This window comes from Kogia breviceps, chromosome 6 (genome assembly GCF_026419965.1).
Source record: "Kogia breviceps isolate mKogBre1 chromosome 6, mKogBre1 haplotype 1, whole genome shotgun sequence".
Taxonomy (NCBI): Eukaryota; Metazoa; Chordata; class Mammalia; order Artiodactyla; family Physeteridae; genus Kogia; species Kogia breviceps.
The window spans coordinates 144,229,930-144,301,429 of record NC_081315.1 but is presented as its reverse complement, the minus strand read 5'-3'; the positions used below and the strand labels follow the sequence as shown (position 1 = coordinate 144,301,429).

Here is a 71,500-nt window from a genome sequence, read left to right as displayed (position 1 = left end):
GCCCCGGGGGCGAGGGGCTGCAACAGCTGCCGGGGCTAACCCTCCCAGTCCAGAAGTTTTGGGGCCACGTGTTAAATTACTGCAACGGCCGTGGTGACAGCATTTACTCCATGGAAATCTGGAAACAGTACAAGTCAGGGCTGCTTGGTTGGTGTTTCCTTTCTGGAGAGCCATTCGTTAACATTCCCGGCACAGTAGGGCACACACACAGACAGCCGACGGGGCTTCCGTGACCAGGTGCCCTCCTGGGGGCTCTGCGTGTTTGGAACCACTTGTCCTGACATCATTCATTTCTGGTGCGTACCTGCATCACCCAGCCCACGTTACAGAGAGCCTACGTGACCCTGCAGCCAGTGGACACGGCGCAACCCAGAGCTGGGCCTGGCGGCCTGATGGGGGAGGGCGTGCTCTCAACCACCACCCGTCGGCTCCTCAAGGCGGCCTGGGGACCCCCGAGACAGCGGGGGGCACGGCCGCTCACCCCCGGGGTTCTCGCCCACGCCCTGGCCAAGACTGCCCGGCAGGGGCTCAGCTCACGTTGCTTGAGGTCTGAAGGCAGACAGGATGGAAGCGAAAGGGCAGGAGGGCTGGCCTGCGTGCAGGCGCCCCTCGGCAGAGACAGAGCAAGCGACATGATTCTGGAAGGCTGGTGCGTGGGGCCCAGCTCCCCAGCCCTGAGCCAGGCCTGCCTCCCTGACTGCAAAACTCCAGGGCTGCGGAGAGCACTGTCGGATTCAAAGCCCAGATCCCGTCTCTTCCCCACTGCGTGACCTGCACAAAGTGAGCTCACCTTGCCACCTTGCTTTCCCTGTCTGTGGGGATGATACTACCTGAAGGTTAAGCTGCATGCCTGGCTCCCAGGAAAGTCTGCCCTGCGCTGGCAGGGCCTGAGACCCCCAGCACGGCTCCGGGCTGAGCTGATGCTCCGGGGTCTGCAGCCCCGTGAACCGAGGGAACCTGGGGTCCACGTCCTCTGCTTAGCAGCCCCTCCCATGGGCGTCCCCGCAGACCAGCATCCTCCCTGCTGGGTGCCCTGGAAAGAATTAGGCGCCTCCACCTGCTTGGGGAGGCGGGGTTTTGTTGTCTCTTTTCGTCGAGAGTTGCCCCTTCGGGTTTGCACGCTGTAGATGTGGGCGTGCAGAGGAAGTCTGCTTCTTATTTTGGCAGCGCTGGGTGAGCAGCGTTCTGGTCAGTGGTCAGGAGGCATCCGTGCTCAGCAGCTCACGGCCGGGTAGGCAGATGGCTTTGATGTACGCTGGGTGGGTGGAAAGACGGAGCGTCAGGGTGGGGGAAACCAGTATTCCCGGCCTTGGAACGCCCTCCTCCCCGGGCCTGGCCCCTCTCCTCCCGGCCGCCGGGACGGACAGCACCTGGCCGAGGTCTCAGCGCATCCCAGACACCCAGGTCCGGGCTCCGGGTTCCGTCTATCACCTCCTTTCCTCTCTCAGCCCCATGAGACTCGGTCGGTCGGAGGAGCAAGCGCTGGGAGAGCCCAGCTGGTGAGCGCCCCGGCCAACGTTCAAAGCCCGGGGCTCACGCCTCCTTCTTCGGGGGAGAAGCGTTGGAGGTGTGGAGACTGTGGGTGACAGTCACGTGGCCGATGAGCAGTGTGTCCGTGAACCCCACTGCTAGGGGCGGCGACCCACCCGGTGTCAACCTCCTGGGGTTCTCCTGGGCCGTGTGCAAAAAGGGGTCCCGCGGTCAAATAAGTTGGGGCGCTGCCGGGCTAGAGTGAACCGGTTTCCTTACTCAGGGCTTCTCAGAGCCTTTACCATGATAATGTGCGCCGGAAATCTCCGAGATAATCCCCCTAATTTCGTGGGCCTAGAACCCCTTTGCTCTGGGGGACACCCCAAAGGCCTTCTCCCTCCGTGGCACGTGCTCCGGAATGAAGGCTGAGACCTGCCAGCTGACCAAGCCATCACATCTGGAAGATACTGCTCCTTCTCTGCCCCCTCCTCCCAGCCGGGGCCCCAGCTGACACAGCCAGGGCCGAGGGCACTTCACACCTCGGCAACTTCCCCACGAATGCCCTCTCTACTAGCCAGCCGCCCCCCCCACACACACACACCGAGAGCTCTGACTGTGCCTTCGAGATCCACTCATGCCTCTTCCTCTGGGAAGCCCTCCTGGAATATCCCCCCTCACCCCAGACTGCCTCTTATATCCAGTGGCGTCGGGAGCCTCGGGGAGCAGGCGTGTGGTGGACCCACAACCGGGGGTTTAGAGGAAAGCAGTAGGTGCAGAGCACGGAAGGTCCCCCCGAGGTGACCAGGAAGGACCGCGGTCAGGCACTCTCTAGCTCACGGGCTTTTATTCGGCACGAGACCTGGGTGCACATTTCTTTGTGAAAGTATCGGAATGAATTTATGATTGAAAAGCCCTCCTTCGTTTTGTTCATTTCTGTTCTAGGTCAGCCCGCATCGCTCGGTCAGCGCGCAGAGCCGGGCGCCGACTTCTGTCTCTGAGGCTTTTCAAGCATGATTTGAACAAAGAGTAGCAACTCCAGTGACGATTTTTATAAACGGCGGTTATTCTATCAATGATCCCTACATCTGAGACGGACAGGTGAGGAATCTGATTCATTTAAATTTTTGTACAAATTGAAGGTTGAAAGGAGAGGCCTGGGAATTCCAGTGGGGCCTCAGGTCAGATGGTGAGGGGAGTCCCTTCCTGCCACCCTCCTGTGTTCGCTGGCGAGCGGGACCCCGAGGCTCAGTGGCTTTTGCCCAAGACCCTCAGCTCTGAAACGAGGCCAGACCCCCCTAGCCCAGCCCCCCGGTGACAGCCGAGGCCCGAGGCCCTAACTCCACGTGGGAAGGGCTTTCTCAAAGCGGGAAGGAGGTCAAACCCAGGGGGGGTCACAGGGGATCTGCATTCTCCAAAACGCCCTGTGAAGTAGTGAGCTCCCTGTCACGGGGCTGGAGGGGGTCCCCAGTCAGGACGTGGCCGCCGAGGAGCGCCCCTGCCCCACGGCCTGGCCCGTCCGCCCGCTGGCGTCGCCCTCCCCTTCCCAGGAACCGCGGCGGGTGAGGGGCTGCGGAGCCGCAGGGCCCCGGGGGCCCGGGGAGGGGCTGACGCTGATGTGCTCGGACAGCCGAGAGCAGCTGCAGTCAACTTTCTCGGCCTTTCTGAGGAATGAGTCCACTCTGACCACACCGCTTCCCCGAACAGTCAGGGAGCTGGCCTGCCCAGGAGAGGCCCGCCGCCTGCCCGTGGCCAGCCTGTCTATCTGCACACATTTGACTTTGGTCCTCCCTAAACCTTTTCTCACACCTAACCAGCAGACCTCTGACCTGGGCCTGCAGAACTCGATCAGCGCCTCTGGGATCTGTTTATCTTACGTATTAATTCCGGCAATGTGGGCTCGGCCCGGAGACCGCCTGCGCCCCCCCCCCCCATTCTGGGGGCGATGGCAGCCTCTGCGCTTTCACCGTCACTCGTCACGTGTCTGGGGGGTGCCCGCCCGGGGCCAGCCTGTGCTGGCAGCTTGCGTAAGCCATTCTGCACTCGGAGGCAGTGGACCAGAGCCTCCGAAACCCACCCTCTCTGTCTCTCACATTTTATTCTTGACTGGCTCCGGCTCAGAGCTGAGTGTTTCAATCCAGGTCAGGTGTGAGGCCCTCCAGGACAACTCTTCTGAACTCTTCGAGTCAGATGCAGTCAGATCAGACGGAACCGGGAAAGGGCACGGGAAGCTGCATTAGGAGCCTCTCGCCTGGGTCACGGGGGCTGGGACCTCAGGCAGGGGCTGGCACCGCGGACAGGACGGAGCTACCCCCAGTTCTCCCACCTGCCGTGAGGCCTGGAGCAGGTCACACGTCACCTGTAAGGTGAGACTGGCGATCCCTGCCAGGTAGGATGGCTGTCAGGGTTAGAAGAGCGGCTGAGATGTGAACGACACATGGGTCACAGGGCGCCTCCCGTCCACAGACCATGTTCCATTGGCTCATGGCTGTATCTCCAACGCCAGGCACATAGTAGGTCTTCAATAAACATTTGCCTAATGCAGTCATTTATCACCCACCTTCTCTTTTGCCAGTTTCTCTCAGGCCCCGACCTGAGAACACCCTGTCTTTCCTCTGAATAATTGACATTTTCGATCTTGTGGACACCGCAAACCACGCAATGATCCCGTTCTCATCTTTGGTCTGAAGTCCAGGCTTGGACTTCCACCGCCCCTCACCTGCATACAGGGGCTTCTGGTGGCATTTTGTGTGGGATCCTTACCTCTGACTTATTCTTCTGTTCCTATTTTCCCTTTGTCCAGATTCCTTCGTTTATTAATTCTTTCCTTTATGATAGTATTTCTATAAACTCTCAGACGTTGGGGGATATGGAATAGAATGAAAAAAATTTTTTTTCTACTTCCACAGCCTTCTTTTTCTTTTTTCTTTTTAATTTAATTTTTATTTCATGTTGGAGTTTAGCTGATTTACAATGTTGTGTTAGTTTCGGGCGTACAGCAAAGTGATTCAGCTATACATAGACATATATTCCTTCTTTTTCAGATTCTTTTCCCACACAGATTATTATAGAACATTGAGTGGAGTTCCCTGTGCTCTACGGTCGGTCCTTGTTGATTATCTATTTTATACATAGTAGTGTGTGTATCTATGAATCCCAAACTCCTAATTTATCCCTCAGTAGATTTTTTTTTAAATCACACAGATAAATCCTCAATGGGCAACTAGGTCTCAGTTATCAACTTGTGTAAAGGAAAAACAAAAGTAACAGCGGGCAGCCGGTCTTTCTCAGCCCCACACTTGCCCCGATACTCCTGGGGTCCCAGCACACTAATAGCAAACGGCAGCTGCCGGTCTCTGAGGGCCTCCTCTGTGTCACACTCTTCGTGACTTCATTTGATTTAGTGGACACGGAGCCAGCCTGATGGATGAAGAAGCTGAGATCCAGAGATTCCGAGCCCCTTCTCTGGGTTACCCCAAAAGCAAGTGGAGGGGGTGGGATTTGAACCGGGGTCTCGCCCACGCCTGAAGTCTTCTCCCGTGTCCTAAATGCCTCCGAGAAAGCCTGCAACCAGCGTGAGTCTGCAGCCTCGCGGGAGACAGACTGTCCCACCGTCTGGCTCCCAGCCACCCTCCCACCCAGCCCCGGCATCACGTGTGGGGCGATCGAGCCAGCAGAGGGGAAGCCCCCCACCCCCCAGCGGGTCTCCAGCTCGGGTCCCATCTCAGAAACAGGCTGACGTTTCCCACAGGAACTCCGAGTCCAACTAATCAGTCGTGCCTCTGGATGTGAACTAGGATACACGTTTCCCATAGAAAATTGGAAAAACGCTGGAAGCGGAGGGGCACAAAGTGAACATCACGCCTCCGATGACAGTTCTGAAACAGGTGCCAGGGCCACGTTGCTGTGGGTCTTCTAGCTTCTGTCTGCGCCCTCCACGTGGCTCCTTCACACTCCGTTATCTTCCCACAGCACCAATGAAGAGGCACGGCATTCGGTTTCTTCTTACGCGTTCCTTCTGGAAAATGGAGGAGCCCGCATCTGCTGGGCGTAGTGGCTGGCGTGGAGGTGAGGTCGGGTCAGACTCGCGCAAGAGCCTTGGGCCCAGCCGGGAGAGGGAGAGCGCCGCCTGGACCCTCCCGTTGCTGGAGGGTTAGAACAGAGGGTCAGAACATCGCCCTTCCCTTCTCTTGTTGGACGTGGCGCTCTGGGGGTTTCTAAATCATTTCTGTCCTTTGTGCACAGCGCCCGGTCCTGCCCTGAGGCGGCGTCCTCGCTCCTCCTGTAACACTTCCCGTAACGGTGGCTGCGTGTCGGGGAGCCCGGAGCCCGGGCCGGGCCAGCGCGCGTGTGAGCTCCTGCGGCTCCTGCGGGGCCTCGCCTGCGGGTCTCGGCGCGCGCGCGCTCCGCGAAGCACGGCCCCGGGGCCCCGGGGTGCAGCCGCAGGGACGCTGCCTGCTGCCCCCGGAGGGCTTACCTGCTGCCGCCGCCAGCCCTGCCACAGCCCGCCCTTCCTTCCCCCGACGAATCCCATCCTCTAACGAGACAGCCGCCCCCGCCAGTGACAGCCCACGTCCGTGAACAAATCCATTTGTCTCCACTGAGGGGAGAGAATTGCAAAGCAAGCCAATTACGCGTGTCCCGCTGCGCTCCGGGCACGCGGGCCGCGGCCTGGAGGGCTTTGCTTCCTTCACCCTCACGCAGTGACCGCCCTGGAAAGCAACGTGATGCCCCCCAGCTCCCGAGGAGGAACTGCCAGATTCCTTTGCCCTTGAACGGTCCCGTCACCAGGTGTGAGTAGAGGACCAGCCATCACTTGAGAAGGGGCTGTATCGTTTCCCGGGGAGGTCTTGACGGAGCACCGCAAACTGGACATCTTAAAACCACAGAGGGACTTCCCCGGAGGTACGGTGCTCAAACGTCGCCTTCCGATGCGGGGGGTACGGGTTCGATCCCTGGTCGGGGAACCAGATTCCCACATGCCTTGCGGCCAAGAAACCCAAACGTAGAACAGCAGCGATATTGTAACAAATTCAGTAAAGACTTTAAGAAAGAATAAAAATGTATTTTAAAAAGGCCACAGTCTGGAGGCCAAGAGCCTGAGACCCCGGGTGTGGGCTCACCTGAGGCTGTCAGGGTAGATCCTCCCGGGCTGCTCCAGCGCGGGGGCCACCCCAGTCCTCGCATCCTTCGCTTCATGGCTGCGTCACCCCCGTCTCCGCCTCTGTCGTCACGTGGCCTCTCCCCGTATGCCCGTGTCTCTCCTCTTCTTAGAAGGACACCGGTCACTGGCGTGGGCCCCAGCCAGTGCAACGTGACCCTGTGTTAACCTGACGACACCTGGGAAGATCCCATGTCCAAGTGAGTACCTGCGGCTTGGACGTCAGCACAGCTTCTGTGGGCTGCCTAGAGCACGGGTGGGTCCCAGAAGACGCACCGGGCACGGTGCCCGACTGGCCACCGACAGGCTGTGCGACTGAAGCCCAGGCCTCAGTCTCCCCTCCTACAGCCTGAGGGATGGGGGCGAAGCGGGGTCCACGTCCTCCCGCCGTCTCCGCCTCGGGGGCCTCCAGCTCCGGGAAGGGGCCCAACCCTGTCTCCCTCCAGAATCAGGGCACCTGGGGGCATCCTGCTCGTGAGGGCTCCGTCTACCTGACGGCAGGCTACGCCCCACGTGCTAGCGGAAGTGATGTGTCCCCCCAACACCCCGCGGCCGTCAGTCCACTCACCGTTGAAGGCAGTGGAGACCGGGGTGTCCGTGCTTTTCTCCATTTAATCCCGAAACAGCCCATGAGGGCCGTGTCAGTCACATCCCGTTTCCGGACGAGCAATCGGAAGGGGAGCGTTTAGGTCACTTGCCTCAGGGTGCTGGGCGAGGAGGTGACGCAGCTGGTCTGGCCCCAGCCTCTGGGTCGCACTGGAATGCTTCAAACGTGAGGCCTAGAGGCCTCTTCCGCCGGCCACCGAGTCTCTCATTTGGTGGCAACTTGGGGACCCCCAGCGGCCGCTGCACTCTGACACCGCACGGTAGTAGCTTCCAGCTGCTTCACTGTAGGGCCCCCCCCCACGCGTCCTCGGAGCCCCCCGCGAAGCTTCCTTCCGAGGCTGGAGACAGCTGACGAGGAGGTCCCCCTCCTGGCTCTAGACGGCCGGCACGGAATAAGGCGAAAAGCCACGTCTGGCCCCAGTCCCTCCCAGGATCCAGATTGTCTAAAGAGGTGCTGGCTGCCTTCTGTGGAGTCGGGGGGGGGCGGGGGTGGCGCAACGCCATTCTGTCGAGGCTGGCGGTGATGGAGAAGGCTGCACGGAGAAAGCAGAATCTGCGCTGGGGTCAGGGTTTCAAAGGACTCCCCGCCCCCTTTTTCTATTGACTATTCTTTGGGAGCCCTGACCGGGTGGCGGACGGGGCCAGCCTCAGACATCTCCTGAGCTCCTGGCCCCTTGTCTACGTCGTCCTCCTCCACGAATCCTCCGCCGCAGGAAACCGCCGGTGGCCCAGGCTGTCCCTGTGCACCGGGGGCCGATCCTCTGGACACCGCTGCCATCTTGGTAAAGACGTCATGGTTTCGGTTCAGCCGGGAGAGACGCAGGCCGGCTGAAACAGACTCCGATTCTCTTTATTGAATTGGGCGCTATTGAATTTATGAAACTCAACTTTCCGATGACAAACAAATTATCTGTGTGGCCAAATAAAGATGAACGAAGCTCAGAGCCGACTCCAAGGGCAATTTCGTCCGCTAATCCAGCTCATGGGTTGCTTATCGCGTCAGGGGATGGTGTCATCTGCAGGGTTGGGATATAAAGTGCCCTTTCGGATTTTTCTTAAGCTAACATTAGAAAATTGTGTATAAATTTAATCTCAGCTAAAAGGTAAAGAGAGTCCACAGCCAAAGGGCAAGGCCACCATCACATGGCAATTGCTGTGCTTTATGTCCAATCAGACGCAAACCAAGAGGGGAAAATAGGGTTCTCTAGACTAATCAATTACATTTGAGTAATTGATCGTATATTATTATTGATGAAAGCCCGTAATATGTGAGTTAGAAGAACGTAGGTTCTCCAAAGATTAGATTTGTATACGAAAATGGAAGGGAAGAAATGACTCTCATAAAATCATTTGAGAGTGGTTTATGGTTTAATGCAGAGTGGAGCATGGAGACTGGTCCCAGATTGCTCTCTCCTCTCCCTGCGGACTGTCCACCTGGGAAGGAGGGACCTGGACGTTTAGCAGAGGGGAGCACGGTGAGTCCACGGGAGCTGCCGGGATGGTGGAAGGGTTGTCATGGGAAGAGAGAGGATCTGACGTAAGAAATGGGCCCCCTTTAAGGAAGTGCTTTCTCACGATGCGAAACATCTACACAGCGATGGCTTCCCTGTAAGGGGGTAAAATCTCCCACCCTTCAAGGCATGTAAGCAAAGATTGTCAAGACTAACCATCAGAGGTGTTGGAGAGGAGGCTCTGCTTGGCGGCAATGTCTCTCCAGAAGACCCTCAAGGTCATTTCCACTCAAGAGCCTAGGGCTCTAGGGAATGCCCCAAACCTCAGTGGTGGGCGCACTGGAAGGGACCTTGAACGTGCACGCCCTTGGTGCAGGGGAAGCCCCTCCCCCACAGCCCCCGAGTCTTGTTCAGCGGCCCCCTCCGATTTCCCAGAGTGACTCCCCATACCGTCACCCCCCCTTCACTCACACCCAACGGTTTCTTCTCCTGCTTCCCAGAGAGAAGAGAGGCCCTGCCTTTCCCATGCCCGCGGCCACCCCACCTCAGCCTTGGCAGCAGCCAAGAACCCTCACCACCCCTGCTCTGGCCCTTGGCTCTCTCTCCTCCCCCACCCCTCCCAGTCCCCAAAACAACGACCAACAAGCAAAGGGGGGCTCAGGAAACGCCTGGTCTACGGTCAGGCCACATCTCCCCCACCCTGGGAAGACGAGAACCCTCGGTGGAGCCCCTCCATCTTCTGGCGAGAGCCAACGCGCGGTTTCTTCCCAGGTTTCTCTCCCCCGGGAAAGCGTGGCCAGCACCCCCGGGGCACCCTCAGCCCTGCCTCACCTCCCCACTGCCCAGAGGCGCGTCCGGCTTTCCTCCCGCCCCTCACTCACTCATTCCTTGTTCAGTGAACATCAGAGATGCACTAGCCTCTCACAGGACCTGGGACGCGGTGACACCTTCCCTCCCCCGAGGACCTCACAGTCCCCAGGGATGGGAGGATGCTTGTGTGTGATGAGCGTCCCACGACCGAGGACAGATGTGCCCCAGACCCACTCCCACAGTCTGTACGGCCCCTCAGTCCTTGACATCCCACCAGTGAGCGCTGCCACCTGGATGTCCCTCAGTGTCACTCAACTCTTCGTCTCCGGGCCCTCCTTGCAACGAGCCTTCTCTCTACCTTCTCTAAAAAACAGAGATAAAAGGCATAAAACATGACATTCATCATTTTAACCATTGTAAAGTGTACAGTGGATTTTAGTGTATAGTGCTGTACAACCATCACCACTACCTAATTCCAGAATATTCTCGTCACCCCCAAAAACCCGCACCCATTATATTAGCAGGCACTCCCGCCTCCCGCCTCCCCCAGCTATCTGCTGATACATGATGGGTTCAAGTTACCTACTTCTTCTTGGGTTAAGTCTTGTAATTTACACTTGCTTTTAAAATATATTTTATATACTTAATTCACATTTTTCCAGGAAACCATCTCTTTTTCTCCAGGTCTTCAGTTTGAATGCCATTGGGTTATATGAAACTTTCTGCAAAAAGATATTTTTAAATCTCTTCCAGTTTTTTAGTTATTGTCCTTTTTTCTCATATTTGATCGTGTCTCTTTTACTCTCTTTCTTAATCAGGTTTGCGAGAGATTGATCTGTTTTCTTGGTCTTTTGAAAGAGCCAGTTCTGGGGCTCGTGAACCCTTTCTTCTCTTTTGGTGTCTTTGCTCTCTTTATGTTTTTTTCTTTATCGTTTTCCTCTTCTTATATTCTGAGTTTAAAAAAATACTTTCTTCGGGTGATAAATTAACTCCTATATTTTTAGTCTTTCTTCTTCAATGATGAATGTATCTAACCAGTGTACCAGCTTTCACTGTGTCCCACTGAGAAGCTTTCCTTGTCACTGCTCTCAGATTAATTTCACATTTCAGTTTTCATTTCCTTTTACTCCGAGGATATAGTACAGGGTCTAATTGTCTTACGAAACCCATTCTCCTCTTTTCTACGGTAACAGAGCCCTCAGTTTTTATTGGACATAGTCCTACCCTGGATAAAAATGACAAATCCCAGCATTCCCTAAGACAGGCGCGACCACGTGACTGAGTTCTGGCCAATGGGATGTGAGCAGAGGTGATGGGGGCAAGCTGAGGACCGCGTGGATGGGGGCAGCCCCGGGATGGCGCAGCAGCAGGATTATGGGACCTGGGCTCTCGTGGAGCGTCCTGCTGTCTGACCACAACCCAGGCCAGACTTTTAAACTTCCATCGTGTTCATTCTCTCTTCTGTTGGTTCTCTGCCATGCAGCTAAATCTATTCTCTAAGGTAAAGCATAATTTAAGAGAGCGTGCATGTTACTTTCCAACTGGTAAAGGGTTGGGTATTTTTTGGGGGGAGAGATCGAAATTTTTTTTCTTATTCCTAATTTTTCTAGCAAATGGCTAGAGAAAATCTCAACCTTTCAAATTTTTTCTAAAGGTTTACTTTGTGACTAAGTACATTATCAATTTTCATAAATGGTCAGTGGCTCTTGGAAAGAATGTGTAATCTGTATTTGAAGTATGAAATGTTTTGTATACGTCTATTAAATTGAGTTTGCTGGTGATTCCATTTCTCTAAAACTTGATTTATTTATTTGTCCTCTACCAGATTGGGCTGATTCTGAAAATGGTACATTGCAATTCCTGTTGAAATTCTGCTTTTATTACGTTCTCCCCGTATTTTTAAATAACTTGGTTTTATATAGTTAGCTGCTAAGTTGATTAGTGTATAATACAGATTTATTATTTTATCTTACTCATAAATTGTCCTTTTAATCCTTCAGAATGCCTCTTTCCCATTTAATGTTTTTGATTTTCAGTTCTACCTTCTCTGGACTAAAAATGATGCCCTTGCTTTCATTTTGTCTGCATTTCTTGGCATCCTTTCAACATCCCTTTATTCTCAAGCCTTCTTTATCACTTGCCTTGAAGCCTGCTCCTTTAAGAGAATGTAAAAAAACTATATATATATATATATATATATATATATATATATATATATATCTGAACCATTTTGCTGTACACCTGAAACTAGCACATTTTAAATGAACTATATTTCAATAAAAATTTTTTTTAAAAAAAGAGAATAAAAAATAAAGTAAAATGCATATAGGCTTTTTTTTTTAAACCCACATTGGTGGTCTCTGCTTTTTAACAGGGAATTCAGCCCATGCACAGTTTTGGTGGTCTGCATTTTACTCCTTCGGTGTTCTTTCTGCTCATTTATTTCTCCTTGCTGTGTGATCTTTTGCTTTTCCTCCCTTTTTTCTGCTATTTACCCCCACCCCCTTTCTCCTCCTCAGCATCTGTGAGTCATCTGGGCTCTCTCTTTCCGCCAGGGGTCACCTTCCCTTTCCTGCTTCTACATCAAACTCCCAGTTCTGTGTCGAAATCAAGACCCCTCCCCCCAACCAGCGACCCCACCCCCAGCTGCCGCCAGATCTGCTCCCTTTCGAACCCATTCCTCCCCAGTGCCCGGCTCCTTGCAGGAGAGCCAGGACCAGCTCCTGCAGCCAGTGCTGCCGAGGGCCTGTGATTCTTTGCTGCCCCTCAGTTTTGTGCCCTCAAGTGCCAGGACTAGTAAAATCTAATAACTTGACCTTGTATCTTTAATGGGTTGTTTCCCAGGACAAAAAAAAAAAAAAACCACAAGGAAAATCTCGAGCTGTTTTCAGTCATCACACCACGGGCGGTGGGGTGGTGGTGTCATCTGAGGCTGGTGTGTGTGTATTCGGGATAAAGCAAATGAGTGATGATAACAAACGCTCACTCTGTCTTCCCCATGGCTGTTGAAAACCGGGTTTCTCAGACTAGCATGGAGGGCTAAGTAATTCTGAATTTGGATTGGAACCATGAATGTGAACTCATCTATGTTCCCCCTTCAAAGGAAACCTATTTCCAGCTCTGTCTGTAACAGGGAAGAACGTTTGTATTCTGTTACACGTTCATCACTAAAGGGATTTTGCCTAGAAGCTTAAATTACACATCATGGCCCATCTCTGGGAACCCTGCCTCCCAGGGAATGAGCGTTAAGCTAAAATACCTTTGTTCAGCTCCCAGGAAACACCCTGACCGGCCCACCTGGGAATGACTGCAGGGGGAGGAAATGAACACATCCCCTCCGGAGGCTGAGGGGGACCAAGAAGTGTTTGATTGATTTTGCTCCCTCCCCTTTTAGTATAAAAGGAGCCTGAATTCTAATTCAGGCGAGACGGTTCTTTGGGACACGAGTCCACCATCTTCTCTGTCGGCTGGCTTTCTGAATAAAGTCGCTATTCCTTGTCCCAACAACTCGTCTCTCAATTACTGGCCTGTCGTGCTGCAAGCAGTATGAGCTTAGACTCAGTAACATGTGCTCTGCAGGGCCTGGAAGCCATAGCCAACCCCGGGGGGAAAAGGAGGAGCCAGGTGTGCAGGTTACATTTTTAAACATCATCTCCCACGATAGAAACCAGGAGACTTGAAAAGACGGGGTGGAGCCAGAGGACCCTGGCTCAGAGTGCGGTCAGAGGGCAAGGGTGTTGCCAAGGGCTCCTGGTCTCTATCGAAAGGACATAGGAGCCGCCACAGGGACTCTGCTGGCCACAGACAGATGATGTGAGCACCAGTGAGGGCCTGGGGGTGGCCTCTTGGACTTCCATCTCCTCGTCCTCTTCCCCATTTCCGGCGCCCTGCCCTCAGCACCTGGCATGAACCAGGTGCCGGACAGAGCTGTCTCTGCCTCTCACACCGACTCTGGGAGGTGGCTGTGATCAGCAGGGAAAGTGAGAGATGCCGGGAGAGCGGGAGCCCCACGCACGGGTCCTGCAGGAGGGGTCCAGCTGCCGCCCACATGCTGCGAGGTCCTGGGCTCGTCCCACAAGTTCTCTGGTCGGTACCCATATCCATGCAGCAGGGACGGAGTGCCCAGTACGCCGTAGGGCCGAATAAGTGCTGGTCTTCGGGACCACTGACGCGTGAGTGGGTGAATGTGAGGTAGAGGGGCTCCGAAAGCCGTGATGTTTGACCAGAGCTCCAGATCATCCCTGGACGCACACACGTGCCTCCCTTTGCAAACTGTGAACCGCTGTATGGGGCTGGATTGTGTGACTGGAGGATGCCCTTGCCCCCTCCTGCACCTTCCCCCGCAAAGGCACCACCACCCACCGTCGGAAGCGTGCCTGTTCCTGTTGGCTTTGGCCCAGGTTGACAGGAAGCAACCCCACAATGCTGATGATGCCGGTAAGGGTGAGGCTGGTATCCAGCTGGGGTGAAGGCACTGCTCCAGGGGGATCCCGCACTTCTGTGTGGGGTCAACCCTGCCCAGGCCGGGGACACTAGGATGCAAAGGAGCCCAAGAACACAGCCAGGAGCAAGCGAGGATCCCACTTCTCTTATGGGTTGAATTGCATGCCCCACCCCCACCACCCGGAATTTATATGTCGAAGTCCTAAGCTCTATTACCTGTGGATGTGACTGTATTTGAAGACAGAGTCTTTACAGAGGAGATCAAATTAAAATGAGGCCATCAGGGTGGACCCTGACCCAAGAAGACATAAAAAGAGGACATTTGGATAGAGAGACAGACAGGCATGGAGGGAAGAGGATGTGAAGAGATGGGGTGAAGACAGCCATCTAGAAGTCAAGGACACAGGCTTAGAGCAGATCCTCCCTCACGGCCTCAGAAGGAACCAGCCTGCTGACACCCTGACTCGGACCCTCAGCCTCCAAGACCAGGAGACAAGTGTCTGTGGTCTGAGGCCTGGTCTGCGGTGCTTTGTTACACAGCCCTAGCTGACTAGTGCACCCTCTCTATGCGCCTTCTCTGATAGACTACCTCACTCCCTGCCTGACAGATCCCAGGACCGACAGACCCACCTAACTTCAGAAGTGGGCCAGAAGGGGGTCCTGCGGGGAGTTTGGGGCCTCAGGTGCCCCTGGACCTAAGTTGGTGGCAACATAGGATGGGGATGGGGCTGAGGGAGACGGAGCCTCTGAGCGTGACCATTGGGTGGTGCTTCTTGACAGCTCTCCTGCCCTTGGGGCTGTGACCCTGAGGGGTCACCTGCTGCTCACCCCCCACTCCCCCAGCCAGACTCCCCCCACCTTTCTCCTTGGTCTCCCACCTCCACACAGTCCCAGACACACAACCTTCAGCTGTAGGACCCACAGTCTCGGCTCCCAGCCCGGCACCACCCTCTCCATGTGTGACCTTGGGGTGTCACGGCCCCCGCTGAGCCTCGGTTTCCGGTCTGTAAAGCAGAGGCCCCTCTGGATTCAAGGCCTCACTTTCTGGGAATGGGCCACACACAGAAGGGTTTGAAGGGCAACCCCGCTACTGGCCGCCTGTGGGACAGAGGAGCCCTTGCCCAAGCGACCCTCTCTCCTCCAGGGACCACGTCTTTCCCTGCAGGGCCTCACACACAGAGCCTCTCGTCACGGCGGGAGGTGAATAGAAACACTTTACTAAAACAGAAACGGCTTTGTGGGATGTCTCTGGAAGATGGAAACAAGAGCAGGCGAGCGCGTGGCGCGGCGGGGGTGCCTAGTACTTGAGCAGCCAGCGCGGCTGGTGCTGGCCAAGCGACGTGAAGTAGGACCACCACCAGGGCTTGCTGCCGTCGGCCGCGGGCTGTCTCCGGGCCGCCAAGGGATCCTGGCTGGGCTCCTCGGGCTCCCTGTGGGGGCCGGCGCCTCTGGGCCCACTTCTCCGTGGCCCGAGAAGGAACGTTCTGGATCCGATCCTCAGCGGCTGGAGAATGAAGTCCACACGGCCGGCCCTCTTCATCCGGGCAGGGATGGTGACTTTCTTGATGACCTTGGAGTAGCCAGGGGCTTGAGCAATGACGATGTGGGACCCTGGGGGCAGCAGTCTCCAGTAGTCACCATCTGGGGCTGTGGACAAATGGAATGGAAATGACTCTCAGACCTGGGCTCAGATAGCTTTGTGATGATGGGTAATGGGGGGCAGGGGGGCATCAGCCTGGAGGGCCGCAGACCCCAAAGGTGTACCTCTGCATTGGCCTGGAATGTGCTTCCTGCCTGCTCCCGCTGTCAAGCTCCTATTCATCCCTCAAAACCCTGCTTAGGCAGCACCACCTCTCTGAAGCCTTCGCAGACCATTCCAGCCCCCACACAGTTAGCAATCCCTCCCTCCTCTGGACTGCGTTTCCACAAGGAACTCCCGTCACAATGTAAGGTATTTTTCAAATCAGCTGTGAAATCCCTGAGGGCACCCGGAGCCCACATGGGCACCCCAGCTTATCAGTGGGATGTAAGCTCTAGGATAGGAACCAACGGGCTCCCTCCTGTAGTCTTTGAGAATCCGCATCGACGGTCACTGGCAGCCAGGACGTGAGCACAAGCCCTACCCCCACCCCCGCTGCACCCAGTGCTGCAGGAGACACAGCTCGTGGTGGATGCAGACCCCTGGGGTCCCCACCCTCACCCCCCAGGCCGGCGCAGGACGGAGGGAGCGGCGGGCATGCTCTGGGCGCTGCAGGTGCCGGCACCACGTGGTCCCCAGGAAGCGCTCACCGGTGGTGATGTCGTGGCGGATACCCTTGACTAAGATCCGGGCGTTTTTGACCGGCTTGCCAAATTTGTCCATCACCACGCCTTTGATGCCCCGGTGCACCTGAGGAGACCAAGGACAGGGCGTGGATACGGCACGTACCCTCCTGAGCGCCCGGCAGCCCGCCCAGCCGGTCCCCACCCGTCTCCAGGGAAGCGGCCTGGCTAAGCCCAGCTCTGCACCTCTCGCCTGGCCATCTTGAGTAAGCCACGCCCGCTCTGGGCCTTGGTCTCCTCATCTGTGAAGCGAGGGTGACCAGTGGGCCCACCTCTGGGGTCCCCCTGCGGCAATCCACCCCGTCCTGGGTTTGTGAACGGCCCACAGCCCAGCTCGGGGGTCTGGCTGACAGCATCTCCTGGGCCCTGAGCGCTGAGCCGCAGACCCCTTCGCGTGCACCTGTGAACACATCTGAGCCCCCTGCCTTCACAGGCAGAGCCGGTATGGCAGGTTCTCTCTGAGCCGAGGTCCCGAAGGCAGCGTGGGGCAGCAGGAGGACACGGGCCCGAGGGTTTGGACCCGGGTGTCAGTCCTGGCCGGGCACCAACCCGCTCCTTGACCTCGGAAAGCTACCTGGCATCTCGGCCCACTCTCCCCATCCGTACCACAGGGTCACCGCGCCCACCTCAGGAAACAAGAGTGAATTAGGCACAGCGGCCGAGCTGGATGCAGGACGGCCCACCCTCCTGAGGGCTCTTAAGCACAGCCGTTCCCGAGCACACGCCCTGCAGCTCCTGCACACGTCACAGGCAGACTAGGAAGCCGCGCTTTCCAAAGAAATCACCCCCTGGAGCCCGGAGCCCATGCACAGTTCTCCTAAGATACTCCGCAGCAATCACGCTGAACGCCCCTGCTCTGTCAGGCTGCGAACAGCCAGAGGTTGAAGCTCCCATCACAGGCGGCCGGGACAGCCGGCGGGGAGGGGAGACAGCGCGTGGGCACTGTCCTATTCCCGGAGGCTGCCCCTCACGACTTCAGGGCTGCCCCCGGACACCCAGCCTCCATCCTGGCCCATCCTTTGCTCAGAACACCCGCCCAGCTCCCTCGCCTGGCCTATTCCTCTCCCCCTTAGAGACAGGGTTCACAGGCCTCTTCCTCAAGGAAGCCCCCCCCGATGGCTGGCCACATCAGGGGGGCCTCTTCTGGGGTCCCACAGTCTTGATTTCCACTCTCCCAGCCCTGACCTCACTGCGATGTCATCTGCCCTTTCCCGTCCCCCCCGGCCCAGCCTGAGAACAGAGGCCAGCACACAGTAGGGCCTCATGTAATGCCAGCACGCACCAGCGAGATTTCGGTCTGGCCTCGCTCTCGGGCTGAGGAGTCATCTTCATGCAGAACCAGGGATGCAGAGCTCTCGGACAGAGGAGAGTTGGCGCGCCTGCCCCTCCCCTCCTGACCAGGGGGAGGTAGATGCCCCCTCCCCCCGCCCCCCGCCCAGGCCTGGTCAGGATCACGGTGCAAAAGGCCTCAGTGGACACGACAGACGGATCCTTATCAGGAGGCCCGGGCAGCTGTCCTGGGGGCCATCCTGGGAGGACGGCCACGCCCGGCCATGTGCTGCCCGCCCTTCCACGGTATCGCGCTTGCTATTAAATCTTCATACCCCGAGCCTTCACATACAATATCCACGGAGCGATCCCAGCTCCATTTAAGGCTCCTTAAAACTCATTTTCACCAGACAGCCGTAAAATGAAACGAGCCAAGAGGCCTGGCCTCGAGCCATTACCGACGATGACCAGGCCCCGCAGCGAGGTCTCTGGCACAGCCTCAAAGAAGGAACGGCGCTAACGTGCCCAGTTATTATCCGCGGCCTTGCTTCCTTCCTATCGCCGCGGCTGCTGGTCCGGAGGCTCGGCCTGCTTCCTGCCTGGAGAAAGGTTCCTGATCCTTCTAGAAAGCAGGGGGCTCGACAACAGAACTGGCGTTTGGGGAAGGCACATCTGAGTTCGAGCTCTGCGCAGTGGCTGGTGACACTGGACCCGCCGGGTCACTCTCGGACCCTCTGTCTCCTCCTCTGGCTGTATCACAGCCTCTGTGAGCCAGGATGGGAGCCCAGCGACCCCTGACCAGCACGCTCCTTCCCCCAGCAGCCCTGTTCCTCCATCTCAAAAACGGGGCAGCCCATCCCCTGGCCAGGACTGGCGTCCGGATTCGATGCCCCGTGGACACCAACTGCAGGGCTCTGTGCGCTCACAGCCCCTCGACTCCCTCGGGCAATCCTGCTTTCCTCCTAGGACCCTGCAGCAACACGCCATTCTCATGATTCTTAAAAATGCTTGGGGATAAGCAAAATGCAGAGGCGTCTACTGTAGTACAAAAGCACTGTCTTGTTCCATTTTGAATTCCTGTGTCCCTTTCGTGAGTGTTATCCTATTCAGGACCACATCCCCTGGTGGCAGGCCATGCTGGGGAGACTGAGGGGTGAGGCAGGGCTGGCAGAGGCAGCGGGACCTGCGGCACCTGGTCCCCACGCGGCCACCAGGCCACCGGGAGACCTGGTCCTCAGGGTCCAGCGATGGGTGACTGTAGACACGTTCTCCGAGGCCCCCCGCCCACAGCCTGCCCACCTCTGGGTGACCTCAGCCCCATAACCGGTGGGGAGGCTACCCCTCAGTCCGGGTGCCTCACTGCCGCCCCGGCAGCCTGTGCCCTCCCCTCTGAGTCCCAGGGGCAGATGTGCGCAAGGCCCTGCCTGGACCGCACAGACACCCTGCTGCCCAGCCCTCACCTCCGGGCCCGCCCCCGACCAGGGCCTGCCCCATTCCTCCGGCCACGGCACCCCTGCAGGCCTAAACGCCCCACTGAATTCTAACGTGTGCTGTTCCCCCTGCCAGAGGGGCCCCTGTCCTGTCACCTGATCTCCCTCCTTCTTCAAGATGCAGCCCAGGTGCCGTCTCCTCCAGGAAGACCGCCGTGGCCTCCGAGGCTGGGTCAGGCGCCTCTCCCGGGCTGCCCTGGTCCCCGCACTCCCCTTGTTGAGGCCTCTCCTGTGCTGGGGGCCCTGCTACATATGCCCCACGGTGTCCCCAGCCACCCCGGGGTGGCCGGGGAATCTTCACTCGTGAACACAGGTGGTTAACGAATAAACAAGTGCAGTCTCACCACGTGACAGCACGGGCGCTGAGCCCCTACACACGGCCTGGGTCTGGCCCTCCCCGTGCCAGGCCCCGGGGGCCGCCCGGAGCTCACCATCTCCACGAAGTTCAGGAGCGGCTCCTTATTGTGCCGCCAGATCATATAGAGGGCCTCCTCGGGCGGGAACTTCACGCACCCCAGCTCCACCGTGATCTCAAAGCAGTTGCTGTGCAGGTAGTTGAAGTCGGACATACCTGCAGCACAGGGGGTGGCTCTCAACGCCGCGGCCCCCGCGGGGCCCTGGGCCGGGCAGCTGGGAGGGGCTGTGGTCCTACCCCCGCCTCCCGGACGAACAGACCGAGGCCCGGGAACGTCACAGCCCCCACCCAAGTCCAGGGAGCGGGCAGCCGCCCTGCGGCCCCTTGGGGGGGTAAGGGGCAAGCCCACTTCCAGCAGAGAAGCTGGGAGCACGTGGGGGCCTCGCGCGCCCCTGGACCCAAGCTGCTGGCCCTCCGCTGGCCTGAGCCCCCAGTGATAACGTCCATTTACCTGGACGGTCCCGAGAACAGCCCAGGGAAGAAGGTCCTACTACCTTCCTCTCCGGGTGAGCCTGGCCCAGCGAAGCCGATGGCCAGCCAGGGAGACGGCAGAGGCTTCGGAGCAAGTGGGGCTGACCCCCCCCCCGTGTCTGCCCTCCACCCCATCTGCTTTGGGAGGTCTTGTCCAGCAGAAGCTGCAGCCGTGCTCTGAGGCAGCCCCGGGCCCCGGTGGGGCAGCGGAAGCCCCGGCCTTCGGAGCTTCAGATCCTCCTCCGAACCCCGGTACCCAGCGGCCACCTTCCCGACTTAACGTTCACATCCACGGAGAGGCCACACTCCCCTGCAGATGGCCCTCCTGTCCCCGGTCACTGGCCCCATGCCCGCCCTGGGTCCGTGTCCCGAGGGAGGGGAGCCCAGCTGGCCTCTCCCAGGCTCAGCCCCCCAGTGGGGCCTTTGCAGACCCCAGGAACAGGTCGTGCCCGAGACTCGGAGCCCAGCCCCCGAGGGTCAGGGAGCCCGTGCGTCTGGATCCTGGGAGGGAGAGAAGCCGCCCTGACCCCCCCGGGAAGGACCACACGTGCCATCGTGGGCAGCCGGGGTGCTGAGCAGGGGGTGAAAGTGGCTCTGGAACGGGAGCTGAGGGGCCTCCCTCTCCGCCTCCACAGGAGAAGGGGGGCACAGGCAGGGTGAGTCCCAGCTCTACCCCGTGCCGTGGCCCTCGAGCTGGTCCTGCTCTCGTCTGAGCCCAGTTTCCTCATGTGCCAAGTGACATGAATAATGAGGGTCGTGCTGGCGTGGAGGGGAGGCGGCAGCACGTGGGCCCAGCCTCCAGTGTCCCCGTGACACAGAGCGTCACCCGCTCCCACATTTCAGAGAAATAACGAATATTATGGCTTTAGCATAAGTGTATCCCGCGCGATATCTGGCACGTGCGCAGCACTTACACGGAACGAAAAACTCTTCCCTACTTCTCCAAAGTTCACATGTAACTGGGGAATCCCATAGACCATCGGGCAACCCTCCCTACTAAACCCCAAAAGGCAAAAATGAACCGGTCACGGGTGGAACCGTGAGATGTTAAGGGACCATTAAATAAACCACAAAAACGGCAATGGGGGAGTCACAGTCTAGCCCTCCCGCCACGGTGGCGCGTGAACTAAGGTCAGCCACGCCCGAATCCCCGCACCCCAGAGCGCGAGTCTCCCCGCACGTGAGGCGTCCCCGCTGCGCTCCCGGAATCGAGCTCCCGGGAGAAGCCGTCGGAGGAGGCGCCAGCCCGCCCCGCCCCGCCCCGCCCCGCCCCGCCGGTCCAGGGCGCACCTCCCGTGAAGCTGTACCAGTCTGCGCCGTTGATGATGCTGCCTCTCTTCAGGAAGTTCCCCCCACACCTGTTCTCCGACCTGTCCATCATCATGGGGTGCACGTCGGCGTAGGCTTTGGCCAGCAACTTGAACATCTGGCAAGGAGATGGAGAGAGAGGTCCCCTCGAGGGCAAGGCCGGAAGGTGGGCACTCTGCCGGAGCCCTCAGCGCTGGCGGAAGTGGGGTGAGGAGGGGCCACCACGGGGGCCACCGGTAGCTCGGGGGGCGGGGGGGAGGCGGGCAGGGTCCACGCCGAGGGCACAGCACGTGCACAAAGGCCTGGAGGCGGGGCGGCCGGAGCTCGGGGCACCCGGGCGCATCATGGAGCCCCTACGCCCCTGGCTAGGGAGCGCGGGCTCCCTCTGGAGAAGGGGTCACCCTGTGGGGATCCTGGCAGGGTACCTGGAGGTCGGCTTTGCAATTTATAAAGCGTTTCCCGCCGCTGTGCGGAGGGCAGGCCTCGGGAGAGGCGGGAGGCTGGCGCGGGGCTCATTTTCACTGACTTCATCCCCCAAGCGAATGGCTACGATAGCTGTCACTTTGTTTCCCTGGGAGACAACCGGCCCCTGCGGGCGCCCACCGACCTGCTGCCGTAACCACGTGATGTTCCCACCACGGTTGGGACGTAGCTCGCAGGGCCTGCCACCCCCTGTTGGGGCGCCTCGGGGGCGGGGCCCGTCTGGGTGCGACCCCGATTCCCGGGTGGCGCAGAGCCCCCCTCCCCCACTAACCTCCCCCAGCCCAGAGCTCCCCCGTTACAGGCCCCACCCCACAGGGCCGCCACGTCCTTCTCCCAGGCCGGACTCAGACACCTGCACGTCCCAGGACCGGACACGGGTCCGACCCAGGGCGAAGGCTCCGAGCAGAGGTCAGATGGAGGAGGCGCCCACCTGTCCTGGGCCTGTTCAGGCCCTACAGCCCTGAGAGAGCTCTGTCCTGGGCTGGGCGTCCCTCTTTAAGAAAAGGGGAGGTGGGCAGGTGGGGTCAGAAATGGGGAGCTGCTCCAGGCCAGAGTGAGAGCCTCTCCCGGCGACTCAGACCCCGGGACCTTGGGTTTGGGGAAGGTTGAGTCCACTGCCTCAGGGACAAGACTGCAGTTTCAACTCGGTCCCGCAGACACAAAGCAAAAAGCACCCAAACAAAGTACAAGCCCACGCGTGTCCTCCAGTCACCGAGGTCGGCAGTCAGGGACCCCCGTCCTGCCAGCGGCCCCTGTGACCCGCGGGCTGTGGTCGAGCGTCTTCAGCCAGGCGCCCAGGTGGTGGCGGGGCTGTTTCCGGAACTGTGGCCGGGCCTCCACCACCAGTCCCTATAACCCCAGGGCGCTGGAGCCCCAGGCCCGGCTGGGAACAGGCCCGACCTGGAGGGGAGGATCTCCACCCAGGGTCCAGGCGGGGTGGAGGGTTGGTGGGGGAAGGACACAGAGACAATGACCCCCCCCCAAAATGAAAGAAGGTGGGGGGCCGTGGGCTGCTAGGCGGGGCAGACATGGGCTGACCAGGGGCCTAGGATCACAGGTCAGGGCCACGGAGAAGGACCGGCCTGCCCGGGACCTGGATACACCGCAGCTCCCTCCCAGTGCGGGGTGGGCTGCGGCAGGGAGGGCTTGGTCGGCAGGACGGAGCTTGAGCCCAGCTGGGGAGTAGGATTTTGGCAGAAAGGCAGGTGTGAGGGGTACGGAGGGGGGCGAGGCCGGCAGCCCTGGCTGGCCTGGACGTTGCCCTGAGGCGCCGGCCCCCATCCACCGGGCTCCGTGGAAGTTTGGGGGCGTGACTTGGTCCCCCTGGCCAAGCCCTCCTCACGTGCCCCCACTCCCCAGGCCTCTCCTGGACCCTGGTTTCCACAGAGACCGCCACTGGCTGCGGGGCTAAAGGAGCATCGATGGGTGATGGATGATTGACGGCTGGTGGGGAACTGCTCAGGGCTCTGACTCTGCGGGGACTCCTTGGGGCGAACTTCCCCCCACAGGTGTCTTCACGCACCTGCCCCGGAGATCCAGATACTGAGTCCAGAGGCCAGGGGCTCCTCCTGCCTGGAGGACACAGGCCTCACCCAGGCGTTGGCCCCGACCTCTGACAGCACAGCGGGCGGAGGCCAGGCACAGCGGAGATCAGCCAGCCACCCAGGGGGCCCTGGCTGAGCTCCACGCATAGAACCCGGCGCCCGTCCGGGTGCTGGGCACGTGCTGGCTGTAGTGGTCAGAGAGGGAGCGAATCAATGAATGAATGAGGGAGGGGGTGAACGAGGGGCCGAATGAATGAGTGGGAGCAAGAATGCACAAGTGCAGGAACGATCGCAGGAGGCACGGGCTCTGCGCCCCCAGCTCTGGAGGAGGCCGGCCTCCCCAGCCCCACTGTTCACAGGCCCCTGAACGCTCACCCCTGGGGGTCTGGCGGTCTCCACCTGCTCTTTCAGGCTCCACTGCGGTAGCTGCCCCTTGAGGACACCCTCCTTAAACTCCGCCTGAAGGCTGAGGATCCAGCACACACAGACACACAGACACACAGACACACAGGCAGACACACAGACACACACACAGACACACACACAGACACACACAGATACACAGACAGACACACAGACAGACACACAGACACACACACACAGACACACACACACAGACACACAGACAGACAGACAGACACACAGACACACAGACACACACACAGACACACACACAGACACACACAGACAGACACACAGACACACACAGATAGACACACACACACAGACACACACACACAGACACACAGACAGACACACAGATACACACACACACAGACACACAGACACACACACAGACACACAGACACACACACAGATAGACACACACACACAGACACACAGACACACACACACACACACACAGAGACACACAGACAGACACACCGATAGACACACACACACAGACACACACACACACAGACAGACACACAGACACACAGACACAGACAGACACACAGATAGACACACACACACAGACACACACACACACAGACACACACACACACAGACACACACACACACAGACAGACACACAGACACACAGACACAGACAGACACACCGATAGACACACACACACAGACACACACACAGACACACAGACAGACACACAGACAGACACACAGATAGACACACACACACAGACACACACACACACACAGACACACAGACAGACACACACACACACACAGACACACAGACAGACAGACACACACACATACACACACACAGACACACACACACACACACACACACGCACACCCCATCCCTGCGTGACCCCGGCCTCCTGGGCAGCCCCTTGTTCTGGCCAGGCCACGCCTTCTCATCCTTTCCCGTTTCTGGCTCCGTCTCCCACCCTAATCTAGGACCCTCAGCGCAGGGCCCAGTCCTGTTCGCTGCGGTGGCCATGGGGCCGGCCACACACAGGGAGGGACTGGGCGAGGCAGGGTTGACCTCTGGGTGGCCGCAGGGGGAGAACAGGAGGGGAGCCAGCTCCGGGCACTTGTCTGTCCAGGACCAGTGCCACCCTCCCTGCCCTGCCCCCAGTACCAGGTGGAAAGTGCGAGAAGGCAGCAGAGGCCAGGCCTCGCTCTCCACGCCGAGTCCGGTCCACCAGGGGGCCTGCTGAGTGACCAAGCGGACAGCTCAGACCCTCCCAAGCCTCCCCAGGCTGGTCAAGGAAAGACTATCGAACTGTGTCTTCCCGGAAGGGCAGGAAAGCCTCCTGCCTCCTGACGGGGGAGGGAGGGCAGGAGCTGGCCTGGGGGCGGGGGGTCAACAGGGCAGTGGGGGCAGCTAAGCGCCAATGCACTCGGCTGTGACCCACCGAAGATCACCCCCTGCCTGGCCTCAGTCTCCTCAACCCCCATGCCCTTCCCCGAAGACCAGCCTCTAGTATCGGTCAGGGCAGGGGGTGCCCCCGGGGAAGGGAAGAACGGGGTTGGTGAGGGCTCTGGCCATCATCACGGGTCTCAGGCCCTGTTGGTCTGAGCAGCGAGCAAAACAGGCCTGGAGGTGGGAAGGGTCTCCTCAGGGCCCAGGTGACCGTGGGGCCAAAATTCCTACTCCGATCCCGCTACGTGCTCAAGTCCCAGGGTACCAGATACTTAACAAACTGGCCGGACCCACCAGAAGGAGGGAGGCGCCGGGAGCCAGCCGGGCGCCACGCACGATGCAGCGCTGCCCTCTGCCGGCGTCGCCCGGAACCCCAGCCTCCCTAGGACAGAAGACAGCGGGCGCCCTGGGGGGAGGGCGCTCGGCCAGGGTCCCCACTCCAGGAGCTCCCAGACAGATGGGACACTGATGGAAGGGGGGGCAGCCAGAGGAGGGAGGGGCTGCTTCCAGCTGCCTGGAAGGCTTCCTGGAGGAGGGGGTTTGGAGGTGGGCCTAGAAGGCTCCTGATGTTTCAGAGCTCCATGGGCTTCACCCGCTCAGAACCAGACGGACCCCGGGGCCCCGAGGGCACCACCCACACTGCTGCCTCTCCTGCACCCACAGCACTGCGGCCCGGCCTCTCACCTTCTCGTCAGGCGTGGGAGAAAACATCTTCTCCTCCTCGGGATGCTTGGAGAAGTCGAAGGGATAGGACACCACAAGGTCGCCCCCGTGGAGGCTGGCGGAGAGCACGAAGGGGATGGTCCTCATCCACTTCATCACTGCCCTCGTCTCAGGGGCCACCTGCCCAGGCGGATGAGGCAGTGCTCAGGACCAGGCACGTCCCCGCCGACCACCCAGCCCCACGCCCAAGATTCAGGACTCCGCTCAGGCCCCACCGGGCACTGGCATGTGCCCGTCCTCTGGCCTGGAACGCTCTCGCCCACCTCCTGGGGATGCCACCCCCTCCAGGCAGCCCTCCGGGGCACTGCCCCTGAGCAGCTGCCAGACGCCGGGTGCTTTCAGTACACGCTCCCCCCACCCCACCGGCGGCCCGGTGAGGACCATCCCCACTTTGCAGGCAGGAAACCGAGGCTCAGAGGCTGAGGCTGTGAACCGTCAGGCTCCGCTGCCCTGGCAAGGATGACGCCCGAGGGTCCCAGAATACCCAGAGACCCTCGGCTGCATCAGAGGGGCGCGCGGCGGCTCCTACCTTACCCCACCAGTAGTGCTGTGGGATGGCAATGTGGCCACTGCGCGGGCCACGGGCCGAGGCCAGGCGGTAGTACTCGGACGTCAGGTCGGGGAAGTTGCGGTTCAGGTCCAGGCTCTGCGCGTTCTGTCTCCCACTCGTCCACCCGTTGTAGCCGGCCCCCTGAGCACACAGGTCACCCCCACCAGGGGTCAGCGCGCCCGCCCTGATCCTTGTGGAGGGAGGCGCAGGGCTGGGCTGAGAGTCGCGGACAGGGCTGTGGTTTCTCTCTGGCTTCACGTGATGAACTTGGGAGCTGCCCTTGACCTCCTCTGCCGTCTCTACGGCCTCTGGGCTGATCCTCCAACCTCAGGCCCTGCACCGGCTGTTCTCCGTCTGGAATACCCCTCGCCGGGGCTGCACTGCTGCCCCCCACCTCCCGCGGTCCCTGCTCAGGGTCACCTCCTCCCGGAGTCGCCCCCCCCCTTCCAGCCAGCACACGCTCCGGCCCGTCATCCTGTTTCCACGGTGCGTGGCACCTATTAACCCACCATAGAACTACCAGCGTCTGTCCGCCCTCCCCACCCACAAGCAGGACCTCGCGGATGTGGATGCCCGCTGAGTCCTCGCGCACAGAGAGCCCGCACCACCGCTAGCGGGTGATCGAACAGGGGAGGGTGGAAGGCAGCGGCCTCGGGGCCAGCCTGGGGGCGCTCACCTCAGCGGCCGCCACCTCATAGCCGTCGGGGTTCATGGAGGGCAGCAGGTGGATGCGGGTGGTGTTGAGCAGGCGCTGGATGCGGGCACTGCCCAGCAGGTACTCAGAGCACAGGTACTGGGCCAAGTAGATGAGCATCTCCCTGCCCGCCACCTCATTGCCGTGGATGTTTCCGATGAGCTTCACCTCGGGCTCCACTGGGGGGCGATACAGTGACCTGGGGGCCTCGTCTCAAAGCCCCGGGGTCCCCAGAGACTTGAGGGCCCACACGGCAAGGGTGGCCAGTTGTTTTGGAACCTATTCCTATTCGTTTAGGCCCAGGCTTCTGTGTGACTAATGAGGTCTCATCAAGGTCATCAATTTTGTTGAGCTCATCTGTGATGTCTAGCCATAACTATTAGCATGATGGATCAAAGATATTGATTAATAATAATATAAGTTATAATTGGTCTGTGGGAATTTCATTCATGGCCACTCTTCACGTTTGTGCAATGGAGTAGGGTGTACATTGGTGCTTAGATGCGGAGGCAGCTGGCCCTCGGATGGGTGGATGGATGGATGGATGGGTGGATGGATAGATGGGTGGATGGATGGGTGGATGGATGGGTGGATGGATGGAGGGATGGATGGGTGGATGGGTGGATGGATGGATGGATGGGTGGATGGATGGATGGATGGATGCGTGGGTGGATGGATGGGGGGATGGATGGATGGATGGATGGGTGGATGGGTGGATGGGTGGATGGGTGGATGGATGGGTGGGTGGATGGATGGATGGATGGATGGGTGGATGGATGGATGGGTGGATGGATGGATGGATGGGTGGATGGATGGATGGGTGGATGGGTGGATGGGTGGATGGGTGGATGGATGGGTGGGTGGATGGATGGATGGATGGATGGGTGGATGGATGGATGGGTGGATGGGTGGATGGGTGGATGGATGGGTGGATGGATGGATGGATGGATGGATGGGTGGATGGATGGATGGGTGGATGGGTGGATGGGTGGATGGGTGGATGGATGGTGGATGGATGGATGGATAGGTGGATGGATGGATGGATGGGTGGATGGGTGGATGGGTGGATGGATGGTGGATGGATGGATGGGTGGATGGATGGATGGGTGGATGGGTGGATGGATGGATGGGTGGATGGGTGGATGGGTGGATGGATGGGTGGATGGATGGATGGATGGATGGATGGGTGGATGGATGGATGGGTGGATGGGTGGATGGGTGGATGGGTGGATGGATGGTGGATGGATGGATGGATAGGTGGATGGATGGATGGATGGGTGGATGGGTGGATGGGTGGGTGGGTGGATGGATGGATGGATGGATGGGTGGATGGATGGATGGGTGGATGGGTGGATGGGTGGATGGATGGGTGGATGGATGGATGGATGGATGGATGGGTGGATGGATGGATGGGTGGATGGGTGGATGGGTGGATGGGTGGATGGATGGTGGATGGATGGATGGATAGGTGGATGGATGGATGGATGGGTGGATGGGTGGATGGGTGGATGGATGGTGGATGGATGGATGGATAGGTGGATGGATGGATGGATGGGTGGATGGATGGATGGATGGATGGATGGATGGGTGGATGGATGGATGGATGGGTGGATGGGTGGATGGACGGATGGGTGGATGGTAGAGTAGACCAGGAGCCTGACAGTCTTACTAACTGTGTGACCTAGGACAAGTCACCTCTCCTCTCTGAGCCTTACACTGCTCACCTGGAAAATGGAAAATGGCATCTCCCTCCCTGGCTGTGCGCAGCCCAAGGACTGCCAGCTGTGGGAACAAGCGGCCATGTCCCTCCCACATGCTAAGGGTATAAACAACCCTGAAGCTTTCCACACCAGCCACTGCCCTTGACCCTCTCACAGGGGACACCCCTCACCCACATGTTCCAAAGCTGCAGGCCAATCTGTCTGAAAGCCAGAGTCCTGTCTTCAGCCCAGGGCTGGAGGGGTAGGAGACAGGTTGGGCCTTGGAGGCTGGAGTGGGGCTAGATGACCTCTGGCCCCTGACGGGAGACAGGGCTTAGGGCTCATGACGTCCGTGCCGCCCAAGCCACCAGGATGGAAACTGGCTGACTGTGGCCAGCCCAGCAAAGGGGCCAGAGCCACTTAACCAAGACGAGGGGTAAGGAGCAAGGTCAAGTGGGGCTGTTTCTAGACCAATCCCGTCTGACTTCCACAGTCACAGGGACAGACAAGCTGAGAGACCAGATGAGGAAGGACTGGGACCCTCACCCATCGACTCCCCAGCAGAGGCCAGAACGGGGCCCCTGCGCCAGATGCTCTCAGTGCCCCGGAGGGGGGGCTCGTGGTCATCTTCTCCCTGCCACCCCGGAAACAGGCTGCAGCCAGGGCGCTGAGTCTTTGCTAGAACATCTGGGTTCTTGGGCCAGACCCCCGAGCCCCGCCCCCAGGGCCCACTACCTTTCCTCGACCTGGCCCTGAGATTCAGTGTCACAGTGATGGTTTCTCAGTACCCGCGCTGCAGGCCCTTCTCAGTTATGGCGGAAGAGCCAGGACTGTGGTGGAGTCTGACGCCTCCCCAGCCCTGCAAGGACACGGCCCCTGGGGACAGTGAGATGAGACACTTTCCACGTGGTCTCCCATCTCCAAACAGGACCTCAGCCCGATACGAGCTGAAACTGACGTGGGTTTTAAATAAATGGGAAGATTGCGGTATTCACGTCACTCTCTGAGTGCGGACCGCGCAACTTGAAGGAGCAGACGTCAAGGGCCGGGACCCGGAGCCCCACATACCTGCCTGGGGTCCGGGGGTGCCAGGGCAAGGTTGCAAAAACAACAAAAGGTACAGACAAGGCACAGTTAGGTTTGCACTACAGACGCACAAGGCGCGACGTGCCCGCAGCCACCGCACACCCCCACCTCACGCCCCCTGACCTGTGCAGCCCCCGCTTCTCCAGGCCGTGGCCCTCCCCGCTTCTCCTCCCAGCGACGTGGCTGTGACGGCGGGCACGCATGCCCGGTGGCACGGGACTTGCACCCCAGTGCCCCAAGCACACCCCGAAGCCCCCGCCCACGCCCTGTCCCCCAGACACCGGGGACTCTGATCGGGATCCCGGATCTGGCTCGTGCACCCCAAGGCCAAGCAGGCCAGAGCCTTTTCCCGGCCCGGGCCTCTGAGCCCTGCCCCCGACGGCGACAGTGGCTTACTCAGCTCGTGCTGGCCAGGCAGGCTCGAGAACTCGATGACCAGCAGCTCCCGGCCGTCGAAGCTGCGCCCGATGCTGTAGGTCTTGGCTACGTGGGTGCAGCGGGCTGCCGTCTGCTTCAGCACGCGTACCATCTGGGCGTAGGAGTGGTGGGTGAAGCGAAGGAAGGTTGGCGGATAGCCCGAGGGCAGCGCCTCCTCGATGATGTCCAGGCCTCCTGGGGGAGGGACGCGGGTGCCGGGGGGTCAGCTGGGCCTGGGTCCGCCCGCCCCCCTCCCCCCACCCCACCCCCACGATGACGACAAGGGGTCCTGACCTCTCCCGGCGCCCTCACTCCGACCCACGCTGCACCGTGGTAGCTTGGGGGACGGGACCCACCCGGCCCCCTCGGATGGCTCCCCGGCCAGTCCGTGTTTGTTGGTGATGAAAGCTCTCTTTATACTGCTTAATCCCAACAGCTAAGAACAGCCCCCAACAGATGTATACAGCAACACAGCTCCTGGCGCTACTATGAATAACGATCATATGTAGATAGTTTGGAAACTTTACGGAACACAGAAGAGTAGAGCGCGAAAGAGGCACACCGACAGAACCCTCAACCCAAGGAGAACCTCCGTTCAGCTGCTGCCGCCTGACTTTGGGTGTTTCTGTGTCCCGGGAGCATCAAGCTATGATTGCTGGGGGGGGGGGGGCGGAGAGAGAGGGAGGGGGATGGGAGGGGGAGGGAAAGAGGAAGGGAGGGGGCGAGAGAAAAGCTTTTCCCCCAATTTTAAAGTTTTCTTAGGAGAAATGCCTGGCCTTCCAGGTCGAGGGAAGGATGATTTTTAGCCCGATCCACAGGCCAGCTGGCTGTCCCCTCCCACCCACATAAGCCCCCCAAGGCCGGCCCCAGAGGCCCCTGCCCGCCCCCTTCCCCGGGGGCTCTGCGTGGCTGGTCCCAGGGGAACGCTACTGGGGAACGCTTTTCCCAAGCGTCTCACTTGCCCTGTGGTCTTGTGTCTCCTCAAAACGGTTTCCGAGGGAGAAGCAAAGCAGATGGAACTGACAATTTGGTGGCAGAATCGCCCAGAATAAACTCCCCAGCCCACTCCGCGGGCTCTCGCAGGGCGGGCGGGCTCAACCCCAGGGACATGTCTGGTTTTCTTCCCCTGCCTCTCGTCCCCCACCCGGCTGCCCCCGCCGTCCACGCTTCCTGCGTCCTCACGTGCAGATGGCCCCTGTCTGCCGGCAGGGTGCCACCCACGGGCCACCGCATCGCCCAGAAGCTGCAGGAGGACGGAACCCCCCAGAGCCCCAGGTTCAGCTCCAGGATCAGCCCTGAGCCCCGCACAGCCAGCGAGCAGCTGAGCTGCACCCCAGGGCTCACTGGAGGCCAGCCCAAGGCACCTCTGTGTCCCCCACCCCCCGCCATCCTCATTGTCCCAGCCGGGAGCCACGGACACAGCAGGTGCCCAAGAGCTGTTTGGTGAGAGGACAGGTGGATCCACCCATCAGTGTGACTGGCCTGGCTCACACCAGCTCCACCAGGCAGGAGCCGGCTGCCTGCCGCCACTGGCCTTCCCAGAGCCTCCACTTTGCCATCTGTAAAATGGCTACACCAATATTCAGGGTCGTTGTGGGGCTCTCATGAGACGGTACGTGTATAGGACTTGGTCCCAGATCACGTGAAGCTCCCCGTGAGCTCCATGACAGGAGCACGTGAGGAGCCAGAAACCGATGCCATTCTGCACCGCCCAGTGTCACACACTGGCCACATGTGGCTATTTGCATCTAAGCTCAAATTCATTACAATCTAATCAAATCAAAATTTAGATCCTTAGTCACACTCGGGAGCCACGTGTGACCAGTGGCTGCTGACTGGGGCGGCGGAGGCACAGAGGGTTCTATTAGTGAGGCCGCTGTGGGTTCCACTGTGCACCGGAGCTATGACTTCTCACCCAGTCTGGAAGCCCAGCCAGGGGGTAGGGAGGCCCGCAGAGGCACTTGGTCTGCATGCCCCGCCCCCTCCAGCATCTCTGCCAAGCGGGGCCCCAGGAGCTCCTTGCACACCCCCCAAGACGGGGGGCTCACCACCACCCAGGGCTGCCCATCCCACCTCCACTGGTTTGTCCACACGAGAAACCAGAGCCCATCCCTGCAGCCCCTCTTCCCCTCTCCCCTGGGGCTCCACGGACCCCACTTTGAGGAGTCCGGCTGCCACTCCCGGCCAGTATTCTACGTGTGATCTTTCAGGACTGACCGCAGGCATCACCAGGCTTCGCCGGGCAGGCCTCACGGGGGGACAGGCCCTCCTCACAACAGTGCGCTCTGTTCTCTGATGGTGGGGGAGGGGCACCGTCGGGGACTCACACGCCTCTGGCCTCCCAGCCGGGCACCTGCATCCAGGGCCTCCGTGCCGGCGCCCTGGCCCAGGCACCTCCCGCCCGACCCCCAGCCGCCCGCCACCACGGGACTCGAGAGCCCACCTCGCAGCTTCTCCAGGGGGTTGTGGCAGGCTTCCTCCTGGCCCGCGAAGTAGTGGCCGCAGTCAAGGAAGTAGGGCCACGCCATGTCGATGGCGTCGAAGGCGGGCTGGCAGGCGTCCCGCAGCGCCTCGCAGACGTGCCGGCAGGGCCTGCGCACGCGGCCGCCCTCACACCGTGGCACCAGCACGGCACAGCCCAGCAGACGCAGGTCCGGGTTGCACTGGCCCTCCAGGAGGTGGTGCAGGACGCTCAGCAGGAGGTACTCGGAGCTGGACTCCACCGCCCTCCGGGACCGGTGCCCTAGCAGCGTGGGGACGGTCGTCTGGTTGTAGGAGGCGTCGCTGCAGGTCTGGAGCTGCAGGTCCACGCACGTAGCTGGGGGAGGCGGGGTCACCACGTCACTCCCTCCCACGATGGCCCGCCCAGACGCCCAGGAAGGGCCTGCTCTACCCAAGCCGACCCCGCTCAGGGCCGGGGCCCACGGGATGGGCCCCTGCGGCGTGGCAGGGAGAGGCCAGGGCCCGTGGGAGGCCCAGAGGAGGCTCCCAGGGCTCACTGGTGAGAGGGCAGGGCAGGCTGCTCTGGGTCTCAGATTCCACATCTGCCAAAGGGGTGCAGGAAGGCCACCCCGGCCGAGGGTCTGCCACGTTAGGGCATGTCATTGACCTCTGTACGGGGAAAGTATTGTCCTACTTTTTAAAAAACTCCAGTCCGTCCACTTAGAATACACCAGATGCCTAAATGTGACAGGAGGAGCATTCAGGAAACGTCTGCTTCTCAGCACCTCTGCTCGATCAGACCCCACGTCACCTCCAAAATCATCCCGGGACCAGAATCCCCTTCCTCGTTTTGCAAAGGAGGAACTCAGGGCCAGGGAGGGAAGGGGCTTGTCCCAGCCCTGGACTCAGCAGGTGCCGGGCACAGAACTGGGAACACACGGGATAAAGAGCCAGTGCAGCGGGTGTGTGCACACCTCACGATCGGAACCCAGCCCACTTAGATCCCGCCTTGTGGGGGGGGGAAGGGGGGAGCGGCGGGGGAGGGGAATGGGAGGACCCTCTGGAGGAGCCCGGGGCAGTCAGGGTCGGGAGCCCAGCTGCGCAGAGGGAAGGGCCTCCGTGTCTCGTTTTGTCTAATTTCTAGCTGTTTAAAACGGGTCTGGATTTAATCGATGGGCCTCCTTATTCATCACCCACTTTAGAACGGTGGGTTCCACCCCCTAAAACACTTTGATGCCACTTTATTTTTCTTTTTTGGTGGTGGTACGCGGGCCTCTCACCGCTGTGGCCTCTCCCTTTGCGGAGCACAGGCTCCGGACGCGCAGGCTCAGCGGCCACGGCTCACGGGCCCACGTGGGATCCTCCCAGACCGGGGCACGAACCCGCGTCCCCTGCATCGGCAGGCGGGCTCCCAACCACCGCGCCACCAGGGAAGCCCACATCACCCACTTTAGAACGGTGGGTTCCACCCCCTAAAACAGTTTGATAGTGTGAAGGGTCTGCATCACCCCTACAAAACAAAACCGGGGAGTCCGTGTACCATACCGCCGTCCGCAGCTGCTGCCCTGGGGCGTCCGTCTGGGGAGAGAAAGGGCGGTGCTATCAGGGGAGCGGACCCCTGCCCATCGCAAAGGCGCTGCTGCTTCTCACTGGGTCCTGGCCAGGCCCCCCAGCCCCCTGGCCACCCTCCCCTTCACAGCCACCCTCTGAGGTCCACGTGGCCGTCCTCCCGCATTCCACAGGAGGGGAGACTGAGTCTCGAAGAGGCCACACGACTCCCGTAACGGAAGACGGCCAGGACGAAAGAGCCCTGGCTCAGAGTGTTGGCCGATCACCGTGGCGTGAATACCTCCACTGTGGCCACTTTCAGCTTCCCGCGGCTGAACTAGTTCTCACCAAATTCCCAAATATTTAACAAGCAGCCCTCGGAGGCTGTACCAGGGGCTGCACCCCGTCAGTGACTCTCACCCCACGTCATTCCAAGTTCCCCCAAGAGACAGGCAGGCAGTGGCCCTCTCCCCTCCAGAACACTCTACAGTGCGCTCTCTCCTGTTTCCTGAGAAGAGGACCAACGCATGAACTGTCCTTGGCATTGCGGGTTTCAAGGGTCCTCCCCGAGGCCCAGACACATGGACCCAACAGTGAGACCCCTGGGAAGGCCACTAAGACCAACCTCCACCAACACTACCTGCCAGCCTCCCCATGAGAGGCAGGTCCCGAGTGCTCAGTGAGAGCTAAGAGGAAAAAACTGGCTCCAAGAGACGGAAATCAGATTTAAAGCTCAGCTGGTGCAGGGGTCCTGGGAGGGGGAGGGCAGGCTGGGTGGCGGAGCAGCAGGAAATAAGAAAGCGTTGGTGGCGGGGAGGGCACTTCCCTGGTGGCGCAGCGGTTAACACTCCAAGCGCCCAATGCACGGGGCCCGGGTTCGATCCCTGATCGGGGAACTGGATCCCACATGCACGCCGCAACTAAGAGTTCACATGCCACAACTAAGGAGCCCGGCTGCCGCAACTAAGACCAGGGGCAAATAAGTAAGTAAAGAAACGAACAAACAAACCAAAAGAAAGAGGGAAGTGGGTGTAGGGGGAGCCCAGGAGGAGCAGGGTAAGGAGGCTAGGACCAGAGGGAAAGGCTGTTCCTAGCCCCGTAACCTCATCGGGAACTAGACCTGGACCACGGCAAGGGGGGAGGGGGCGGGGAGCTGCTTCTAGGGATTCACCTTAAGATCTGGGGGTCGTGGAAACCTGCCTGAGCACGTCAGTGCCCAGGGCCGGGGACGCGGCGGGAGCCAGGCAGTCCCCCGTGAGGACCTCTGCACACGGTTCCCCCACCGTGGGCTAGGCGGCCACAGTCCCTGACCCCTCGGGCCAGCTCTCAGAGCTCCCACGGGGTGGAGACGTTCAGGGCGCCTCTCACCACCCAGTGAGCCAAGGATTCAGGCTGTCCTAAGCGGCTGCCACCACTTGGCAAAGTCACGGGCAAGAGAATCATTTTCCTAAAGTGTCCAGGCAATGGAACTGCCACCCTTAATGCAACAGAGAGGGCTGCTGTGTGCCCACCACCCGTGCCCTCGGCTACCCTGCAATGCCCGCCGGGACGCGGCTGGCGCTGAGTGAGGCACCTGCCCTCAGCCTGCAGCCTGGGAATTTCCACGCACCCGCCCGGCTCCATCACCCGACTCCACGCCTTTATGGTCTAAAGTGTTATCTGCTCGCCTGCGTTGATGTCGGGAGAACAGATGAAAGGACGCCATTGGAGCAGGACCCCCCGGGAGCATCCGTGCCCAGGGCCCACACTCAGAATTCACGCTCAGCCGACCCGCCCTCGCAGCCCGCGCGAGCTCGGACCCACACGGACGCCGCGACTCAGCTCAGGAGCCCAAGGCCTCCCGAGGCGATGGCTCCAGCCAAGGCCCCCGCCCCCTCCTCTTGCCTGCACCCACCACGCCACGCCGAGGCTGCGCCTGCCGTGTGCCCAGCCCAGGGCCGAGCGGGGCGGACGTGAAGATTTGCTCAGATTCTCGGCAGGCGCCCAGTGAGCAGAAGCCCCGCTGGCCCTGGGGCCTCTGCTGGCCTCAGGCAGACGCGTGGCGGGGAGGCCGGAGCACAGTTACTCCCACGCCTGCTCCTTCAAAGCCCTCAGATGCCACACGGCCCGCCTGGATTTGAGTGGATTTGACAAGTGGATCCTCCCGGTTTCACGTGGCTTCGAGCCTCCCTGAGTCACAGAAGAGAAAACTGAAGTTTGGGAATTAAGCTCCTGTCTGTGCCTCAGTCTCCTCATCTGTAAAATGGGGACGATAATGAGAGCGCCCACCGTTGTTGGAGGGTCCGATGAGGTGGTGCTGAGGCCGGGGCCTCAGTAAGGGCCCAGGGGTCGCCCGGGGAGAAGGAGGGACGGCCCGCTGTGACCCTCCTGCCAGACAGCGATGCCTGGTGGGGTGGGGACCGGGAACAAGACAGAGAGATGGGTGGACTCGTTTCCTGCGGCTGCCGTAACGAAGAACCACAAATTGGAACAACAAACATTGTTCCTCTCCTGGTTCTGGAGGCCAAAAGCCCGAAATCAAGCTGCTGGCGGACCACACCCTCCGCGGGGGCCGGGGGGGGCTCCTCCTCCTCCTCCACCGTCCACGCCCAGCAACCCTCGCCTGTGGCCACATCACCCTGCTCTCTACCTCTGCCACCACACGTCCTTCCTGCCGTGTCTGTGTCCAAATTTCCTTCTTCCTCTAAGGACACCAGTCATTGGATTGTGGGCGCCCCCTAAAGCAGTGCAACCTCCTCCTACTGTGACCACACCTGCAAAGACCCCGTTTTCCCAATAAAGTCACAGCCACAGGTATGGGGGAAGGGCGGCTAGGACTTCAACATGTCTTTGGGGGACACAATTCAAGCCATAAGGATAAGCAAGCCCCAGGGGGCGCCTTTGGGGACCTTGGGCCGGAGGTGGCGTCAGGAGAGGAGACGCCGTGCAGGACGGCAGCCACCAAATGTCAACTTTCAGATCTAGCACTTAAAAAAGAATGTAAAACAGTTCATTCATAATTTTTACATCGATGACAAAATACTGAATCAATGTCTCAGATATACTGGGTTAAATAAAATTTGTTATTAAAGTTAATTTCGCCTGTTTCTTATTATCTCCCTCGTGTGGCTTCTGGGAAATGTGAAATGATGTATATGTAGCCGGCATCAGTCCTGGTGGGCAGCGCTGGTCCAAAGGCTGCGTTTGAGCCGTCCACACGTGACCGTTACACCTCCTGACCACAAGGTGTCAGCATGTCTTCAACGAAGGGAGCAAGATTGACCTGGGGCTGAAGGTCTTAAAGACGAGGAACAATAATAGATGCTGTAAGAGCGGTCGGCCGTCTGCCCGAGACCACACAGCGGTGCAGAGGACTCAGGGTTTGAACCCAGACCTGCCTGGCCCCTAGGAACATGAAAGTTGCCTCAAACCCCAGGCTCCCCATAAAGACCTGAGGGAGGCGAGGGACAGGTGGTGGGGAAGGGTCTGGGCCCGCTCTGAGCCCTGGGACAGTGCGGACCTGGATATAGTCCTGGACATAAAAGCCTGGACTCAAGCTGCCTGGCCCTGCCCACGTCAGCGTGCGGTCCGGAAAAGGCACTGGGTTTCCAGGGACCACACATGCTCATCTGTAAGGAGAAGACCCGACGAGAGGAAGGAATTATTCTAGAAACAGTCACTGACACCACCGTGGAGTGGAGGACAGAGCTCCGCCCTGCCCATCCCTCCAGGTGAGGAAGGGGCAACCTGGGTCCAGAGGAGGGGGCTGCATTTCTCCCTGGAAAAAGGGGAGGTCAGGGAGAGCTTCCTGGAAGAGGGGGCTGTAATCCCTGACAAGCCTATAATTCTAGACATTTCCTGGGGCCTCAGGGGTTCACGGGAGGGTCCATCCATGACACCACGCAAGCTCCAGCTGCATCCCGTGCACAGATGTGCAGGTGTGCGTGTGAACACACACACACACACACACACACACACACGTACACACTCTGCCTGGCCCGGGTCTTTCTGTAGCAAGTGGGTTGGCGGGGGAAGGTGAAGCGGAGCAGAGGAGGAGAGAAAATTCAATTTGGGCTGAGGGAGAAGAAAAGGAAAAGATGGCCCTTGGCACATTTGAGGGAGGCATTTTGCTCCTGGCACACCCACTTGGCTGGTGCCCGCAAGTTCTCAGGTATCCACAAACCTCCAGCGCTGGAGAGATTCCGAATCTGAGACGCCTAGACCCCTGTGCCCCGGGGGACCCCCGCCCTCCAGGGGCACAGATGTCTGCTGCTGCTCAGAACCCTGAGGGCAGAGGACTGGATACACCCTCACCTTTAAACGTAAGGGGAAACCGAGGCCCACTCCAGAGCGGGAGGTGTGGTCAGGACGGGAGCCCTAGCCCCCGCCTCAGCCCGGCACCCCCCACACCCCCAGGCGCGCCGCCCCCGGAGGGTCCCTGGCCCCCGCCACTCTCCCCCTCCCCCTGCCCCAGAATCCTACCCCCTCCTCCCAGGCCCTCTGCGCCCACTTCCGGAGATGCTGTTGTCCAGGCCACAGAGATGGGAGGGAGGGGTCAAGAGTTTGCCCTGCCCAGAGGCCGCCCCCTTCCTGGAAGGACCGGGGACCTCGGACGACCTCTCCTCCTGCCAAGTTCTGGCACCTGCTCCCTCGGGCCCCACCTGCAGGGCGCCCTGCCCGCTGTGCCCAGACCCAGAAGAACCCCCTGCCAGAGCACTGGGTACCTCCGCCGCCCCCGAGCTAGCTGCCTGTGCGTTCCGCGCGGGGGTCCCGGCCTGGATGCGCTCCGAGAGCCGGCTGCCCCCTCCTGGGCAGACCCCGAGGTCCAAGGTCACAGCGTGCCCACTTGGGGACCGTGGGTCACGCGGGGGAACGTTCCCGGGTCCGGGGCGCCGAGTTCCACCCCAGGGCGCGGGCGGTACGGCCTTACCCGCGGCGTCCGGGTGGGACTCGCACCAGGGCCGGGCGGCGGCAAGGAGCAGCATCGCGAAGAGCGGCGGCGAGGGCCGCATGGTGGGCGGCACGCAGGGTGGCGGGCAGTGATGTGGCACTCGGGCCCGGGCGCAGCAGCGCCGCTCGGGCTCCCGCCCCCCACGAGCGCGGAGTCGGGTTACAGCTCGGCGGCGCCAGGAACGCGCAGAGCGATGCGGCGGGAGGGGCCGAGGAGCGCTCAGCCCGCTTCCGGGCCGGTGCTCCGCCCCGAGGGGTGGGTGCCCGCCTTGGGGCTCGGTTGCTGCCTCCCACCTGACCTCCAGAGGCCCTGCTGATCCTGCCTACGAACCCTGCTTCCTGGACCCGAGGGGCCTGTGGGCAAGACGGGGTCCTGGCCCGCGCTGGACCCAACCGTCAGGGAGCCGGGCCAAATCAGCGCCAGCTCTGGGCCTGGGTCCCAGGAGAGGAGTGATGGGGCGTCCCCACCTCCCCGCACTGTCGCAGGCTGTGGATGCACCTGAAGGGTCGGGGGTGGGGGCGAGGCAGCTCCTCGGTGGCCTTGGGTGACTCCCCACCTCTGAGCCTGCACCCCGGGGAGGAGCCCCCTCCTGCTTTGCTCCCAGCAGGACCTGGCAGCGAGTCTGGCACCAGGGGTCCTCGGTGAAACGTGGCAGTCCCTCCACTCAGCCCATTAAAGGAGCCACTAGAGGTCCAGGTGGTGGCATAAAGGCTCACTGGGGTGTCTCCTCCATCCCCCCCCCCGCCCCCACCAGATGACAGGGCAGAAGCTACTCAGAGGCGGCCGGAGAGCCCAGCGCAGACTCTCTTAACTCCAGGGGGACCTGTCTACGCCTGGGGGTGCGAGAGAGCCCCTTCCCACTCCCCTCCCCACCCCCAGGCTCCTGCCCGCACCACCAGGAGCCATCTGGGCAGGAGGCCCGAGGGGCCCGGGAGGAGGGAGGCCCGGGACCTCAGCCCCAAGGTGAGAAAAAGGTGGTTCCTAGAGCCCCTGTCTCCTCCCAGGTTCAGGACCGCCTGGGAGCTCAGCCAACGCCTTTGAAACCCTCCCCCGCCCCCACCCACGAAGGAGCTGGGCAGGTGCTCACTCTGCTATCCAGATGTGCGCACATCTGCCCGCCAGCCTCTTCTCACAGTCCCACAGCTGTGGTCCAGCCGGCGCGCACGTCTCTGTGCCCGTGCCCTGAGCCCCGGGAACGCCGCGGGCCGGCCACGGAGGTCCTCAGCCCAGCCTCGTCCGCTGGGGCAGGTCCCTCCCCAGCTGCGCCGTCGGCCCAGACCCCCTCTGGAGCCAGGTGCCTTTATGGGCCTCCTTCACCAACTGTCCTGGTTGGCAGGGAGGCCGGACCCTGGAGCCAGATGTCAGCCAGCCCTGAGACTTGGGACGAGCCTCTTAGCCCAGAGGCTGGGGTGACGGTGACAGTACCTACTGTGGAGTACCCGTGGGAAGAGGGCTTTGATGCGCCCTTGGCTCAGAGAAGGAGCCGCTCACGTCAGCACCTCCAGAGCCTGGGGCGCCGGCCTCCGTGCTACCCTCTGCCCGCGTGGACTGCAGGCTTGTCCTTCCGGAAGCCCCTGGAAGGGGGCTTTCTCTGGGCAGTCTCCGGGCACTTTCCTCTGACTTCCCCTCTGAGGTTTCTGGCCCACCTGGGAGCGTGAATGCAGACCCCAGTCTTCCAAGTGGCAGCTGGTGACGCCCGTACTGGGGGACATGTGTTGCCTGCCCCTCCCTCACCCCCACGCGCCCACGCGGGCACAGGTGAGCCTCCTGGCTGTCCCCTCGTGCGACGGGTTCAGTTCGGAGCCTGAGCCCTTGGGTGGTCAGCCTCACGCCTCCGATCACCGCCCTCCCACCCGGTTTGTTTTTCTCCCTGCGTGGTGCGTAACAGTAACGGCACAGCTTTAAACCAGAGGCGTTTGTGTCTTGGATGAAAAAGATCAGTGGTAGCTGTTGTTTTTAAAGACCCAGTGAGAAGAATTTGGTAATCCGCTCTAGAACTACCCTCTTTCCTCTCCAATGAAGTTGGAAGGAACAACCTCTTGAGGAAGCTCTTTAGCCAAGAGGTTGATCCACCAAATCGTTCGTTCTGACCCAAACCATCCAAATCGTTCGTCGGGGGCAAGTCACAGGCAAGGTTAACCCTTTCCAAGGGCCAAATCCTCCCCCTCCACTGAACCCCTGCCTCCGAATAATGCGCCAGAGGGGGGTGGAGGCAGCCTGCAGCGAGACCTGCGCATCAGGACGGGGCAGATGAACCAGAAGACGCAGGGAACGGGAGTCTGCAAGCGCTCGGGTGCCTGGGCCGGCGGATGAGCCCGTGGTGGCTGCTTGCAGAACAAGGTTCTGGGCGGGAAGCCGCACGGTGTTTCGGAAAGCGCAGAGACTCTGCCGTTCCTTGTCTGCCACTTCACCCTTCGAAGGACGCTCGGCCAGAGACTGAGCTCAGCAAGGGGCTCCTGAGGACCAGGGGTGGGTGCCCAGCAGCCAGGAGCCCATAGGTGATGGGAATCCACTCCCCGCCGGCTGGAGATGGTTTCCTGTGCGCCCCTCCTTCAGTGCCTGGCTGAAGCATCAAAGCCTCCGGGAGCCACCCCCATGCCCCACCTCCCCAGAAGTCCCTCCCCATGCTTCCTCTGGGACAGCGCTTAGCTCCGTAAATTTACCATGTTTAATTCAAACATGAGGGCTCTCCAGACACAGGCTCGGGGCCGCCCCTGCCAGGCACTGGAGAGACGTCCTCCTCTCATGCAGCCCTTGCCTGGAGTTGCCAACAAGGAAGCTGGCAGCCACCCTCTGTGCAGAGGCGAGTCGTTCCCGCCCTGTGGGTTGCAGGTCCTCTGAGCATCGGAGAGGAGCCAGGGACTCTCCCCAGAAGAGCATGTGCTGTGCTGGGTGCCGCTGGCTTGAGCACTGGGGAAGCACGAGCTCTGCAGGAGAACCAAGTGCCCCTCCCAGCACACGTGGTGCGGGGTCTATTCGGGGTCATCCTGGAGGCCCAGCGGGGGACCCGCCCTCCTGCTCACAGACTGCTGGCTTCGGGCTAATGCAAAGGCAGCCTTTTCTCCTTCCCAGAGAAATGAGAGGCTCTTTGAATAAAGTGTTTATTGGTTCACAAAGTTCTTGGGACACAACACCGTTTTGCAATACATTTAAGTGCACATGAAAAGTATCTTTCAAATTAAAAAAAAAAAAAAGACTACAAGCCCAGGATGAAAGACAACACAGGGGCTTCCCTGGTGGCGCAGTGGTCAAGAATCCGCCTGCCAGTGCAGGGGACACAGGTTCGAGCCCTGATCCGGGAAGACCCCACATGCCGCGGAGCAGCTAAGCCCGTGCGCCACAACTACTGAGCCTGCACTCTAGAGCCCGCGAGCCACAACTACTGAGTCCACGTGCCACAACTACTGAAGCCTGTGCGCCTAGAGCCCGTGCTCCGCAACAAGAGAAGCCACCGCAGTGAGAGGCCCGCGCACCGCAACGAAGAGCAGCCCCCGCTCGCCGCAACTAGAGAAAGCCCGCGTGCAGCAACGAAGACCCAACGCAGCCAATAAACAAAGAAATAAATTTATAAAGAAAAAAAAAAGAGAGCCAACACAGTGAGTAAGCCACATCAGCTGAGAGAGAGAATGTTCTAGAACGCCCAGCACAGACACAGCTAACAGCACTCCCCCGGGAGGGGCCTGTCCCTGAGCGGTCTTCTAGAAAATTCCGTGGGGCTTCAGGGAAGGCAAAAGAGGGAGAGGAACAGCCACCACCTCTAATAAGTGTTGTCTCTTTCCAACCGTGGCATTTTCAGCAGGACAGGATGCACACATTTCCTCAAGTGGATTTAAGGCTCTAAGAGCGGATTTTCACATTGCAAGCCTGTGCATGGGGGTGGCACGGGGCCCAGCCCCGCTGGCTGGCACGCTTCTCCCACCCTGGGGATGTTCCCAGGAAGGAGAAGCGGGTTCGACCTGCAGATTCATGGCCTGGCTCTGAAGTCACAGACCAGGCGACCACGCTCTCCTTTGCAAGAACTGGGGGTGCCCGGGAGAGCCCCGTGGGCTCTGGGTCCACATGCCTCCTGTGAATGAGGGCAGCGAAACCCTCCAGCCCCTCGTGTCTGCAGCGTACCGCCCGGGGCTGCAGTGATGGCTTTCACTGAACTGCCTGAGTAGTCTATTTTGTCACTGCTTCCTGACCCCATATCTAGGGCTATTGTTCTCTCAAGTAATTTGCTTTACTTGAATTGCACCTTATATTTTATGAGCACTTAAATATATCCTGCTGGCGGGAGGTGCTGGAGAATCAGCCAAAGCAGCCAACGACACCCAGTTAGTTGGAAAAGAATTTGTCAAGGAGGCTCCACCAGGCTATAACCTGTTACTAACGCCTTGAGAGGCCGGCAGAGCTGACTGCTGTGTGTGTGTGTGTGTGTGGAAGGAACGAAGTCAGGACCCACCTCTGCCAGGACCTGGGCGGGGGCCAGCGCTGCGGGCTCTGCAGGGTCCTGTGGGCGGGCCCCTGTCAGGCAGCCCATCTTAGCACGTGGCGACCCCGCCCCCAATCACGCCTGGTTCTGCAGCGGATGGCACGGGGCCTGGAGGAAGGAAACAGTGGCGAACAGGATTGAAGAAGGAATGGAATCCGTTCGTGCATTCATTCTTTCACTCACTCACCTGTACAACCTCCGTCGGCTGAGGGCAGACTTCCACGCCGGGCACCGTTCTCTCTCTGAACGGTGAAATATGACAGACGGGCACGCGATTCCCGGACGCTGCGCCCTGGGTCCATGTGGCAACAGGGACGGAGGGTGGCCCTACCCGGGAGCGTTGCCCTGGACGGACCACTCAAGGGAAGCCCCACCCTCTCTGGGCTCCAGGGCTGAGGACAGTGGCCGCAGTGGGGGAGGGAGGCGCCCAGCCCCCCGGCCACTGGCCCCTGGGCTCCTGGGCTCTACCCGCTGCTGTTACCCTCTTGACCTTCTCGTGACTGTCATCGAGAGGCCCAGCGGTGGCCTTGGGAGATGGGGACGGGGTCCACGTGCTGTGACGTCCTCATCAGAAGAGGCTGGGACACAGACACTCTGCGTGTCCTTCCCTCGTCAAGGTTCTGACCCCTTGGAGGAAACAGACCCCAAAAAGGCAGACGGGGTGCAGGTGTGGCCAACGAGTGCAGCGTCCGAGGATCACGGTTAACTGAAGTGGAGCGAAGGGAGGCCGCGGCAAGAGGTGTCAGGGGAGCCGCCCCTGCCCGCACTGGAGCATCCCATCCCGACCACGGGAGGTCGGACGCGAGGAGTGGGAGCCCCAAACTCGACCCCCCAGAGAATTTAACTCCCTAACCCGGACGCTTCTGAGAGGCCCGCGGGGCAATGGTAACAACTGGGCTGGAACAACACGTGCTACCGTGGGCCCCCGCAGCAGACCCTAGGCGGGTGTAGAGTCACCCCACCCGTAACGACAGCTGTCACTCACAGGAGGCCCTCCGCGTACCTGGCCTGCGGACGCACCACCCTGAAGCATCACAGCAAAGCTCAGAGAGGAGGTGGGGAGACGGGCTCAGAGAGGGCAAGCCACTGTCCGAGGGCCGCCCCGCAGCCACGAGCCCAAGGCTGGAGCCGAAACGATCCCCGCCGTGACAAAGCGAGCACTGACGGTGACCAAGGGCGCCAGCCCCCCCGGCCTGTGGAGCAACCCGGCAGGTAGTTCGGCAGCAGTGACCTCGCTCACGCAAGCACGCCTGTGCGCTAGAGGTCTGGGCGTTTCCGGACCCACAGAACCACAGGGGAGTACACATGGCAGCCGCGACGCTCTCTGGCTGAGTGGCTCTGGGCCTCAGGCGCAGGCGTCCCGGGAGCGAGCCTGCGAGCAGCACGGCAGGTTCGTGTTCGGGAAGCGCTGCCTGGCTCGGGCTGTTCAAACTCGGGCTTGGTGTCCTAAACACAGGCACACGCGCACACGGGTGTGTAGCCGTGCACACACGCACACGCGCACACGTGGGCACACGCAGACGCGATCCTGGGTCAGGCAAACCGCTGGCTCGTGGAGAACACCACCCTTCCTTCCGCCTGCGAGGGCTCGCACGCGGTTTCCCCAAACCGGAGTCCTTGCCGGGTTTCACGTGAGGAAGCGTGGTGCCTGTGATCCAGGAGAAACCCGCACCACGCGCCTGAGCCAGACGGGGTCAGTGGCCGAGAGTCACGTGACTGGGCCGCCCCCCCCAGCACCGGTTCTCAGCAGGAGCGTGGCAGGGAGGAGGGAGCCCCCTCCGGCCAGCAGAGGCGCTCGGGGACACCCCTCGTCAGCTTGTGGGGAATGTATACCTCTTCCCACACAAACCAAATGGCCTGAGGAGACAGACAGCCTGACCTCACAGTGTGTCCTAGAGCCCCAGGAGGACCTTGTGTGAACAAAGCCGGGCGCCTGGACCCGCGCCCCGTGCCTGCTTTCTGCCCCGGGCTGTGGCCTGGGCCACGGGTGACCCAGCCCCGTGAGGCTGAGGGCCATCAGCTCCTCCCGGGGGCAGTGAGGGCCACCCAGGGAGTCTGACCGCAGCAGGGCCCCGGCCACGGAGCGAGAATCCCGAGAACGCAGACCCACGCTGCCCTCATCACAGGACCTTGACAGTGGTACCCAGAAGACCCTTGACACGGGCTCCTTCCCAATCTCCTGCAAGCTCCAGGCCAGGGTGTCCAGGGAAGGGGATGGGAGGAGGAGCAAAGAGACCACTCACCCAGGTGTGACAGTCCTGAGGCCCCTGCCTGGCCCTCCACCCAGGGTGCCTGCAACCCATGCCCAGGGGATGCTGAGTTTCAGGCTTAGATGGCCCCACGTTTGCCTAACTGATTATGAAAACTTCCTAGGACGAGAAAGAGCCAGGGGCCGCCTCAGACGTGCTGACTGTGCCCGGCTCAGTCTCCCGGGGGGAGGGGGCAGTCTCTTCATTTAAAGCACAGGAAGTGGGGCTGGGGACATCCCAGTCCCAGCGCCTTTGACAGGAGCTGAGATGAGGCCCCTGGTGCCTCCGGTGTCGAGGAGGAGCCCGTGGATGCTGGCTTCCCTCCAGGTCCCCGGCTGGAAGACCTCAGAGGCCGACTGCGCCGGAGCCCAGCCCGCCCAGCAGTTCCCAGGACGGGGGCCTGACAGCCAAGACCCATCTAGTCACAACGCACGGGGCAAAGCAGGTGATGAAGGACCCGCTGAAGATGCCGGTCTTCCTGGCAGCCCCGGGCAGCGCTGCTTCTGCTGCAGGGAGAGGAGAGGCCAGCAGTCAGGGCGCCCAGGAGGGCATGGGATAGAGCTGCACCCAGAGCCAAGAGCCGAAGCAGGCAGGTTCAAGGGGACGTTCGGGCCCAAGGGATACAGAGGGACAGAACAAGAGAGAGAAAGAGCAATGGAGAGCTGGGTTTCCTTTGTACAGGTGAAGTCGTGGAGGCACGGGCGGGGAGAAGGAAGGAGGGGACAGTCTTTTCCCCCTTTCTCCGTTCTGAGCCCCTCCCCCACCCTCCCCCCGGCGCTTCGTTCGGCTCAGCGCAGAGAGAACTAAGATCCGCTCAGCGGGGAGCAGGCTGGACCCTCGTGAGGAGAGGCCACCTGGGCCTGCGGGGACATGGGGAGGGGGCAGCGTGGGGCAGGGGCTGCGGGAGCTCCGTGCACAGGTGGGAGAAGGCAACACTTCGCAGCGACCCCAGCTGGAGAGTCAGTGGGCACGTGCCTGCCAAGTAGTGAGCCGACGGAACCCGGCAGATCCGCCCCAAGACTCGAGTCCCCAGGTCAGGCAAAGGCACAGGGTCAGCAGGACAGAAATGGGGAGGGCTCCGATCCACACCCACCTGCCCCAGGATGGGCGTGGCCGATGCCCCTACATCAGGGCGGGGGCAACCCTCCCCCATGGCACAGACCTCACAGCTTGGTGCAAAATGTCCTGTCTGCTGCAACCCATGTCCCACAGGGACATGAGAAACACCCATGCCTTTGGGCGTGTGGACACACAGAGGAGTGTATAAACAAGCCACCATGGAAGCTCATGAGCAGCGCGCAGCGGAAGCCCTCGAGCCACCTGCCAGGGGAGGACAGGAGCTCGGATGCGGCCTTCGGGGCTGGGGGTGGGGGGTCAGCTACCTGCGTGGTGACCACGTCGCTGGGCTGAAAGGGACCTAGTGTCGTCCGCAGCACCTTGAGCGGCTGGTGCGGCGCAGGGAGGCCAAGGCCCGCGCAGCGAGCAGGACGCGAAGGCGCCGGTGCCGGGCCACCCGCAGACGCGCGGTGAGCTCGAAGCCCAGCGACCCTCCCCACCAGTAGGCCAGCAGCAGGTGGGTGTCGCGCGGTGGCAGGCTCGGGGAGTAGGGCGCGGCGCAGCGGGAAACCCACCGCCAGCCTTGGAAGCCGAGAACGTGTCCCGGAAGCCGAGGGGCCCGGCCCCTGTGGCGACCGCCCGCGCAGCACGCCGAGCAGCGTGAAGTGCAAGTCCGGCGCCGGCGGCAGCCCGGGGCCCGGGGACAGGTTCCCCGGGAAGACGCCGGAGGTGCGCGCGCAGCTGGCTCCGGAGGCTCAGAGCAGCGGCGGCGCGCTGGACAGCGGCGACACGGCCAGCCCCCGAGGATCCGGAGCCGGCGGGCAGGTCCGCAGTGGCGCCGGCACCGCCTCTCCCCGGCCCGTGGCGCTAGCGATTCGCCCGGCACCCAGCCGCGGCGCGGCTCAGGCCGGGGCGAGCGGGGGGAAGCGCGGCGGGGCAGCGGGCGCGCCCGCGGAGTCCGAGGATCCGGAGCCGGCGGGCAGGTCCGCAGCGGCGCTCAGAGCCGCGGCAAAAGCGCGGGCTCCCAGGGCACCGACCAAGGCGCGGCGCGGCGGAGCGGGGCGCCTCCCGGGAGGGCGGAGCGCGGACACCGCCGCAGAGGCCACCGCCCGCGGCGCTCTCCAGGGTGCTGAACGCGCTCTCTGTCCCGCTCCCGGCGCAGATCTGCCCCTGGCACCGGCTATAGCCCCTGAGGCTAGGCAGGGGGGCGCAGGGTGTGGGGGACCCAGAGGTCTGATGGCTGGCTGTTGCTTTGCCTTTATTTCCCTTCTCGTGGGGTGGCGGGAGGGGGCTCTGCGCCCCTCTGTTCCGGACCAGGTTGGTCCGTGCAGTGGTCACACCTTCAGGGGAGGCTCCGCTGGGACTCGCGCACAGTTGAAACGCTGGCCAGCCAGTGAGCTCCTCCTCCAATGCCCCTCACCGTGCGCCTCACCCTCCTCTTCGCTGGCACCAAACCGCTGCGGTTTGTGGGGGGGGGGGCTCTGAGTAGGGAGGCTGAGGGGGCAGGGAACTGTGCAGCGCAGACAGAGGGTGTCACAAGGAGGGAACTAGAGAGCGAAAGCACGCCCTGGCTGGGTCACGTTCCTCTTCCCCAACCCCCAGCTCAGGGTCAGGGACTGGATCCATGCCTGTTGAACCAAGAAGCATGGCAAGAAGTGGAAACAGGGCTGGAAGAGGGGTGAGGGGAGGAGGGGAGGAGGAAGGAAAGGTAAAGAGGAGAGGAGGACATCAGGAGATGGACGGGGAAAGGAAGGGAAACACAGAGAGACAGAAAGAAGGGCTGAAAACTTGGGAGGGGCTGCTGCCAGCGTCCTACAGTCTGGAAGCACATTTGGAGCTGGAGCTCTGCTGGGCCACATGGCTCCTGGAGCCTCTAGGAGAGGGTCTCCCTCCCTCCCCACCTCCCCTGACCCCTCTCGGCTTCCGAACCTGGTCACTCCGTGGGAATCTTCCAATGCTTTCAATGGCCAGCTGGCAGGACAAGAATGAGGGGAAAGCACTTGGAAGCCACTGGTTCCAGGAACCTTCTTGGCATCTTGTCTGCAGTGGCAGCCCTGACACAAGAGCCAGAAGACAAACCTTCATCCCACCTTTCCCCACTCCTTCCCACGCACCCTCACCCGGATGCTCTGCCAGCCTAGCCCTTTCTGAAGAACAAAGTGTGGCTAGTAGGGAGTCTCCCTAGTGCCAGTGCTCTAAGGCCTGGAGAGAGGGCAGGGGACTGGAGGAAGCAGCAGGACGGGCTGGCTCCATCACCCGCCACGTGGCCTCGGGCAAGTCACTTGACCTCCTGGGCCTCCTTTTTTCATCTGTGTGACGGATATTAATAGCTAGTAAATGCATCTTCCTTGTGTGGCTGCTATTAGGATTAAACTAACTTATATGCATAAAGGGCTTAGAGCAGCACCCGGCACGCCACAGTGAGCACTCAGAGAAGAGTCAGCCTCTGTTATGATTCCCACCTTATAGCTGGGGAAAGGAAGACTCAGGTAAGTTAAGTGTCTTTTCCAAGGCTCCATAACTAGAAACCAGGAGTGCTGGGAATCACTCTGGCTCCAACCCCAATGTCCTTATCCCTATGCAGAGAGGCCATCAAACCAGCTCCAAGCCCAGCCTCCTTCCATTAAATGCAGCAGCTTCCTCTTGCCCCCTCCTCCCTGCCAATCTGCTTTCAAATGCAGGAGAAATTTTCACCCAATCAGACCTTGAATGAAACCAGAACAGCAATCAAACACATGGAGGCTAAACAGTGCACTGCTAAATAAGCAAGAGATCACTGAAGAAATTAAAGAAGAAATTTTAAAAATACCTAGAAACAAATGGCAACAAAAACATGATAATCCAAAATCTATGGGATGCAGCAAAAGCAGTTCTAAGAGGGAAGTTTATAGCAATTCAGTCTCAGCTCAAGAAACAGGAAAAGGGCTTCCCTGGTGGTGCAGTGGTTAAGAATCTGCCTGCCAATGCAGGGGACATGGGTTCGAGCTCTGGTCTGGGAAGATCCCAGATGCCGCGGAGCAACTAAGCCCATGCGCCACAACTACTGAGCCTGTGCTCTAGAGCCCATGAGCCACAACTGCTGAGCCTGTGTGCCACAACTACTGAAGCTCGTGCACCTAGAGCCCATGCTCTGCAACAAGAGAAGCCACTGCAATGAGAAGCCCATGCACCACAACGAAGAGTAACCCCTTACTCACCGTAACTAGGAAAGCCAGCATGCAGCAACGAAGACGCAATACAGCCAAAAGTAAATAAATAAATAAATAATTTTTTAAAGGAACAAGAAAAATCTCAAATGAAAATCTAATCTTACACCTAAAGCAACTAGAAAAAGAAGAGCAAAGAACACCCAAAGTTAGTAGAAGGAAAGAAATCATAAAGATCAGAGCAGAAAGAAATGAAATAGAAACGAAGAAAACAGTAGCAAAGATCAATAAAACTAAAAGTTGGTTCTTTGAGAAAATAAACAAAATTGATAAACCTTTATCCAGACTCATCAAGAAAAAAAGGGAGAGGACTCAAATCAATAAAATTAGAAATGAAAAAGGAGAGATCACAACTGACACTGAAGAAATACAAAGGATCATAAGAGACTACTACAAACAACTATATGCCAATAAAATGGACAACCTGGAAGAAATGGACAAATTCTTAGAAAGGTACAACTTTCCAAGACCGAACCAGGAAGAATTCGAAAATATAAACAGACCAATCACAGGTAATGAAATTGAAACTGTAACTAAAAATCTTCCAACAAACAAAAGTCCGGGACCATTTGGCTTCACAGGCGAATTCTATCAAACATTTAGAGAAGAGCTAACACGAATCCTTCTCAAACTCTTCCAAAAGATTTCAGATGGAGGAACACTCCCAAATTTGTTCTATGAGGCCACCGTCACCCTGATACCAAAACCAGACAAAGATATCACAGAAAAAGACAATTACAGACCAGTATCACTGAGGAGCATAGATGTAAAAATCTTCAATAAAATTCTAGCAAACAGAATACAGCAACACATTAAAAAGATCATACACCATAACCAAGTGAGATTTATCCCAGGGATAGAAGGATTCTTCAATATACGCAAATCAATCAATGTGATACACCATATTAACAAATTAAAGGATAAAAATCAAATGATCATCTCAATAGATGCAGAAAAAGCTTTTGACCAAGTTCAACACTCATTTATGATAAAAACTCTCCAGAAAGTGGGCATAGAGGGAACCTACCTCAACATAATAAAGGCCATATACTACAAACCCACAGTAAACATCATTCTCAATGGTGAAAAACTGTTCCTCTAAGATCAGGAACAAGACAAGGATGTCCACTATCGCCACTATTATTCAACATAGTTTTGGAAGTCCTAGCCATGACAATCAGAGAAGAAAAAGAAATAAAAGGAATCCAAATTGGAAAAGAAGAAGTAAAGCTCTCACTGTTTGCAGATGACATGATACTATAAATAGAGAATGCTAAAGATGCCACCAGAAAGCTCCTAGAACTAATCAATGAATTTGGTAAGGTTGCAGGATACAAAATTAATACACAGAAATCTCTTGTATTCCTATACACTAAAAATGAAAGATCAGAAAGAGAAATTAAGGAAACAATGCCATTTACCATTGCAACAAAAAGAATAAAATATCTAGGAATAAACCTACCTAAGGAGGAAAAAGACCTGTACTCAGAAAATTATAAAACACTGATGAAAGAAATTAAAGGTGACACAAACAGATGGAAAGATATACCATGCTCCTGGGCTGGAAGAATCAATACAGTGAAAATGACTATACTACCCAAAGCAATCTACGCGTTAAATGCAATCCCTATCAAACTACCAACTGCATTTTTCACAGAATTGGAACAAAAAATTATACAATTTGTATGGAAACACAAAAGAACCCGAATAGCCAAAGCAATCTTGGGAAAGAAAAACAGAGCTGGAGGAATCAGGCTCCCCGACTTCAGACTATACTACAAAGCTACAGTAATCAAGGCAATATGGTACTGGCACAAAAACATAAATACAGATCAGTGGTACAGGATAGAAAGCCCAGAGACAAACCCATGCACCTATGGTCACCTAATCTATGACAAAGGAGGCAAGAATATACAATGGAGACAAGACAGCCTCTTCAATAAATGATGCTGTTAAAACTGAACACCTACATGTAAAAGAATGAAATTAGAACACTCCCTAAGACTATACACAAAAATAAACTCAAAATGGATTAAAGACCTAAATGTAAGACCAGACACTATAAAACTCTAGAGGAAAACATAGGAAAAACACTCTTTGACATAAATCACAGCAACATCTTTTATGATCCACCTCCTAGAGTCATGGAAATTAAAACAAAAATAAGTGAATGGGACCTAATGAAACTTAAAAGCTTTTACACAGCAAAGGAAACTATAAACAAGATGAAAAGACAACCCACAGAATGAGAGAAAATATTTGCAAATGAAGCAACAGACAAAGGATTAATCTCCAAAATATACAAACAACTCATGGAGCTCAATATTAAAAAAACAAACAACCCAATCAAAAAATGGGCAGAAGACCTAAATAGACATTCCAGCAAAGAAGACATACACATGGCCAAGAGGCACATGAAAAGATGCTCAACATCACTAATCATTAGAGAAATACAAATCAAAACTACAATGAGGTATCACCTCACACCGGTAAGAATGGCCATCATCAGAAAATCTACAAACAACAAATGCTGGAGAGGGTGTGGAGAAAAGGGAACCCTCTTGCGCTGTTGGTGGGAATATAAATTGATACAGCCACTATGGAGAACAGTATGGAGGTTCCTTAAAATACTAAAAATAGAACTACCGTATGACCCAGCAATCCCACTACTGGGCACATACCTTGAGAAAACCATAATTCAAAAAGACACATGCACCCCAATGTTCACTGCAACACTATTTACAATAGCCAGGACATGGAAACCACCTAAATGTCCGTTGACAGATGACTGGATACAGAAGAGGTGGTATATATATAAAATGGAATATTACTCAGCCATAAAAAGAAATGAAATTGGGTCATTTGTAGAGATGTGGATGGACCTAGAGTCTGTCATACAGAGTGAAGTAAGTCAGAAAGAGAAAAACAAATCTCATATATTAACATATATATGTGGAATCTAGAAAAATGGTATGGATGAACTTATTTGCAGGGCGGGAATAGAAAGGCAGACATAGAGAATGGACGTGTGGACACGGTGGGGAAGGGGAGGGTGGGACGAATTGGGAGATTAGGTTTGACATAAATACACTACCATGTGTAAAACAGATAGCTAGTGGGAACCTGCGGTATAGCACAGGGAGCTCAGCTCGGTGCTCTGTGATGGCCTAGATGGTGGGGGGGGGATGCGGGAAGGGGGAGGGGAGGTCCAAGAGGGAGGGGTGTGTGTATGCGTATGGCTGATTCACTTTGCTGTGTGAGAGAAACTAACACAACATTGTAAAGCAATTATACTGCAATAACAGAACAAGCCTTGATGATTTTCCCAGGAAAAGCGGGCAGGTCTGCAGCCCCTGGCATCAGTCAAGGGCTCAGGGAAGTAGCTGGAACAGACTCCTCCAAGGCTCCTGAGTGACTGTCTGAGGCTCCATGCATCAAGAGAGGTGTCAGGTAGCTTCACAGGGACGCTTCAGTCCAGCCACTTACAACAAATGCTGTCCACTCTAAGTGTCTCCAGGGAGAGACAGATTCCCAGAAGTTCACCCAAGGGAGATGAGGTAGGAGGAGCGACTACGTATTATGTAAAGAGAAGCCATCCACCCCTCCACAAGGATTTACTGGGCGCCCAGCATGTGTGAGGGACCCTGTGGACACTACATAGACTCTGCAGATTAAACAGAGAGAACATTTGGGCAAAATAAGATCTGATAAATGCAACCGCCCTGACTTCCTATAAGAAATAATGATCTTGTTCTTTTTTAAAATTTTTATTTATTTATTTTTGGCTGTGTTGGGTCTTCACTGTTGTGCACAGGGTTTCTCTAGTTGCGGCGAGCAGGGGCTACTCTTTGTTGTGGTGCACGGGCTTCTCATTGTGGTGGCTTCTCTTGTTGCAGAGTGTAGGCTCTAGGCACACGGGCTTCAGTAGTTGCAGCACACAGGCTCAGTAGTTGTGGCATGCGGGCTCTAGAGCACAGGCTCAGTAGTTGTAGCGCACGGGGCTTAGTTGCTCTGCAGCATGTGGGATCTTCCCAGATAGGGATCGAACCCGTGTCCCCTGCATTGGCAGGCAGATTCTTAACCACTGCACCACCAGGGAAGCCCTGGTCTTGCTCTTTAAGACGAGTGAATTGTATCATTTATATCAAATTGAAGCACAGTCCTATGTGAACCAATTCATTTCCAGGAACGTGCACTGAGACCTTGCTATGTACAATCAGGGAGGGAAACAAATGAGTAAAAAGGAAAAAGAACAAGTGTTAACTGAGTCTTTTGATTTTTACTTAATTTTAAGTGTATTTTATTATTGACCTTATTTAGTTCTCATTCCTGCCCCAGTTTTTCAGATCAGGAAACAATTTGGAGCAGTTAGCCTTTGATTATGTCTCAGAAGCATCATCATTCAAGCCCAGGTCTTCCATTTGGGCTGAAACAGAAGTGTCAGCGGGTACACAGAGGAGCTGGCACTTTTCCAGCCGACAGGTGGGGAAACGCCTAGGAGAAACAAGCAGGGAGAGCTCTCCAGGACAAGGCAAGGCCATAGATGAAGTCAGAGCCTGGGCACCGAAGATGTGACCGAATGGTCATTTGCGTGTGTGTGTGTGTGTGTGTGTGTGTGCATCTGTGCATGTGTGTGAGATCACAGTGGCAAAAGGAGCCAGCAGATCCTGGAGGGTTCTGAGGGGTCACTGAGGGATATCTCAGGCAATGTGGAACCGTTAAATATTACTGAGCAGGGAAGACTCTAGGAGCCCACTCTGAGCTTTGCTGTAGAGATGGGTCTCCCAGCAAGAATGAGCAAGATGGAGTAGTGAAGGGCACATGCTAACTTTTTAGAGCAACATTTTAAAGTCAAGGTGAAAATATTAAACATTTTAATAAAAAAAATTTTTTTAAAGCAGGAAGATACATGGGCTAGACCCTGTATGCCACCCTACAGAGGAGTTCAATTTTTCATCAGGAATGAGATTTGAGGGTAAGAAGATTAAATGGTACTGTAAGACCACAGGGCTCAAGACCACCACCTACAACCCCAGGTGATGGGGGGCAGCCCAGCTGGCGAGATCAGAGCCCAGACGCTTTGGGGGCTTCAGGGAAGAGCAAACAGAATGTCTCCAGATCTACCAAGATGCCCCTCCATATACTCCAGTGATCTGCCTTCCAGGAAAGCACCTCAAAAATCAATCTGAGACAGAAATGTTGGCTCACACAGGCAGGAAATCTGAAAGAAAGAGAAATGAACTAAGTACACAACAACGGAACATGGCAAATACAGTACTGTATCCTCCAACACAATACATGTAGCCATTAAAAGGCAGGCCAACGCTCATTGAGTATTATTCAGTGAAAAACACTGATCATGGCATGAAAACATGCTATGATCTCAACTCTGAGCAAGGTCTGGAAAGGCTGGGTGGAAATGTGCCAGACCATGGTCACCTGTGGTTGGTAGAATTGTGTTTGGGTCTGTTTTTTTCTGTTTCTTTATACATTCCATAACTTTTACATTTTTTCTAAGAGCATGAACTGCTTTGAAAATCAGGAAATAACTCAAAAAGAAAGATCCAGGTCAGCTCCTCTGTCAAAACCCAGAGCAATGCTATACCTTTCACACCTCAAAGTCTGCCCATCATGACTGACTTTTGTTTCCCAGGTTTGGAGAATCTTTTTAAAACTTTTTTATTGGAGTATAGTTGATTTGCAATGTTGTGTTAGTTTCAGATGTCAGAGCATCTTAGTTTTGTAAAATCTGGTAGAAGTGACCTTCCTGTAGGGTGCAGGGGGGGAAGAGTCAGAGAGAGAGAGGGGGTAGAATTCCTTAAAATCACAGAGGGGTAAAAAAGTACTGAAGTTGGTGATATTGTCCAGACTTCTCAGCCATCACCCTCGTCTGCATTAACAGCAATTAAGACCTCTGTGAATCAGGGAGGAGTCCTCAAGCACCAGGGAGCTGGCACCTGCAGGTGCTGGACGAGTCACATCTGTCCCCTGCCCTCATGGGGTTTACAGGATGAAGATGAGATGGAGAGCAAGCCAGAGCCTGGACATGACCCCCTGCAGGATCAGGGCTGTGATAGAGGGAAACCCACGGTTCTGGGGGAGCCTGGGTGTGGCCCTTAACCAGGCCTGTGTCTCCCCAGAGCAAGGGCGCAAGAGTCAGACCAAGAAGGAGCAAGTAAGATAATTAGATAATCGTAGCCTGTAGTGGGAACAGACACTAGAAAACCTTGATATTGGGCTACACGAGCCAGCTTTGTCCCAAAAGGTTCTGGATCCCTCAGTCTGGCAACCCCGGAGGCCTGTGAGGTCTGGTCAGTGCTAGGAGGGCTGAGCAGGTAAGGGCCACGTCTGCACAGGAGCCCAGCCCATGTGCAGTCCGTATGAAGACCCCCTCGGGATGGGGAAGGAGGTGGGGAGCCAGGAGAGTCTCACGAGGTCCTGGAGGCAGCAGCTCAAGGTCAATGATCAGCCTGGAGCCCTGCCTACCTGGACCACCTCTGCTCATCCTGCAGCCCCACAGCCGTTAGACCATGCCCAGCCCTGAGCCTGGCCTCCTTCTCCTGAAGTGCTCGAAATTCTCAAAAAGCTCTTCCCAGAGGCATCCTGAGCACTGGAAGCAAGTGGCCTGGGCTCAGATCCTGGCTCATTGCCTTCTGAGCAGTGCAGCCTCAGGAACCTGAGCCTCAGTTTACTTGTCTGTAAAATGGGAACACGATTGCCACAGGCTGAGTGTTTGTGTCCCCGAAATTCCTATGTAGCATCCTAACACCCAGTGTGATGGTATTAGGAGGGCTTGAAGGTGGACGCACTGGCCAAGTCTGGACCTCAGGTTTTCCAATTCAGTCAAACGTGTATACTGAGTGCTGACCAGTGGGAGCCCCTGTAGGCATCAGGCTGACGGGCAAAGACTCCCCTTCTGAGAGAGAGGAGCAAGGGCGCATCCGGCTCCAGGGCTGAGAACTCCACATTGGAATGCTCCGGAAACCACAGATTCCCCGGAGGTAATGCCTTGTAAATGGCTCTAAGATGAATTGCTGCTTTCTGTCCAGCTCCAGAGATCACAGGTTGTTCCAGATGGATCACGGAGTCCCATCCTGTGAGCGACAGCAGTCCAAGAGCGGACAACCCTGTCTGCGGGCATCTTCACCCTCATAGCACATCTGGATCGATGGCCACACAGCAGACACACAGCCAAGCCGGGAACCAGCCACAGAGGCCCGGCATGCCAATCCCTGCGCAGCCTGGCTCCCATGGGTCAGAGAGACCCCTCACTTTTGTCTCCATGAAAGTAGATTCACTGTGGGAAGACAGGGTGAGCAGAGACCGGGAGGCAAACCCCCTCCGTCGGCATCCCTCCTGGCTGCACGCACATGATTTAGCAAGTAGCCATCATTTCGTCTGGGTTGGGGGCTTAGCCTCTGGGGAATGTCTGTCCCTCCAGGCTGCTATGACAGAATACCACAGATAGGGTGGTTTATAAACACACATTTATTTCTTACAGGTCTGGAGGCTGGAGCATGGTCAGGACCCTCAGGGGTCCCTCTTCTGAGTTGCAGACTTCTCGTGTCCTCACTCGTGGAAGGGGCAAGAGAGCTCTGTGGGGTCTCTTTTGTTAGAACACTAATCCCATCGGGGGGGCTCCCAAAGATCCCAGCTCCTGATACCACACATTATGGAGGTTAGGGCTTCCACATGGGAATTTGAGGCATGCAAATATTCAGAGCACAGCATGGGGAGACTTCTGTTATATTTCCAGAGAAGCTCATTGTAAAGAAAATGTTGACGATGTGGACAGTAGGAGAAAAGGGATGTGCGAGGCTAAAGAGAGCCTTCGACCTGAGATTTGTCTCCATGGAAACAAGATTTAAAATAAATACTCCATTTGTTCATTCTTTGGTTCATTCAGGAAACATCTGATGCAGGTCTGAGGACAGGGATGGACAAAACCAGGGCTCAGTGATATTGAAGGTGATGTTGATGAAAGAGATGGTGATGGTGATGATACTGACAGTGATGATGATGATAGTGGTGATGATGGTGATGATGACAGTGATGATGATGATGGTGGTGGTGATGGTGATCTTCATGGTGATGATGGTGACGATGATGGTGATAATGGTGATGGTGATGATGATGATGATGAAAATGGTGATCTTGATGGTGATGATGATGGTGGTGATGTTGATGGTGATGATGGTGATGAGGATGGAGATGTGGATGGTGATGATGGAGATGTGGATGGTGATGATGATGATGGTGATGGTGATGGTGATGATGGTGATGATGATGGTGATGATGTTGATGATGGTGATGTTGATGGTGATGAAGATGATGGTGATGTTCATGATGATGATGGTGATGATGGTGATGGTGACATTGACGGTGATGATGATGGTGATGATGGTGATAATCATGGTGAAAATGGTGATGATGATGATGATGGTGATGGTGATGGTGGTGATGATGATAGACATGGTGTTGATGGTGATGATGGTGATGATGGTTGTGATGATGATGGTGATGATGGTCAGCATGATGACGTTGATGTTGATGATGGTGATAATGGTGATGATGATGATGGTGATGGTGATGATGATGATGGTGATGTTGATGCTGATGATGATGGTGTTGATGGTGATGATGACAATGGTGATGATGATGGTGTTGATGATGGTGATGATGTGATGGTGATGGTGATGATGGTGATGTTAATGGTGATGATGATGATGATGATGGTGATGGTGATGGTGTTGATGATGGTGATGATGTTGATGGTGATGGTGGTGATGGTGATGATGATGGTGATGTTAATGGTGATGATGATGATGGTGATGGTGATGATCGTGTTGATGATGGTGATGATGGTGATGATGATGACGTCGATGGTGATGATGGTGGTAACGATGATGATGGTGATGTTGATGGTGACCATGATGATGGTGATGATTATGGTGATGAGGATAGTGATGGTATTGACGGTGATGTTGATGGTCATGATTGTAATGACAGTTGTGATGATGATGGTGATGATGATGTTGATGAAGCTGCTGCTGCTGCTGATAATGATGATGGTGATGTAGATGGTGATGATGATGATGGTGATGTTCATGATGATGATGGTGATTATGATGATGATGGTGAGGATGATGGTAACGTTGATGTGATGATGATGTTGGTGAACTTGACAGTGATTATGGTGATGATGAAGGTGATGTTGATGGTGATGATGGTGATGATTATGATGGTGGTGATGGTGATGGTGATGTTCATGGTGATGATGGAGATGATGGTGATGGTGAAGTTGATGGTGATGATGATGATGATGTTGATATTGATGGTGATGAAGATGGTGATGATGATGATTGTGATGTTGATGGTGATGGCAGTGATGATGGTGATGATGGTGACGATGATGGTGATAATGGTGATGGTGATGATGATGATGATGAAAATGGTGATCTTGATGGTGATGATGATGGTGGTGATGTTGATGGTGATGATGGTGATGAGGATGGAGATGTGGATGGTGATGATGGGGATGAGGATGGTGATGTTGATGGTGATGATGATGATGGTGATGGTGATGATGGTGATGGTGATGACGGTGATGATGATGGTGATGATGTTGTTGATGATGGTGATGATGATGGTGATGTTGATGGTGATGAAGATAATGGTGATGTTCATGATGTTGATGTTGATGATGGTGATGGTGACGTTGACAGTGATAATGATGTTGATGATGGTGATAATCATGGTGAAAATGGTGATGATGATGATGATGGTGATGATGATGGTGGTGATGATGATGGTGATGATGATAGTAATGGTGTTGATGGTGATGATTGTGATGATGATGGTGATGATGGTCAACATGATGACGTTGATGTTGATGGTGATGATGGTGATGATGATGATGGTGATGGTGATGATGATGATGGTGATGTTGATGCTGATGATGATGGTGTTGATGGTGATGATGACAATGGTGATGATGATGGTGTTGATGATGGTGATGATGGTGATGATTATGGTGATGATTATGATGGTGATGGTGATGTTCATGGTGATGATGGAGATGATGATGATGGTGATGAAGATAGTGATGATAATGATGATGATGGTGATGTTGATGGTGATGATGATGACGTTGATGGTGATGATGATGATCGTGATGTTGATGGTGATGGTGGTGATCATGGTGATGATGGTGGTGATGATGGTGATGATGACGATGGTGATGATGATGGTGTTGATAATGGTGATGTTGATGATGGTGATGATGGTGATGACGTTGGTGATGATGGTGATGGTGATGATGATAGAAATGATGATGGTGATGATGATCATGATGGTGATGATGATGGTGACGTTGATGGTGATGTTAATGGTGATGATGGTGATGATGAGGTTGATGATGCTGATGATGACGCTGCTGCTGCTGTTGCTGCTGACGATGATGGTGATGATGATGGTGATGTTGATGGTGATGATGGTGAACATGATGATGATGGTGATGGTGATTATGATGCAGATGATGGTAACGTTGATGGTGATGTTGATGGTGATGATGGTGATGATGAAGGTGATGATGGTGATGATGGTGTTGATGATGGTGATGATGATGATGATGATGGTGACGTTGATGGTGATGATCGTGATGATGATGATGATGATGAAGATTATGGGGACCATGATGGTGATGGTGATGATAATGATGGTGATGTTCATGATGATGATGATGATGCTGATGATGGTGATGATAGTGATAGTGATGATGATTTTGATGATGGTGATGTTGATGGTGACGATGGTGATATTAATCGTCATGATGGTGACGTTGATGGTGATGATGGTGACGGTGATGGTGATCATGATGGTTATGATGCTAATGATGATGGTGATGATGATGGTGATTTTGATGATGGTGGCGAAGATGATGGTGATGAGGATGATGAAAATGAAGGTGATGTTGATGGTGATGATGGTGATGATGGTAATGATGATTGTGATGGTGATGGTGATGATGGAGATGGTCATGTTGATGGTGATGATGATGATGGTGATTTTCATGCTGATGATGATGGTGATTTTGATGCTGCTGATGATGGTGGTGATAATGATGATGATGGTGATGTTGATGTTGATGATGATGATGGTGAGTGTTCATGGTGATGATGGTGCTGGTGCTGCTGATGATGGTGATGTTGATGGTGATGATGATGATGATGGTGATGATGATGATGGTGATGTTGATGGTGATGACAGTGATGATGATGAAGTTAGTGATGATGATGTTGATGATGTTGATGGTGATGATGCTGAGGCTGATGATGATGATGGTGGTGATGATGCCGAAGATGATGGTGATGGTGATGATAGTGATGTTCATGGTAATGATGGTGATGATGATGGTGATGGTGATGATGATGATGGTGATGTTGATGTTGATGGTGATGATGGTGGTGATGGTGATGATGATGCTGATGTCGATGGTGACGATGATGGTGATGTTGGTGGTGATGATGGTGATAATTATGTTGGTGATGGTCATGGTGATGATGGAGATGGTGATGGTCATGGTGATGATGGAGATGGTGATGATGATGATAAGGTTGATGGTGATGATGATGATGGTGATGGTCATGGTGATGATGCTGACGGTGATGAGGAGGAGGATGATGGTAATGTTGATGGTGAAGTTGGTGATAGTGTTAGTGATGATGGTGATGTTGATGGTAATAATGGTGATGGTGATGCTGGTGATGACGATGGTGATGCTGGTGATGTTGATGATGATGATGGAGATGGTAATGTTGATGGTGATGATGATGATGCTGATTTTGATGGTGATAATGGTGATGATGATTGTAATGTTGATGGTGATCATGATATTGGTGATGTTGATTGTGAGGATGGTGATGATGATGATGAGGGTGATGATAATGATGGTGACGCCGATGGTAACATTGATGGTGATGATACAGATGATGACGCTGCTGCTGCTGCTGATGCTGATGATGATGGTGATGTTGATGGTGATGATGATGATGGTGATATTGATGGTGATGATGGTGATGATGATGGTGATGATGGTGATGATGGTGATGGTGATGATGATGATGGTGATGATGGTGATGCTGCTGATGATGGTGATGATGATGGTGATGATGGTGATGATGATGATGATGCTGAAGATGATGGTCAAGATGATGGTGATGTTGCTGGTGATGATGGTGATGATGATGGTGATAGTCATGGTGATGATGGAGATGGTGATGTAGATGGTGATGATAATGGTGATGATGATGATGGTGATGATGATGTTGATGGTAATGATGCTGAGGCTGATGATGTGATTATTGTGATGATGATGATGGTGATGGTGATGTTGATGGTGATGATGGTGATGCTAGTGATGATGGTGATTATGGTGATGGTGATGGTGATGATGGTGATGAGGATGATGGTGATGTTGATGGTGAAGTTGGTGATGGTGATAGTGATGATGGTGATGTTGAGGGTAATAATGGTAATGGTGATGGTGACGCTGGAGATGATGATGGTGATGCTGGTGACATTGATGGTGATGATGGAGATCGTAATGTTGATGGTGATAATGATGATGCTGATTTTGATGGTGATAATGGTGATGATGGTGATGATGATTGCAATGTTGATGGTGATAATGATATTGGTGATGTTCATTGTGAGGATGGTGATGATGATGATGGGGGTGATGATGGTGATGGTGATGACGATGGTAACATTGATGGTGATGATAATGGTGATGATGATGATGGTGATGGTAATGATGGTGATGTTGATTTTGATGCTTGTGATGATGATGATGATGGTTATGGTGATAGTGATGATGGTGATGATGATGGTGATGATGGTGAAGATGATGTTGATACTGCTGATGATGATGCTGACGATGATGGTGATGTGGATGGTGATGATGATGATGGTGATGTTGATGGTGATGATGATAATTTTGATGATGATGGCGAAGATGATGGTGATGAAGGAGATGGTGATGCATATTGTGGTGATGATGATAATGATGGTAATTGTGAAGGTGGTGATGATGGTGATGTTGATGGTGATGATGGTGATTATGGTTATGATGATAGTGATGATGGTGATGCTACTGCTGCTGCTGATGATGATGATAATGCTCACGACAATGGTGATGATGATGATGATGGTGATGTTGATGGTGATGATGATCGTGATGTGGACGGTGATGATGGTGATGTTGATGGTGATGATGGTGATGATGATGATGGTGATGATGATGGTGATGGTGTTAATGGTGATGTTGATGGGGATGATGATGATGATAATGATGATGGTAATGTTGATGATGATGATGGTGATAATGATGGTAAAACTTTACCATCATATGGTGAGGATGATGTTGGTGATGGTGATGATAGTGATTATGATGGCAATAATGATGACGGTGATGTTGATGGTGATGCTGGTGATGATCACGGTGATGATGTTAATGTTGATGGTAATGATGATGATGATAGTGATGACGATGGTGATGATGGTGATGACGATGTTGATGAGGCTGCTGCTGATGATGCTTACGATGATGGTGATGATGGTGATGATGAAAATGAAGGTGATGTTGATAGTGATGATGATGATGATGGTGATGATGATGGTGATGGTGATGATGGAGATGGTCATCTTGATGGTGGTGATGATGATGATGGTGCTTTTGATGGTGATGATGATGGTGATGGTGATACTGATGGTGATGTTAGTGTTGTTGATGATGATGGTGATGTTCATGGTGATGATGGTGCTGGTGCTGATTATGATGGTGATGAAGATGGTGACGTTGATGGTGATGTTGATGTTAATGTTGGTGATGTTGATGCTGATGATGCTGGTGATGGTGATGATGATGGTGATAGTGCTGGTGATGATGGTGAACATGATGATGTTGGTGATGGTGATGTCGATGCTGATGATGCTGATGAAGATGGTGATGAGGATGATGGTGATGGTGATGATGGTGATGATGATGTTAATGACATTTTGGTGATGTTGATGGTGATGGTGAGGATGGTGATGGTGAGGATGATGGTGGTGATGCTGATGGTGATGAGGGTAATGATAATGATGATGTTGATGATGATGATGCTAATGATGATGACGGTGATGATGATGATGGTGATGGGGATGGTGATAACGATGGTGATGATGGTGATGTTGATGGTAATGAGGTTGATGGTGATGATGCTGATGCTGATGATTGTGATAATGGTGAAGATGGTGATGATGCTGGTGATGACGATAATCATGATGGTGGTGACGGTGATGATGATGGTGATGTTGATGATAGTGATGCTGGTGATAGTGATGTTGATGGTGATGATGATGATCATGATGACAATGATGGTGATGATGATGGTGATGTTGATGGTGATGATGAAGATGGTGATGTTCATGATGATGATGGTGATGATGATGATGATGGTGATGATGATGCTGATGATTATGGTGATGTTTATAGTGACGATGGTGATGAGGATGGGGATGATGATGGTGATGATTATAATGGTGATGTTGATGGTGATGATGGTGATGTCGATGCTGATGATGCTGATGAAGATGGTGATGAGTTTGATGGTGATGGTTATAATGGTGATGATGACGTTGATGACGATTTTGGTGATGGTGATGGTGATGATGATGATGGTGAAGGTGATAGTGATGACAGTGATGATAAAGATGATGTTGATGATGATGGTGATGATGGTCATGCCGAAAACAGTGGTGATGATGTTGATGCTGATGATGCTAATGATGATGATGGTGACAATGACAGTGATGATGATGATGGTGATGGTTATGGTGATGATGATGGTGATGTTGATGGTAATGATTGTAATGATGATCATTATGATGATGCTGACGATGATGGTGAAGATGATGGTGATGTTGATGGTGATGATGATGATGGTGATGATGATGATGATGATGATGATGATGGTGGTGGTGAAGATGCAGATGATGATGCTGCTGATGATGATGATGGTGATGGTGATGACAGTGATGATGATGAAGATGGTGATGATGATGGTGATGATGTTGATGGTGATGGTGATGATGGAGATGGTGAGGTATATGGTGATGATGGTGATGTTGATGGTGATCATGGTGATGATTATGATGTTGATGGTGATGTTGATGGTGATGATGCTGATGTCGATGCTGCTGCTGCTGCTGATGAAGTTGATAGTGATGGTGATGATGATGATGGTGATGTTAATGGTGATGACGGTGATGGTGATGTTGATGGTCATGATGGTGATGGTAATCAAGATGGTGATGATGATGGGGATGTTGATGGTGATGATAGTGATGATGATGGTAATGATGGTGATGGTGATGGTGATGATGATGCTGCTGCTGCTGATGATGATGGTGAGGTTGATTGTGATGATGATGGTGATGTTCAGGATGATGATGGTGATGATGATGATGGTGATGATGATGATCGTGATGTTGATGGTGGTGATGATGATGGTGATGTTGATGATGGTGATGTACATGCTGATGATTGTGGTGATGATGGTGATGATGATGTTGATGATGCTGACACTGATGATGGAGATGATGGTGATGGTGATGATAGTGATGATGATGGTGATGATGATGATGATGATGATGGTGATGGTGATGCAGATGATGCTGACAATGATGGTGATGTTGATGGTGATCACGGTGATGATGATGATGGTGATGATGGTGATGGTGATGGTGAAGATGATGGTGATGATGATGGTGATGATGTTGATGTTGATGATGGTGATGATGATGGTGAAGGTGATGGTGATGGTGATAGTGATGATGTTCATGTTGATTATGGTGAAGATTGTGATGATGATGGTGATGATTATGGTGATGGTGATGATGGTGATGTTTATGATGATGGTGATGATGATGATGATGATGGTGATGTTTATGTTGATGGTGATGGTGATGATGATGATGGAGATGCTCCTGTTGATGGTGAAGATGATGGTGATAATGGTGATGTTGATGTTGATGGTATTGATGGTGATGATGATGAGGATGATGCTGCTGCTGATGATGATGGTGATGTTGATGGTGATGACGATGATGGTGATGGTGATGATGATGATGGTGATGTTCATGATGATGATGATGGTGATGGTGATGGTGAAGATGGAGGTGATGATAGTAATGATGATGATGGTGATGTTGATGTTGATGATGGTGATGTTGATGATGATGATGATGATGATGACGGTGATTGTGATTATGGTGATGACGATGTTGATGATGATGATGGTGATGTTGATGGTGATGATGATGGTGATGATAGTGATGATGGTGATGATGGTGATGGTGATGATGATGGTGCTGCTGCTGATGGTGATCATGGTGATGATGAGGGTGGTGGTGATGGTGATCATGATGGTGATGATGAGGGTGGTGGTGATGATAATGGTGATGTTGATGGTGATGATGGTGATGATGATGATAGTGATGATGATGGTGATGGTAATGGTGATATTGATGGTGATGATGGTGATGTCGATGCTGATGATGCTGATCATGATGGTGATGAAGAATGATTGTGATGGTCATGATGCTGATGATGTTGATGACAATGTTGGTGACATTGATGGTGATGGTGGTGATGATGATATTGATGATGGTGATGATGATGGTGGTGATGGTGATGTTTATGGTTATGATGGTGATGATGGTGATGATGATGGTGATGATGGTGATAATATGGTGACATTGATGGTGATGATAATGATGGTGCTAATGATGGTGATGGTGATGATGATGATGGTGATGTTTATGCTTATGATGGTGATGTTTATGGTGATGATGATGATGGTGATGATGTCAAGGAGTGTTCTTCCTATGTTTGACTCTACGAGTTTTATAGTGTCTGGTCTTACATTTAGGTCTCTAATCCATTTTGAGTTTATTTTTGTGTATGGTGTTAGAGAGTATTCTAATTTCATTCTTTTACATATAACTGTCCAGTTTTCCCAACACCACTTATTGAAGAGACTGTCTTTACTCCATTGTATATCCTTGCCTCCTTTGTCATAGATTAGTTGATCATAGGTGCATGAGTTTATCTCTGGGCTTTCTATCCTTTTCCATTGATCTATATTTCTGTTTTTGTGCCAGTATCATATTGTCTTGATTACTGTAGCTTTGTAGTATAGTCTGAAGTCAGGGAGTCTGATTCCTCCAGCTCAGTTTTTTTCCCTCAAGATTTCTGTGGCTATTTAGGGTCTTTTGTGTGTCCATACAAATTTTAAGATTTTTTGTTCTAGTTCTGTAAAAAATGCCATTGGTAATTTGATTTGGATTGCATTGAATCTGTAGATTACTTGGAGTAGTATAGTCATTTTCACAATATTTATTCTTCCAATCCAAGAACATGAAATATCTCTCCATTTCTTGGTATCATCTTTAATTTCTTTCAACAGTGTCTTATAGTTTTCTGCATACAGGTCGTTTGTCTCCCTAGGTAGGTTTAAATTTTATTCTCTTCATTACAATGGTAAATGGGATTGTTCCCTTAATTTCTCTTTCAGATTTTTCATCATTAGTGTATAGGAATGCAAGAGACTTCTGTGCATTAATTTTGTATCCTGCAACTTTACTAAATTCATTGATTAGCTCTAGTAGTTTTCTGGTGGCATCTTTCGGATTCTCTATGTATAGTATCATGTCATCTGCATACAGTGACAGTTTTACTTCTTCTTTTCCAATTTGTATTCCTTTTATTTCTTTTTATTCTCTGATTGCCGTGGCTAGGACTTCCAAATCTATGCTGAATAATAGTGGTGAGAGTGGACGTCCTTGTCTTGTTCCTGATCTTAGAGGAAATGCTTTCAGTTTTTCACCATTGAGAATGATGTTTGCTGTTGGTTTGTCGTATATGGCCTTTATTATGTTGAGGTAGGTTCCCTCTATGCCCACTTTCTGGAGAGTTTTTATCATAAATGAGTGTTGAATTTTGTTAAAATCTTTCTGTGCATCTATTGAGATGATCGTACGGTTTTTATTCTTTAATTTGTTAATATGGTGTATCACATTGATTTGCATATATTGAAGAATCCTTGCATCCCTGGGATAAATCCCACTTGATCATGGTGTATGATCCTTTTAATGCATTGTTGTATTCTGTTTGCTAGTATTTTGTTGACGATTTTTTCATCTATATTCATCAGTGATATTGGTCTGTAATTTTCTTTTTTTGTAGTATCTTTGTCTGGCTTTGGTATCAGGGTGATGATGGCCTCATAGAATGAGTTGGGGAATTTTCCTTCCTCTGTAATTTTTTGGAAGAGTTTGAGAAGGATGGGTGTTAACTCTTCTCTTAATGTTTGATAAAATTCACCTGTGAAGCCATCTGGTCCTGGACTTTTGTTTGTTGGAAGATTTTTAATCACAGTTTCAATTTCATTACTTCTGATTGGTCTGTTTATATTTTCTATTTCTTCCTGGTTCACTCTTGGAAGGTTACACCTTTCTAAGAATTTGTCCATTTCTTCCAGCTTGTCCATTTTATTGGCATGTAGCTGTTTGTAGTAATCTCTTATAATCCTTTGTATTTCTGCAGTGTTAGTTGTGATTTCTCCTTTTTCATTTCTAATTTTATTGATTTGAGTCCTCTCTCTCTTTTTCTTGATGAGTCTGGCTAATGGTTTATCAATTTTGTTTATATTCTCAAAGAACCAGCTTTTAGTTTTATTGATCTTTGCTATTGTTTTCTTTGTTTCTATTTCATTTATTTCTGCTCTGATCTTTATGATTTCTTTCCTTCTGCTAACTTTGGGTTTTGTTTGTTCTTCTTTCTCTAGTTCCTTTAGGTGTAACGTTAGTTTGTTAATTTGAGATTTTTCTTGTTTCTTGAGGTAGGCTTGTATAGCTATACACTTCCCTCTTAGAACTGCTTTTGCTGCATCCCATAGGTTTTGGATAGTCGTGTTTTCATTGTCATTTGTCTCTAGGTATTTTTTGATTTCCTCTTTGATTTCTTCAGTGATCTCTTGGTTATTTAGTAACGTATTGTTTAGCCTCCATGTGTTTGTGCTTTTTACGTTTTTTCCCTGTAATTGATTTCTTATCTCATAGTGTTGTGGTCAGAAAAGATGCTTGATATGATTCCAGTTTTCTTAAATTTACTGAGGCTTGATTTGTGACCAAAGATATGAGCTATCCTTGAGAACGTTCTGTGCACACTTGAGAAGAAAGTGTAATCTGTGGTTTTTGGATGGAATGTCCTATAAATATCAATTAAATCTATCTGGTCTACTGTGTCATTTAAAGCTTGTGTTTCCTTATTAATTTTCTGTTTGGATGATCTGTCCATTGGTGTAAGTGAGGTGTTAAAGTCCCCTACTATTATTGTGTTACTGTCAATTTCCTCTTTTAGAGCTGTTAGTAGTTTCCTTATGTATTGAGGTGCTCCAATGTTGGGTGCATATATATTTATAATTGTTATATCTTCTTCCTGGATTGATCCCTTGATCATTATGTAGTGTCCTTCCTTGTCTCTTGTAACATTCTTTACTTTAACATCTATTTTTCCTGATATGAGTATTGCTACTCCAGCTTTCTTTTAATTTCCATTTGCATGGAATATCTTTTTCCATCCCCTCACTTTCGGTCTGAATGTGTCCCTAGGTCTGAAGTGGGTCTCTTGTAGACAGCATATATATGGGTCTTGTTTTTGCATCCATTCAGCGAACCTATGTCTTTTGGTTGGAGCATTAAATCCGTTCACATTTAAGGTAATTATCGGTATGTATACTCCTATTATCATTTTCTTAATTGTTTTGGGTTTGTTTTTGTAGGTCCTTTTCTTCTCTTGTTTTTCCCACTTAGAGAAGTTCCTCTAGTATTTGTCATAGAGCTGGGTTGGTGGTGCTGAATTCTCTTAGCTTTTGCTTGTCTGTAGAGCTTTTGATTTCTCCATCGAATCTGAATGAGGTCCTTGCTGGGTAGAGTAATCTTGGCTGCAGGTTCTTCCCTTTCATCACTTTAAGTATGTCATGCCACTCCCTTCTGGCTTGTAGAGTTTCTGCTGAGAAATCAGCTGTTAACCTTATGGGAGTTTCCTTGTATGTTATTTGTCATTTTTCCCTTGCTGCTTTCAATAATTTTTCTTTCTTTAATTTTTGCCAATTTGATTACTATGTGTCTCAGAGTGTTTCTCCTTGGGTTTATCCTGTATGGGACTCTGCACTTCCTGGACTTAGGTGGCTATTTCCTTTCCCATGTTAGGCAAGTTTTTGACTATAATCTCTTCAAATATTTTCTCTGGTCCTTTCTCTCTCTCTTCTCCTTCTGGGACCCCTATAATGGGAATGTTGTTGCGTTTAATGTTGTCCCAGAGGTCTCTGAGGCTGTCTTCATTTCTTTTCATTCTTTTTTCTTTATTCTGTTCTGCAGCAGTGAATTTCCACCATTCTGTCTTCCAGGTCACTTATCCGTTCTTCTGCCTCAGTTATTCTACTATTGATTCCTTCTAGTGTATTTTTCATTTCAGTTATTGTGTTGTTCACTCTGTTTGTTTGTTTTTCAATTCTTCTAAATCTTTGTTAAACATTTCTTGCATCTTCTTGATCTTTGCCTCATTCTTTTTCCAAGGTCCTGGATCATCTTCATTATCATTATTCTGAATTCTTTTTCCAGAAGGTTGCCTATCTCCATTTCATTTAGTTGTTTTCCTGGGGTTTTATCTTGTTCCTTCATCTGGTACATAGCCCTCTGCCTTTTCATCTCGTCTATCTTCCTGTGAATGTGGTTTTTGTTCCACAGGCTGCAGGACTGTAGTTCTTCTTGCTTCTGCTGTCTGCCCTCTGGTGGATGAGGCTAGCTAAGAGGCTTGTGCAAGTTTTCTGATGGGAGGGACTGGTGGTGGGTAGAGCTGGCTGTTGCTTTGGTGGACAGAGCTCAGTAAAACTTTAATCCACTTGTCTGCTGATGGGTGGGGCTGGGTTCCCTCCCTGTTGATTGTTTGGCCTGAGGCAACCCAACACTGGAGCCTACCCAGGCTCTTTGGTGGGGCTAATGGCAGACTCTGGGAGGGCTCACGCCAAGGAGTACTTCCCAGAACTTCTGCTGCCAGTGTCCTTGTCCTCACGGTGACACACAGCTACTCCCAGCCTCTGCAGGAGACCCTCCAACACTAGCATGTAAGTCTGGTTCAGTCTCCTATGCGGTCACTGCTCTTTCCCCTGGGTCCTGAGGTGTACACTACTTTGTGTGTGCCCTCTAAGAGTGGAGTCTCTGTTTCCCCCAGTCCTGTCAGAGTCC

At 54.9% G+C, this 71,500-nt stretch overlaps 1 protein-coding gene across 2 annotated transcripts; it reads right to left on the bottom strand.

The window, feature by feature from the left end:
* Positions 1-15,135: 15,135 nt before the first annotated feature.
* On the bottom strand, positions 15,136-39,378 carry CPZ (carboxypeptidase Z). 2 transcript variants are annotated; one of them, XM_067036978.1, is made up of 11 exons: positions 39,144-39,317; positions 34,232-34,264; positions 32,688-33,062; positions 30,224-30,439; positions 27,024-27,220; positions 26,327-26,488; positions 25,759-25,917; positions 21,196-21,331; positions 19,451-19,590; positions 16,228-16,327; positions 15,136-15,585 (listed from the first exon to the last, which is right to left on the bottom strand). In XM_067036978.1, exons 1-11 carry the CDS (start codon positions 39,223-39,225, stop codon positions 15,236-15,238), a joined length of 1,950 nt encoding a protein of 649 aa, XP_066893079.1. In that variant the 5' UTR covers positions 39,226-39,317; the 3' UTR covers positions 15,136-15,235. The 2 variants fall into 2 exon arrangements, with proteins under 2 accessions (XP_066893079.1, XP_058922005.1); XM_059066022.2 differs by lacking the exon at positions 34,232-34,264 and having other exon boundaries at positions 39,144-39,378.
* Positions 39,379-71,500: the final 32,122 nt, after the last annotated feature.

Bases quoted from the DNA above. Each gene is read 5' to 3' on its own strand.
- CPZ (XM_067036978.1), bottom strand. From the start codon at position 39,225: ATGCGGCCCTCGCCGCCGCTCTTCGCGATGCTGCTCCTTGCCGCCGCC. The intron at 34,265-39,143 runs GTAAGGCCGTAC...TTCTCTCCCCAG, and splicing joins GTCCCACCCGGACGCCGCGG to ACGGACGCCCCAGGGCAGCA. The intron at 19,591-21,195 runs GTGCGCCCTGGA...CCTGTGCTGCAG, and splicing joins CTGGTACAGCTTCACGGGAG to GTATGTCCGACTTCAACTAC.